Here is a 72089-nt window from a genome sequence, read left to right on the forward strand (position 1 = left end):
CATCACTAATACACAGGTGATAATATTCCAGTTAATTGTTAAATTAGATGTCATCACTAATGAACAGGTGATAATATTCCAGTTAATTGTTAAATTAGATGTCATCACTAATACACAGGGGATAATATTCCAGTTAATTGTTAAATTAGATGTCATCACTAATACACAGGTGATAATATTCCAGTTAATTGTTAAATTAGATATCATCACTAATACACAGGTGATAATATTCCAGTTAATTGTTAAATTAGATGTCATCACTAATACACAGGTGATAATATTCCAGTTAATTGTTAAATTAGATGTCATCACTAATACACAGGTGATAATATTCCAGTTAATTGTTAAATTAGATGCCATCAATAATAAACGGGTGATAATATTCCAGTTAATTGTTAAATTAGATGTCAACACTAATACACAGGTTTTAACATTCCGGTTAATTGTTAAATTAGATGTCATCAGTAATACACAGGGGATAATATTCCAGTTAATTGTTAAATTAGATGTCATCACTAATACACAGGTGATAATATTCCAGTTAATTGTTAAATTAGATGTCATCACTAATACACAGGTGATAATATTCCAGTTAATTGTTAAATTAGATGTCATCACTAATACACAGGTGATAATATTCCAGTTAATTGTTAAATTAGATGTCATCACTAATACACAGGGGATAATATTCCAGTTAATTGTTAAATTAGATGTCATCACTAATACACAGGTGATAATATTCCAGTTAATTGTTAAATTAGATGCCATCAATAATACACACGTGTTAACATTCCGGTTAATTGTTAAATTAGATGTCATCACTAATACACAGGTGATAATATTCCAATTAATTGTTAAGTTTGATGTCATCACGAAAACACAGGGGATAATATTCCAGTTATTTGTTTAATTAGATGTCATCACTAATACACAGGGGATAATATTCCAGTTAATTGTTAAATTAGATATCATCACTAATACACAGGGGATAATATTCCAGTTAATTGTTAAATTAGATGCCATCACTAATACACAGGGGATAATATTCCAGTTAATTGTTAAATTAGATGTCATCACTAATACACAGGGGATAATATTCCAGTTAATTGTTAAATTAGATGTCTTCACTAATACACAGGTGATAATATTCCAGTTAATTGTTAAATTAGATGTCATCAATAATACACAGGGGATAATATTCCAGTTAATTGTTAAATTAGATGTCATCACTAATACACAGTGGATAATATTCCAGTTAATTGTTAAATTAGATGTCATCACTAATACACAGGTGATAATATTCCATTTAATTGTTAAATTAGATATCATCACTAATACACAGGGGATAATATTCCAGTTAATTGTTAAATTAGATGTCATCACTAATACACAGGTGATAATATTCCAGTTAATTGTTAAATTAGATGTCATCACTAATACACAGGTGATAATATTCCAGTTAATTGTTAAATTAGATGTCATCACTAATACACAGGTGATAATATTCCAGTTAATTGTTAAATTAGATGTCATCACTAATAATCAGTGTATAATCTATTTAGTTGTTAAATTAGACATGATAACTATTACAGAGTCTAAAATATCCCACTTAATTTTTACGTTACATGTCATCCCAAATCCACAGGGACAATATTTCGATTAATTGTTACGAGCTATCATCCTGAAAACTAAGTTTACACATTCCAGATAATGGTTAGGTTAGATTGCATCTTTCATGCTTAGGGTAGAATATTGTGTTTAATTGTTATATTGACATCATCCCTAATACAATGAAATTTGTGCCCTGATCCAACTGGATCTCAGCAGGCAGCTCATGTGGGTAAAGAATTGGTTTAGCCCCTCCACCACTACCTTGGCAGAGATAGTTCTTCCATGGAATGTCCTCTCCACATCCATAATGGTGAGAAGATACTGCTTGATTCCTTTTGTTTTCGGCAGGGGTCCCACACAATCCTCCAGCATTTTGTTGAAGGGTTCCCCAAAAGCTGGTTTGGGAGTTAGGGGTGCACTTTTTATAGCAAGTTGGGGCTTCCCCACAACCTGGCACATGTGAACAGTTTTACAGATCTCCACCACATCTTTGTAGAGTTGTGGCCAGTCAAACTGCTGTCTTATGCAGGCTTGGGTTTTTCTGATGCCGACATGTCCAGCCATTGGAATTCCTGGGTTATTTTCAGTATTTACTTATGGTACCTGGGCAGAACAACTATCTGGTGAGCCACTGTCCACTCTTCATCCGCAGTTCTCCAAGGAGGTCTCCATTTCCTCATCGTCACTTCATTCTTTAAATAGTCACACTCTGGAACTCCCTCTGCATCAGTTTAACTTTAGACAGTCTTTGCTAACTTTTTTAACATTGGGTCTGCTTGCTCAGCCTCGACCAAGGAAGATCTGTTTAACACATCCTTTTTGTCCTCTGAATTCCCAAAGAAGCTTTCAGATAACTAGATAGGTGGGACATCAGTCTGCAGTGTCAGTTCATCCTCCTCTGATGGAGCTTGTTTGACCATGGACCAGCACAACACAAAGGCAAGAAAAATGTCAGGGGCCTTCTCCTGTAACTGCTCTGTCTATCTCATCTATTTCAGTCTCTTGAAAACCACTGGGAAAGCTAGCACCTTCACCCTGACCAGATCATTACCCAGGAACAGGACCACCCTGTCCACTGGTAAATTAGGGACAATACCCAGGGTTACCTGTCCTGAAACAAAGCTGCACTCCAGATATATTCGATATGGAGTCCTGGGCATTTACCTTCCCCAATACTGTTGACTAATACTTGAGCGTTCGATGCCCTCTCTGGGGGAGAGTTCATGCATTTTCCCAGCAGGAGGGAATGGGTGGCCCCTTTATCCCAAGTATGGCTTTGGGCTTCCTTGCTGCATTCGAGGGGTATTTGGTCACTTTTCCTTGGGATACAAAATCCTGCTATCTCGCAGGGATTTTCATAAATTTTCCAGCACTCTCTGTGTTGGGCATACTGGGTCTTACTGCCACAGTTAAAGTCACAGCCTGGTCTTCTGTGTTTCCCATCAGGGCCCCATTTCCTGAACTGGTCTGGTGTATCCTGATTAATCCGACAGATTTTCACTGTAACGTCCAGCAGTCAGCTCGGAGGTGATTGTTACAGTGGAAACACACAGGCTTTTGGGCGTCACTCCTGTTCTCAGCATTGTCTGCTCTGCCCTAAGGAGGACCCCTTGTGTTTCCACCTCTCCCTTCTTGCTCATGGCTGTTTTACTTTATTCATTCATGAGATGTGGGCGACGCTGGCTAGGCCAGCATTTATTACCCATCTGTAATTGCCCTGGAGAAGGAGTTGGTGATCTGTCTTCTTGAACCGCTGCAGTCCATGTCGGGTAGGTACACCCACAGTGCTGTCAGGAAGGGAGTTCCAGGATTTTGACCCAGCGACAGTAAAGGAACAGCGATATAGTTCGAAGTCAGGATGGTATGTGACTTGGAGGGGAACTTGCAGATGGTACTGTTCCTATGAATTTGCTGCCCTGTCCTTCTAGGTGGTGGAGATCGCGGGTTGGAAGGTGCTGTCTAAGGAGCCTTGGTGCGTTGCTGCAGTGAATCTTGTAGATGGTACATACTGCTGCCTCTGTGCATTGATGGTGGAGGAAGTAAATGTTTGTAGATGGGGTGTGACAATCTGGAGCGTTGCTTTGTCCTGGATGGTGTCGAGCTTCTTGAATGTTGTTGGAGCTGCACACATCCAGGCAAGTGGAGAGTATTCCATCACACTCCTGACTTGTGCCTTGTAGATGGTGGACAGGCTTTGGAGAGTCAGGAGGTGAGTTACTCGCTGCAGAACTCCAAGCCTCTGACCTGTTCTTGTCACCACTGTATTTATATGGTTACTCCACAAGCAAATGGACCGCTGGGTGTAGCACTACCTAGAACTGTACTGCAGAGAGAATGTTGTCACTGAGACTGCCTTCAATGCAGCCCAGTCTCTGCCAGTCATGGTTGAGCTGGACGTACAGCCAACAAAATCGGAATCAGTGATGCCATTGATTCTCTAGCCAGCGGAAAAGCCCCTGGGAAGGACGGAATTACCCCTGAAATCATCAAGACTGCCAAGACTGCTATACTTTCAGCACTCTACGAACTGCTTTGCCTCTGCTGAGATGAGGTAGCAGTCCCACAGGACGTGCGTGATGCCAATATCATCACCCTCTAAAAGAACAAATGTGACCACGGTGACAGCAGCAACTACCGTGGAATCTCCTTGCTGAGCATAGTGGGGAACGTCTTCGCTCGTGTCGCCTTAAACAGGCTCCAGATGCTGACTGAGCGTGTCTATCCTGAGGCACAGTGTGGCTTTCCAGCAAAGAGATCCAACATTAACATGCTATTCTCCCTTCGCCAGCTACAGCAGGAATGCCGTGAACAACAGATGCCCCTCTACGGTGTTTTCATTGATCTCACCAAAGCCTTTGACCTCGTCAGCAGACGTGGTCTCTTCAGACTATTAGAAAAGATTGGATGCCCACCAAAGCTACTAAGTATCATCACCTCATTCCATGACAATATGAAAGGTAAAATTCAGCATAGCGGGGCCTCATTAGAACCCTTTACTATCCTGAATGGCGTGAAACAAGGCTGTGTTCTCGCACCTACACTGTTTGGGATTTTCTTCTCCCTGCTGCTCTCACATGCGTTCAAGTCTTCAGAAGAAGGAATTTTCCTCCACACAAGATCATGGGGCAGGTTGTTAAACCTTGCCCGTCTTAGAGCGAAGTCCAAAGTCCGAAAAGTCCTCATCAGGGAACTCCTCTTTCCTGAAGACGCTGCATTAACATCTTATACTGAAGAGTGTCTGCAGAGACTCATCGACAGGTTTGCAGCTGTCTGCAATGAATTTGGCCCAATTATCAGCCTCAAGAAAACGAATATAATGGGACAGGACGTCAGAAATGCTCCATCCATCAATATCGGCGACCATACTCTGGAAGTGGTTCAAGAGTTCACCTAACTAGGCTCAACTATCACCAGTAACCTGTCTCTCGATGCAGAATTAAACAAGCGCATGGGAAAGGCATCCACTGCTATGTCCAGACTGGCCAAGAGAGTGTGGGAAAATGGTGCACTGACACGGAACACAAAAGTCCAAGTGTATCAGGCCTGTGTCGTCAGTACCTTGCTCTATGGCAGCGAGACCTGGACAATGTATGTCTGTCAAGAGCGACGTCTCAATTCATTCCATCTTCACTGCCTCCGGAGAATCCTTGGCATCAGGTGGCAGGACCGTATCTCCACCACAGAAGTCCTCGAGGCGGCCAACATCCCCAGCATATACTAAGCCAGCGGCGCCTGAGATGGCTTGGCCCTGTGACCCACATGGAAGATGGCAGGATTCCCAAGGACACATTGTGCAGCAAACTCGTCACTGGTACCAGACCCACCGGCCGTTCATGTCTCCACTTTAAAGACGTCTGCAAACGCGACATGACGTCCTGTGACATTGATCACAGGTCGTGGGAGTCAGTTGCCAGCGATCGCCAGAGCTGGTGGGCAGCCATAAAGGCGCGGCTAAAGTGTGGTGAGTCGAAGAGACTTAGCAGTTGGCAGGAAAAAAGACAGAAGTGCAAGGAGAGGGCCAACTATGTAACAGCACCGACAACCAATTTTATCTGCTGCACCTGTGGAAGAGTTTGTCACTCTAGAATTGGCCTTTATAGCCATTCCAGGCGTTGTTTCACAAACCACTGACCACCTCCAGGCACTTATCCATTGTCTCAGAGACAAGGAGGCCAAAGAAGGAGTTCAGTTGCTGGTCCGTGGTAACCCCAGGATGTTGATAGTGGGGGATTCAGTGATGGTAATGCAAATGTATGTCAAGGGGAGATGGTTAGATTCTCTCTTGTTGGAGATGATCATTGCCCAGCACTTGTGTGGCGCGAATGTTACTTGCCACTTAGCAGCTCAAGCCTGGATATTGTCCTAGTGTTGCTTGTTTTCTACACGGACTGCTTCAGTATTTGAGGAGTCACCAATGGTGCTGAACATTGTGCAATAATCAGCGAACATCCCCACTTCTGACCTTATGATTGAAGGAAGGTCATTGATGAAGCAGCTGAAGACGGTTGGGCCAAGGACACTACCCTGAGGAACTCCTGCAGTGATGTCCTGGAGCTCAGATGATTGACCTCCAACTCTAATCCTGTTATATTTTTCAGGTTCACGTGCAAAATGGTTGGCACATGGTTTAGGATTTCGGCTTTCCTAGCTTTTGGATGGATAGTAATCCCTTACTGCGCAGTTCTGTACAGAAATGTAGTTAGGCCACACTTACAATATTGCGTGCAATTCTGGTCGCCACACTACCAGAAGGACGTGGAGGCTTTGGAGAGGGTACAGATGAGGTTTACCAGGATGTTGCCTGGTCTGGAGGGCATTAGCTATGAAGAGAGGTTGGATAAACTCGGATTGTTTTCACTGGAACGACGGAGGTGGAGGGGCGACATGATAGATGTTTTCAAAGTTATGAGTGGCATGGACAGAGTGGATAGTCAGAAGCTTTTTCCCAGGGTGGAAGAGTCAGTTACTAGGGGACATAGGTTTAAGGTGAGTGGGGCAGAGTTTAGAGGGGATGTGCGAGGCAAGTTCTTTACACAGAGGGTGGTGAGTGTCTGGAACTTGCTGCCGGGCGAGGTGGTGGAAGCAGGTACGATAGCGACGTTTAAGAGGCATCTTGACAAATACATGAATGGGATGGGAATAGAGGGATATGGTCCCTGGAAGTGCAGAAGGTTTTAGTTTAGGCAGGCATCAAGATCGGCGCAGGGTTGGAGGGCCGAATCGCCTGTTCCTGTGCTATACTGTATTTTGTACAATCCTCAACTCTTCAACGAATAGGGCATTTAACCTGCCCCAAGTTACTTCACTCTGGGTTAGGAAGGTACTGCCTCAAATGTGGACATTTTAATACTCCAGCAGTGAAAAACCCATTAAAACTTTATTGAAGTTTTTGAAGTTTTGCTAGGGAACCATTTGGTTCCCCATTCCCAATTTCCCAACTGTCTTTGGTTTTTGATCCCAGATGCGAGCCCCAAATTTATGTTACACTTCAGGTGAGGAGGGGTCGAAAGGCTCCCGTCTTGTTGCTCTCCTTGTTCGATGCCACAGGCTTTATTCCTTTTTAAATAGTGCATGTGTTTACCAATTCAGTGAGTGTTTAATACTTCAAGTGCTAGGATCATAAAAGAATCAATCAGGCAGGTTTTCTTTAGTTTAAACAAGAAAGAGGTTATTTTATTGTACTGAAAATCAAATACCGATTGAAGTAAAATAGTAAACTCTGCTTCAACTTTCATACACACACACACACACACACACACACACACACACACACACACACACACACACACACACACACACACACACACACACACACACACACACACACACACACACGAATCACACGGACACACAAATAGGTTACAGAGTGATGGAGAATAGTTTGGGTTGGATTAGAGTCCAGAAGAAATAAAACTAATGTACAGTTTGTGGGGTCTTGTAATTCATTTTTCCTCTGACTGAATTCATGGTTCCAAAGTCTCTGCCTGGTAGAAGTGGACATGCAGCTGGTCCGCCTGGTTCAGGGGTTTCTTGGAGACAGTAATGCTCAGTGGCTTTCTTCCTCGGTCTCTGTAGCAATGGTGGACTTGGATGTTCTGCAGTCACAGACAGATTACAACATTTACAATGTTACCTGGGGAGAGAAAGAGAGCGTAAGACAGCCCAACCAGGGTCTTGCATGGGTTAGCTTGCAAAGCTTGTCTGCTGTGTGTAACAAAAAGTTACAAGTTTACATAGACTGGGGTAGGGGGGAGGGAGGCTGTCACATGGTCTATCAGTACCTTTCTTCCTTTAATGAGTTTCAAAGTCTAAGAATCCCAAGTCTCTCTCAAATTATATTGTAAATGTTTCTCCTGCAGGTACGTCTCCGCGAGTAAATGCTGCAAGATGGCTTTGAATGTCTTGCTAATGAGGGTGATCCCAGATAATCTACTCAATTGTTCAAAACATTGTCGTGGGTGGGAGCTTTGAAGACATACATCTCCACTTCGATGTCCTGGAATGTGAGGTATTTCAATGCAAATTGTGGTGGCCATCTTGACTACCAGCTTTTTAAATGTTAAATGCAGGATTCCAGCTTTCCATTTTCAAAGTTTAATGTTGGTTTCCAACCAGTGAATTAAAAATTCTCATTCAGCATAGCATGTTTTCTTGGCAGGAGGTATTAGAAAGGCGTGCTGCACTTCAAGATGTTAATACAAAAAGAATCCTGGTTGCTGTGGGAAATAAGAGTGGAAATTGTGAAGGAACGAACCATAGTTTTCCTTACACACAGGGATGGTGCCAAAGGACTGGAGAATTGTAAATGTTACACCATTGTCCTAAAAAGAGTGTAAGGACAAGCCCAGCAAATAGAGGACAGCCAGTTAAACCACGGTGCTGGGAAAGCTTTTAAAACAATAATCCAAATCAAAATTAACTGACTGGGACAAATGTGGATGAATTTAGCCTCACCAAAGCCTTGTTTCAATGCAGCAAGACACCCTTTCTCCTGTATTTCAATCCTCTCGCTATGAAGGCCAACATACCCGGGGACTGCTGGGTAGGGGAAAACTATTTATTTGGGCAGTTTTAAAATCTTTGTCTTTTGCGAGGAGCAGCCTTGATAGAACGGGGTGCGGAGCGGACTTTCAGCTGAGCGGTCAATTTCAGTAAGTTACAAGTTAATCCCTTTTTTGTTTCGGAGGACCGGGGACTGCTGGGTAGGGGAAAACTATTTATTTGGGCAGTTTTAAAATCTTTGTCTTTTGCGAGGAGCAGCCTTGATAGAACGGGGTGCGGAGCGGACTTTCAGCTGAGCGGTCAATTTCAGTGAGTTACAAGTTAATCCCTTTTTTGTTTCGGAGGACCGGGGACTGCTGGGTAGGGGAAAACTATTTATTTGGGCAGTTTTAAAATCTTTGTCTTTTGCGAGGAGCAGCCTTGATAGAACGGGGTGCGGAGCGGACTTTCAGCTGAGCGGTCAATTTCAGTAAGTTACAAGTTAATCCCTTTTTTGTTTCGGAGGACCGGGGACTGCTGGGTAGGGGAAAACTATTTATTTGGGCAGTTTTAAAATCTTTGTCTTTTGCGAGGAGCAGCCTTGATAGAACGGGGTGCGGAGCGGACTTTCAGCTGAGCGGTCAATTTCAGTAAGTTACAAGTTAATCCCTTTTTTGTTTCGGAGGACCGGGGACTGCTGGGTAGGGGAAAACTATTTATTTGGGCAGTTTTAAAATCTTTGTCTTTTGCGAGGAGCAGCCTTGATAGAACGGGGTGCGGAGCGGACTTTCAGCTGAGCGGTCAATTTCAGTAAGTTACAAGTTAATCCCTTTTTTGTTTCGGAGGACCGGGGACTGCTGGGTAGGGGAAAACTATTTATTTGGGCAGTTTTAAAATCTTTGTCTTTTGCGAGGAGCAGCCTTGATAGAACGGGGTGCGGAGCGGACTTTCAGCTGAGCGGTCAATTTCAGTAAGTTACAAGTTAATCCCTTTTTTGTTTCGGAGGACCGGGGACTGCTGGGTAGGGGAAAACTATTTATTTGGGCAGTGGCAGTACCCGAGACACTACACGTGTAGTGTCTCCCACCCACCCTCCTCCTCTAACCAAAAAAAAAAGGACTCTAGGGTGTTGATAAGGTAAGCTTTTTATTTAAAACTTCAGTCCGTCGGATTGCTAAGCGAACAAGTTTTGACTTTTTTTTTTTCGTTTGGTTTTTCAGTAGATTTATTGGGAATCTAGAATAGTGGGAATGGAGGTAAAGGCAGTTGTATGTTCCTCCTGCAGAATGTGGGAGGTAGGGGTCGCCAAGAGTGTCCCTGCTGACTGCATCTGCGGGAAGTGCACCCAACTCCAGCTCCTCGCAGACCGTGTTAGGGAACTGGAGCTGGAGCTGGATGAACTTCGGATCATTCGGGAGGCGGAGGGGATTATTGACAGGAGTTATAGGGAGGCAGTCACACCTCAGGTAAAAGAAGTAGGTAGATGGGTTACCGTCAGGGGAAGGAAAGGGAACCAGCAGGCAGTGCAGGGATCCCCTGTGGCCGTTTCCCTCAACAACAGGTATACCGTTTTGGATACTTTTGGGGGGGACGACTTACCAGGGGTAAGCAATGGGGTGCAGGTCTCTGGCACAGAGTCTGTCCCTGTTGCTCAGAAGGGAAAAGGGAAGAGGAGCAGAGCATTAGTCATTGGGGACTCCATAGTTAGGGGAACAGATAGGAGGTTCTGTGGGAACGAGAGAGACTCACGGTTGGTGTGTTGCCTCCCAGGTGCCAGGGTACGTGATGTCTCCGATCGTGTTTTTGGGATCCTTAATGGGGAGGGGGAGCACCCCCAAGTCGTGGTCCACATAGGCACCAACGACATAGGTAGGAAGAGAGATGGGGATTTAAGGCAGAAATTCAGGGAGCTAGGGTGGAAGCTTAGAGCGAGAACAACCAGAGTTGTTATCTCTGGGTTGTTGCCTGTGCCACGTGCTAGCGAAGAGAGGAATAGGGAGAGAGAGGAGTTGAACACGTGGCTGCAGGGATGGTGTAGGAGGGAGGGTTTTGGTTTCCTGGATAATTGGGGCTCTTTCTGGGGTAGGTGGGACCTCTACAAACAGGATGGTCTTCACCTGAACCAGAGGGGTACCAATATCCTGGGGGGGAGATTTGTTAGTGCTCTTCGGGGGGGTTTAAACTAAATCAGCAGGGGAATGGGAACCTAAATTGCAGTGCCAGTGTACAGGCTGTTGAGAGTAGTGAGGTAGGGGATAAGGTTACAGGGACGCAAGAGGGCACTGGCAAGCAAGAACTTGGTTTAAAGTGTGTCTACTTCAACGCCAGGAGCATCCGGAATAAGGTGGGTGAGCTTGCAGCATGGGTTGGTAGCTGGGATCCTGATGTTGTGGCCATTTCGGAGACATGGGTAGAGCAGGGGCAGGAATGGATGTTGCAGGTTCCGGGATTTATATGTTTCAGAAAGAACAGAGAAGAGGGTAAAAGAGGGGGGGGGGGGGGGTGTGGCATTGTTAATCAAGGAAAGTATTACAGCGGCAGAAAGGACGTTTGAGGACTCGTCTACTGAGGTAGTATGGGCCGAGGTTAGAAACAGGAGAGGAGAGGTCACCCTGTTGGGAGTTTTCTATAGACCTCCGAATAGTTCCAGAGACGTAGAGGAAAGGATAGCGAAGATGATTCTCGACAGGAGCGAGAGTAACAGGGTAGTGGTTATGGGGGACTTTAACTTTCCAAATATTGACTGGAAATACTATAGTTCGAGTACTTTAGATGGGTCTGTTTTTGTCCAGTGTGTGCAGGAGGGTTTTCTGACACAGTATGTGGACAGGCCAACCAGGGGCGATGCCACATTGGATTTGGTACTGGGTAATGAACCCGGCCAGGTGTTCGATTTAGATGTAGGTGAGCACTTTGGCGATAGTGATCACAATTCGGTTAGGTTTACCTTAGCGATGGGCAGGGACAGGTATATACCGCAGGGCAAGAATTATAGCTGGGGGAAAGGAAATTATGACGCGATTAGGCAAGATTTAGGATGTGTAGGATGGGGAAGGAAACTGCAGGGGATGGGCACAAACGAAATGTGGAGCTTATTCAAGGAGCAGCTAATGCGTGTCCTTGATAAGTATGTACCTGTCAGGCAGGAAGGAAGTTGTCGAGCAAGGGAGCCGTGGTTTACTCAAGAAGTTGAAGCGCTTGTCAAGAGGAAGAGGGCGGCTTATGTTAGGATGAGACGTGAAGGCTCAGTTAGGGCGCTTGAGAGTTACAAGCTAGCCAGGAAGGATCTAAAGGGAGGGCTAAGAAGAGCAAGGAGAGGCCACGAGAAGTCATTGGCGGATAGGATCAAAGAAAACCCTAAGGCTTTCTATAGGTATATCAGGAATAAACGAATGATAAGAGTTAGAACAGGGCCAATCAAGGATAGTAGTGGGAAGTTGTGTGCGGAATCAGAGGAGATAGGGGAAGCGTTAAATGAATATTTTTCGTCAGTATTTACAGTAGAGAAAGAAAATGTTGCCGAGGAGATTACTGAGATACAGCCTACTAGGCTAGATGGGATTGAGATTCACAAGGAGGAGGTGTTAGCAATTTTGGAAAGAGTGAAAATAGATAAGTCCCCTGGGCCAGATGGGATTTATCCTAGGATTCTCTGGGAAGCCAGGGAGGAGATTGCAGAGCCGTTGTTGTTGATCTTCAAGTCGTCATTGTCGACAGGAGTAGTGCCGGAGGACTGGAGGATAGCAAATGTTGTCCCCTTGTTCAAGAAGGGGAGTAGAGACAGCCCTGGTAATTATAGACCTGTGAGCCTTACTTCGGTTGTGGGTAAAATGTTGGAAAAGGTTATAAGAGACAGGATTTATAATCATCTTGAAAAGAATAAGTTCATTTGCGATAGTCAGCACGGTTTTGTGAAAGGTAGGTCGTGCCTCACAAACCTTATTGAGTTTTTCGAGAAGGTGACCAAACAGGTGGATGAGGGTAAAGCCGTGGATGTGGTGTATATGGATTTCAGTAAGGCGTTTGATAAGGATCCCCACGGTAGGCTATTGCAGAAAATACGCAAGTATGGGGTTGAAGGTGATTTAGAGCTTTGGATCAGAAATTGGCTAGCTGAAAGAAGACAGAGGGTGGTGGTTGATGGCAAATGTTCATCCTGGAGTTTAGTTACTAGTGGTGTACCGCAAGGTTCTGTTTTGGGGCCACTGCTGTTTGTCATTTTTATAAACGACCTGGATGAGGGTGCAGAAGGGTGGGTTAGTAAATTTGCGGATGACACGAAGGTCGGTGGATTTGTGGATAGTGTCGAAGGGTGTTGTAGGGTACAGAGGGACATAGATAGGCTGCAGAGCTGGGCTGAGAGATGGCAAATGGAGTTTAATGCGGAGAAGTGTGAGGTGATTCACTTTGGAAGGAGTAACAGCAATGCAGAGTACTGGGCTAATGGGAAGATTCTTGGTAGTGTAGATGAGCAGAGAGATCTTGGTATCCAGGTACATAAATCCCTGAAAGTTGCTACCCAGGTTAATAGGGCTGTTAAGAAGGCATATGGTGTGTTAGCCTTTATTAGTAGGGGGATCGAGATTCAGAGCCACGGGGTCATGATGCAGCTGTACAAAACTCTGGTGAGGCCGCACCTGGAGTATTGCGTGCAGTTCTGGTCACCGCATTATAGGAAGGATGTCGAGGCTTTGGAGAGGGTGCAGAGGAGATTTACTAGGATGTTGCCTGGTATGGAAGGAAGATCTTACGAGGAAAGGCTGAGGGACTTGGGGTTGTTTTCGTTAGAGAGAAGGAGGAGGAGAGGTGACTTAATAGAGACATACAAGATAATCAGAGGGTTAGATAGGGTGGATAGTGAGAGTCTTTTTCCTCGGATGAGGATGGCAAACACGAGGGGACATAGCTTTAAGTTGAGGGGTGAAAGATATAGGACAGATGTCAGAGGTAGTTTCTTTACGCAGAGAGTAGTAGGGGCGTGGAACGCCCTGCCTGCAACAGTAGTAGACTCGCCAACTTTAAGGGCATTTAAGTGGTCATTGGATAGACATATGGATGTAAATGGAATAGTGTAGGTCAGATGATCGGCGCAACATCGAGGGCCGAAGGGCCTGTACTGCGCTGTAATATTCTAATTCTAATTCTAATTCGAATACCATTTTCCTCCTTAACTGCCTGCTGAACCTGCATGTTTACTTTCAGCAACTGGTGCACAAGGACACCCAGGTCTCACTGCACCTCCCCCTCTCCAAAGTTATCGTCGTTCAGACAATCTGCCTTTCTGTTTTTGACACCAAAGTGGATAACTTCACATTTATCCACATGATACTGCATCTACCATGTATTTCCCACTCACTCAACCTGTCCACATCACACTGGAGCTTCTCTGCATCCTCCTCACAGCTCACCCTCCCACCCAGCTTTGTGTCATCTGCAAACTTGGATATATTACAGTTGCTCTTACTGTTTGTTTCCTGTCTGCCAACTAGTTCTCTATCCATGTCAGTACCATACCCCCAATCCCATGGGATTTAACCTTTGCACGCTAATCTCCTGTGTGGGACCTTATTGAAAGCCTTATTAAAATCCAAATACAACACATCCACTCGTTCCCTCTTATCTATTCTATTAGTTACATCCTCAAAAATTCCAGTAGATTTGCCAAGCATGATTTCCCTTTCCTAAATCCATGCTGACTGTGTCCGATCCTGTCACTGTTTCCCAAGTGCTCTGTTATTACATATTTTATAATGGACTCTAGCATTTTCCCCACTACTGATGTCAGGATAACCCCTCTATAATTCACTGTTGTCTCTTTACCTCTTTTTTTAAAATAGTGAGGTTACATTGTCTACCCTCCAATCCATTGTAACTGTTCCAGGATAGAATTTTGAAGACTGACCAGCAATGCATCTACTATTTCTGGAGTCACTTGCTTAAGTACTTTGGAATGTAGATTATCAGGCCCTGGGGATTTATCAGCCTTCAATCCCATCAATTTACCCAACACCATTTCCCTATTAATACTGATTTGTGTCCTCATTTGAGAAGAAAGAACCAAAGTATGTATTTAATTGTTCTGCCATTTCTTTGTTCCCTATTACTTCCAAACAGCATTTGATGAAGTGTCACTTAACAGGCTTGTCGATAAAGATAAAGCCCATGGAATAAAAGGGACAAAGTTGTCTGCATGACAGGAAGCAGAGAGAGGGGGTGAAAGGTTGTTGTTAGAACTGGAGGAAGTTTCCCCCAGGGGTCGTTACTAGGTCTGTAACTTTTCATGATCTATTTTAGCCACTTGGACTTGAGTGTAGATTAGAGATACAGCACTGAAACAGGCCCTTCGGCCCACCGAGTCTGTGCCGACCATCAACCACCCATTTATACTAATCCTACACTAATCCCATATTCCGACCACATCCCCACCTGTCCCTATATTTCCCTACCACCTACCTATACTAGGGGCAATTGCTAATGGCCAATATACCTATCAACCTGCAAGTCTTTGGCATGTGGGAGGAAACCAGAGCACACGGAGGAAACCCACGCAGACACAGGGAGAACTTTCAAACTCCACACAGGCAATACCTAGAATTGAACCCGGGTTGCTGGAGCTGTGAGGCTGCGGTGCCAACCACTGCGCCACTGTGCCGCCCTGTAAATAGCACAATTGTAAATTTTACACTTGCCACAAAACCTGGAAGTGTATTGCACAATGAGGATGATATTGACAGACATCAAGTGGATATAGACAGACTGATGGAATGGACGTACACATGGTAGATAAACATTAACAGAAACGCAAAATGATACATTTTTCATAGGATGGACAGGAGAGGCAATGGAAAATAAAGGGTGTAATTTTAATGGGGGTGCAGCAGAAGTTTGGATGCATGTGAATAATTCTATGGCAGGGCATGCAGATAAGATTGTTAAAAATGACATGCTGTGTGACTGTTACAAAGACAAACTATCCCTCCTTGTCTTTCACAGACGTACTGCAGCCTGTTACAATGTTGGTGTCTTCCTCCCACACCTCTCCACAGTCGTCCAGCCAGAAGGAACTACTATTACCTTCTTATTATTTCATGGTAAGTGGGCGCCGCTGCCTGGGCCAGCATTCAATGCCCATCGCTAATTGCTCTTGAGAAGGTGGTGGTGAGCTGCCTTCTTGATCCAACTGGTGCAGGTACACCCACAGTGCTGTTAGGAAGGGATTTCCAGGATTTTGACCCAGTGAGAGTGAAGGAACAGCGATATAGTTCCAAGTCCGGATGATGTGTGACTTGGAGGGGAACTTGCAGTGGTGATGTTCCCATGCATCACTGCCCTTGTCCTTCTTTGTGGTAGAGGTCGCGGGTTTGGAAGGTACTGTTTAAGGAGCCTTGGTGCGTTGCTGCAGTGCATCTTGTAGATGGTACACACTGCTGCCCCTGTGTGCTGGTGCTGGAGGGAGTCAATGACACGCCAACTACAATCAATCAATCAAGCAGGGCTGCTTTGTCCTGGATGGTGTTGAGTTCCTGGAATGCTGTTGGAGCTTCACCCATCCAGGCAAGTGGGGAGTATTCCATCGCACTCCTGATTTGTGCCTTATAGATGGTGGAAAGGCTTTGGGGAGTCAGGAAATGAGTTACTCGCCTCAGGATTCCTAGCCTCTGACCTGTTGTAGCTGCAATTCAGCTTCTGTTCAATAATAACCCCTAGAATGTTGATAGTAGAGGATTCAGTGATGATAACGCCATTGACTGTCAAGGGGAGATGGTTAGATTCTCTCTTATTGGAAATGTTCGTGTCCTGGCACTTTTGCAGCATGAATGCGACTTGCCACATATCAGTTTTGGGTGCATCTTGGTTTGCAAGTACGTAGTTCCTTGGAAGTGGCAACACAGGTAGACAGCGTGGTGAAGAAGCCATTTGGCTTGCCTTCATCGGTCGAGGCATTGAGTACAAGAGTTGGGACGTTATGTTACAGTTATACATAACGTTGGTTGGGCCGCATTTGGAGTACTGTGTGCAGTTCTGGTCGCTGCACTACAGTAAAGATGTGATGAAGCTAGAGAGGGTTCAGAAATGATTCACAAGGATGTTGCCTTGTTTGGAGGGCTTGAGTTATAGATAGAGATTGGATAGGCTGGGTCTGTTTTCCCTGGAGCGAAGGAGGCTGAGAGGGGACATGTTAGAGGTATATAAAATTCTGAGAGGCATAGATAAAGTAGTTGGCCAGAGTCTGCTTCCATGGTGGGGGCGACTAAATCTAGACGGCATAGAATTAAGGTGAGAGGGACGAGGTTTAAAGGGGATCAAAGGGGTAAATTTTTCACACAAAGAATAGTGGGTATCTGGAATGAGCTGCCTGAGGAGGTGGTGGAGGCAGGAACAGTAGCGACAGTTAAGAGGCATCTGGACAGGTACTTGAATGAGCAAGGCATAGTAAGATATGGAATTAATGCAGGCCGGTGGAATTAGTATAGATAGGCATCATGGGGTGACTAAATCTGAGGGGGGAGCTGATAGAAGTATACAAAATTATGAGGTGCATAGATAGGAAGAAACTTTTTTTTTCCCCCTTGGCGCAAGTGTCAATAGCCAGGGGGTAGAGATTTACAGGAAGGGGCAGGAGATTTAGAGGGGAATTGAGTAAAACAAATTCACCCAGAGGGTGGTTGGAATCTGGACCACACTGCCTGAAGGGATGGTAGAGGCAGGAACCCTCATAACATTTAAAAAGTATTTGGAGAAGCACATGAAACACCAGAGCATACAAGGCTATGGGCCAAGTGCCAGAAAATGTGATTAGAATGGATAGGTGCTTGATGGCCAGCATGGATATGATGGGCCGAAGGGTCTGTCTATAGTCTGTATAACTCTATGGCTGTACAAAATGAGTGGAGTTGAAGGAGAAGTTGATCAATGTGTGAACAATTTCAGCCTGGCGGAGGAGGGTGGTAGTGGATGGGGACTGGATGGGCCTCTGTTCAAGGAAGAAGCAGAGAACCCTAAGACCGTCCTGGTGGGGGATGGAAGGTGCAGATACATTGGACGTCCATCATGAAGAGGAACTGGAAATTGTCAAAATGACGTAGTGCGTCCGAAGAGTCGCGGATGTAGGTGGAAAGAAACTGGACGAGGGGAGAAAAAATCGACTCAAGATAGGAAGTAATAAGTTCAAGTGGGGCAGGAACAGGCTGAAACAATGAGTCTGCTGGGATTGTCCTGTTTGTGGATTTTAGGAAGGAGGTAGAAGTGGGTTGCCCGTGGTTGTGGGACTGTGAGGTTGGAAGCTGTAGCGGGAAGATCTCCAGAGGAGATGAGGTCAGTTACAGTCCTGTGGACAGCAGCTTGATGTTCGCTGGTGGGTTCATGGTCGAGAGGGAAGTAGGAAGAAGTGTCTGAGAGTTGATGCTGAGCCTCTGCAAGGTAGCAGTCGGTACGCCGGACAACAACAGCACCATCCTTGTCTGCAGGTTTGATCACAATGTCGGGATTAGACTTGAGAGAACGGAGTGCAGCAAGTTCAGAGGGGGACAGACTAGAGTGAGTGAGGGGAGCAGAGAAATTGTGATGGCCGATGTTTCACCGACATTTCTCAATGAAACGATCAAAAGTGGTTAAGAGGCCAGAGGGAGGGGTCCAGGTGGAGGGAATATACTTGAGCTGGGTGAGTGGGTCCACTAGTCGGGGTGGGTGTAGGACTCCTGGTCAAGGAAGTGAGGCAGGAGGTGATATGATGGAAAAGAGATCAACAGCATGCCGAGCGTGAATTTAATTAAGGTGGGAGTGTAAGGGGATATAACTGAGTCCTTTGCTAGGTACAGATCATTCGGTGACAGAGGGGGGGAGGTGCACCTGTTTAAGAATAAGGGATCACCCATTTAAGACAGCGATGAGGAGACATTGTTTCATCTCAAAGGGTCGAGAGTCTTTGGAATTCTCTTCCTCAAACGGCAGTGGAAGCAGAGAATTTGAAATTTTTTAATGCAGAACTGGATAGATTTTTGATCAGCAAGGGAGTGAAAGGTTACCGGGGGTAGATGGAAATGTGAAATAATCAGTTCAGCCAGGAACTTATTGAATGGTGGAGCAGGCTCGAAGGGCCGAGTGGCCTACTCCTGCTCCTACTTCGTGTGTTCATATATAAATATATGTTGTTGTTGTTATTGATGGCTTTGGAACAGCTCTGTATACTCACCCCAGCCTGAAAAACAATCTATTTTCTGTGCCTTAGCCAATTGGATGTTCACACAACCACTTTGATCATTGGGTTCAGTTTTCCGAAGAAGTCGATTAAATCGCACTTGATCAAACGCCTTTTGAAAGTTTATATACATAACACCAGCTGTACAACCCTCATCAATCCCCTATATTACTCCATCAAATAAATCCTTCAAGCTTGTTAGATACAATTTGCCTTTAACATGTTCATGGTAGTTGACATTTATAAACCCTTGTTTTTCAAAACAGCAGGTATCTGTATCCTGGTTGATGGTTGAAATTTCCCCACCAGGGACGTTAAACTGACTGGTCAGTAAATACAGGGCTTAGTCCATATCTCCTTTTTTTAAACAATGTCTAACATTTACAACCATCCAGTCTCCTGTCATCACTCCAATATCCAAGAAGTATTGGAAGCTCCTGGCCAGTGCCTCTGTTATTTGCACCTTTCCTTCCCTCAACAACTCTCATACATCCCATGCAGACCATGTAAATGTTCTGCTTTATTGTGGTACAAAAAGGGTTGGATTGAAAGGGGTTAACTGAACCTGTTTGTTCAGTGACTGTAATTAATGTAATCCATGGACTCTAATTGCGTCACTGGAGGGTTTCCTTCTTCTATTAATACAGGACTCCTTTTAATGTGTTCTTCCACCATGTCTGCAGGAGCATCACCCCCGCACTAACAGGGATCAGTGGCTCCAGTGAGATGGAGAGGATAGATCAGAATCTGAGAACAATAGATTGGAATGTTACAAAAATGGACAGGAGTTTATCCCATTGGTTTGATTATCTTACTGCGGATGATTATTGGATAACATTGGCGCATCGGATCCACTGGGCACTGATGCTGATTCAACACATTTATTATCCCATCCTCGCTATTGTTGGTGTCCCTGGTAAGTCTCCCTATCCAGCTATTAATTCTAGAAACCATGATTAACTGTTTTACTGTTCTTAACAACGACCACCTTCAAAATATCGTCCTCCATGTGAGCCCATTTGCTGCATAAACTCTGGTCTGTGTCTTTGTCAAATCTACTATTCCAATGCTGTCCTGGTTACTCTCCCTGTTACAAACCACCATAAACCACAGTCTGTACAAAACTCTGCTGTCTATATCCTAATTCATACTAAATCTCATTCACGCAACATCCCTGAACTCAGTGACCTACATTGTTTTTTGTAGGATAGTATACAAAAAGAAATAAATGGGGTGTGGATGAAAGGTACCACAATAATTATGGGTGACTTTAATCTACATGTAGATTGGGCAAATCAGATTGGCAAAGGTAGCCTAAACAATTATCACATTGAGTGTATTCAGGACAGTTCCTTAGAGCAGCACGTTCTGCAGTCAACCAGAGAGGATAATGTTCAATGAGACAGGATTAATGAAGAACCTCCTAAAAAAGGAGTCTTTAGACGACAATTATCATAACATGATAGCATTTCAATGTTCAGATTGAAGGGAAAACTGTGGGTCTAAGACTAGTTTTTTAAAAAAAACCTAAATAAAGGTAATTATAAGGATATGAAGGCATAGGTGGCAAAAGTGAACTTGGAAACTAGGTTAAAAGGTAGTACAGTAGAGATGCAGTGGCAGATTTTTAAGGAGATACTTACTAACTCTCAGCAAAGATGTATCTCAATGAGAAAGAAAGGCTCTTGCAGAAGGTTGCATCATACGCCGCAAAATAATGAAGTTAAGGATAATATTGAATTGAAAGAAACACGACAAATCTGCAAAGATTGTTGGTGGGTGAGAAGATTGGACAGATTTTAAGAACCAGCAATCAATGATAAAAAAGAGGGAAAGGTAGAGTGTGGGAGAAAGCCAACTAGTAATCTAAAAATAGAGGATAAGAGTTTATACAAGTATTTAAATAGGGAAATAGAAACTAAAATTAGTGTTAATCCTCCAGAAAGTGAGTTTGCAGAATTAATAATGAGAAACAAGGACATGGTGGAGGTGTTGAACAGCTATTTTCTGTCTGTTTTCATTGTAGAAGACATAGCAAACCTTCCAAATATACCTAAATCAAGAGGCAAAAGGAAGTGAGGAACTTAAAACAATCACCATGACCAGAGAAAAGAGGATACTGGGAAAACTATCACACCTAAAGGCTGATAGGACCCACCATCCATGGATAAATAAAACAGCTAAAGATAGGATCAAACTTAAAGATAAAGCATTTAGCGGTGCAAATATGGGTGGCAGGGCAGAAGATTAGACAGAATATAAAAATCAGCAAAGAACAACTAAAGATTAATAAGGAAGGAAACATTAGAGTACGAGGGAAAGCTGGCTAGAAATATAAAGACAGATAGGAAGAGTCTCTATAGATATTTAAAGAAGAAAAGAGTTAACAATGTGAACATTAGTCCTACAGAAAGTGAGTCTGCGAAATTAATAATGGAAAATAAGGAGATAGCAGATGAATTGAGCAGATATTTTGCATTAATCGTCACTATTGAGGATGCAAGTAACATCCCAGTATTAGCTGTAATTCAGGAAATGGAAGGGAGGGAGGGAGAAACCCAAGAAAATTACAATCACCAGGGAAGTGATACTGAGCAAATTGTTGGAGCTGCGGAATGACAGTCCCCCGATCCTGAAGAGTGACTAGTGAGATAATTGATGCGCTGGTTTTGATTTTTCAAAAAACCCTAGATTCAGAGAAGGTTTAATTCGATTGGTAAATAACGAACTCATTTATTCAAAAAGGGAGAGAGACAGAAAGCAGGAAACTACAGGCCAGTTAGCTTAACATCTCTCTTAGGAACAATGTTAGAAGCTATTATTAAATATGTAACAGAGCATTTAGAAAAAGTCAAGGTAATCAGGCAGAATCAACATGGTTTTCTGAAAGGGGAAATCATGTTTAACCAATTTATTGGAGTTCTTTGAAGAAGTAACATGTGCTGTGGATAATGGGGAACTGGTGGATGTACTATACTTAGATTTCCAGAAGGAATTTGATAGAGTGCCACATCAAAGGTTATTGTGAAAAAGAAAATATCATGGTGTAGGGAGTAGTATATTGTCATAGATAGAAGATTGGCTAGCTAACAGGAAATAGAGAGTAGGCATAAATGGGTCATTTTCTGGTTGGTAAGATGTAATGAGTGGTGTGCCACAGGGATCAATGCTGGTGACACAACGTTTTATAATTTATATAAATAACTTGGATGAAGGGACTGAAGGTATGGTTGCTAAATTTGCTGATGAACCAAAGAGAGGTCGGAAGGTAAGTTGTGAAGAGGATATAAGGAGGCTACAAAGGGATATAGATAGGTTATGTGAGTGGGCAAAGATCTGGAAAACGGAGTATCATGTGGGAATCGTGAAATTTCCCATTTTGGCAGGAAGAATAAAAAAGAAGTGTATTATATAAATGGTGAGATTGCAGAACTCTGAGATGCACAGGGATCCGGGTGTCCTAGTGCATAAACAAAAAAGGTTAGTATGCAGGTACAGCACGTAATTAGGAAAGCTAATAGAATGTTACCATTTATTGCAAGGGGAATTGAATACAAAAGTAAGGAGGTCTTGCTACAGTTATACAGGTAATTGGTGAGACCACATCTGGAGGACCGACTATTGTACTGATCTCCTTAGTTAGGGAAGGATGTAAATGCGTTGGAAGCAGTTCAGGGAAGGTTTGCGAGACTAATACCTGGCATGGGCGAGTTGTCATATGAAGAAAGGGTGGGCAGGCCAGGGTTGTACCTGCTGGAGTTTAGAAGAGTAAGAGGTGACTTGATTGACACATAAAAGATCCTGAGGGGTCTTGACAGGGTGGATGCGGAAATGATGTTTCTTCTTGTTGGAGAATCTAGAATTCGGGGTCACTGTTTAAAAATAAGGGTCGCCCATTTAAGACAGAGATGAGGAGATTTTTTTTCTGAGGGCCGTGAATCTTTGGAACACTTGTCCTCAAAAGGCAGTGGAAGCAGAGTCTTTAAATATTTTTAAATCAGAGGTAGATAGATTGTTGATAAGCAAGGAGGTGGAAGGTTAGTGGGAGAAGCTGGGATTGTGCAGTCGAGGGTACAATCAGATCAGCCATGATCTTATTTAATGGCGTAGCAGGCTCGAGGGCCCGAGTGACCTACTCCAGCTCCTACCTTGTATATTTGTCTGTCCAGTCCAGTCCCCAGGACCAGATGGCCTGCGTCCAAGGGTCCTAAGGTAAGTATGGTAGATAAATGTGCTGACGACATCAAGATGGGACGGAAAGTACGTGGTCAAGATGAGGTAAAGTGTTTGCAAAGGGATACAAATAGGTTAAGTGAGGTCGCAAAACTTTGGCGGATGGAATATAATGTGGTAAGATGTGAACTTGTTCACTTTGGCCGGAAGAATAGAAAAGCAGTATACTATTTAAATGTAGAGAGATTGAAGAACTCGGTGGTACAGAGGGATCTGGGTGTCCGGGTACATGAATCTGAAAGAGTTAGTATACAGGGACAGCAAGTGATTCGGAAGGCAAACGGAATGTTAACGTTTATTGCAAAGGGAATCGAATATCAAAGTGGGGAAGTTTTACTGCAGCTGTGCAGGGCCTTGGTGAGACCACATCTGGAATATTGTGTACAGTTTTGGTCTCCTTATTTGATCAAAATGAAATTATTGCATAAGAAGCAGGTCAGCAAAAGTTAACTTGACTCATTCCCTGAATGAAGGGCTTATATTATGAAGACATTTTTTTAACGGTTTGGAGTTTAGAAGAATGAGATGTGTCTTTTTGAAGCTTATCAGATCCTGAGGGGACTTGATAGAGTGGATACCGGGAGGATGTTTCAATTGTGGGGGAGACTGGAACAAGGGGATAAAGTTTAAAAATAACAGATCAGTCATGCCCTTATTCGAATGGTGGAGCAGGCTCAACGGGTCTAATGGCCTCCTCCTGCTCCTCAGTTCTATCTTCCTACGCCCAACACCTCAATTTTAATATTCTCACTCTTGTAATCAAATCCCTCCATGTCCTCACCCCTCTGATTATCCCAATACCCTGTCCATTTCCAGTATTCCTGAAACTTGTTCATCTTAAAGTCTTTTTATAATTCCCTTTTTAAACTGAGTTTCTTTCCCTCTGTTTCTCTCCCTGACCACACATTTCATCTCTCCAGCTCCACTGGTGCTGTGGAAGTTTGGATCCAGAGAATGGTGTGAGCTGCACTGCCAGTCACATCCAGTACATTGCACAGGACACCCAGGCTGGCCGGGGTGATAGCGTGGGTGTAACGTGTGTCTGTCTGTAGTGTGAGGAGGGGTCTGAATATGCTGTTCATCAGCCATTCCCACAACTGTGACGTACGTCTTTGAAACTTGACCTGGACATGTCCACTGACCGCCTGTGTTAGTCACTGTCAGCTGAACATGCATTCAGCAGCACGAGGAACTCCCTCTAATTTTATTTCAAAGGACCAGGCATCCAACTTACAGGTGAAGGGCTTTTGACTTACTTCTGCTAGTATAAAGTTGGGGGAGGTGCTGTGGATGATTTTCTGGAGGTTGTGTTGTGAGCTGCTGCAGGCATTCAGGGAGGACAGAGGATTTGGTGACCCAACACTGGACCAGGTATGGGGACTGTAGTTACTGTGTCTCTGGGTCTACTGTAGTTACTGTGTCTCTGCAACAAATGGAGCAGAGGCTGCAGAGAGGGGAAGCTCTGTAAAGAGGGAGGAGGAGGGGTCTCTTCCCTACCCAGCCCGGGTTCTCCAAGCACAAAAGAGCAGTGGTCCTAATACCGAGCCCTGGGGAACACCACTGCATACTCCCATCGAGTCTGAACAACAACCTTTCACCATTTCTCTCTGTTTACTGTGCATTGGACAATGTTATATCCAAACTGTCACTGTCCCTTTAATCCACAGTGTTCAGTTTTCCTAACCTGTCTATTGAATGTGACTTCATGAAACACCTTTTGAAAGTCCATATATATAACTTCAATGACAGGCAGATTGGTGAGGACGAGGTCAAATATATTTTTCACTCTGGTTGGTTACCTCACCGCCTGCTCCAGACTCAGTCTAGCAGCCGCATCCATTAGGACTCTGCCAACTCAGTCAGTAGTGATGCTACCGAGTCACTCTTGGTGATGGATATTAAATTCCCTTACCCAGAGTACATTCAGTGTCCCTGCTACCCTTAGTACTTCCTCCAAATGGTGTTCAACATGGAGGAGTACTGACTCATCAGCTGAGGGAGGGCAGTAGTTCGATATCAGCAGGAGGTTTCCTTCCCCATGTTTGACCTGATGCCATGAGACTTCATGGGGTCCTGAATCAAGGGTCTGTCCTGTTTCTGGGGTGTAGACATACCTTGGAATGGGAATGCTTGTGTCTGGGACATTATAAGATATAATTCGGTGAGGATGAATTTGTTTTCTGCAACTTGACTAGTCTATGCGACAGTTCTGCCAATTTTTGCACAAGCCTCCAGATGTTACCAAGGAAGACTTTGCAGGGTCGACAGGGCTGAGTTTGCCTTTGTCGTTTTTGGTGCCTAGGTCGATACCAGGTGGTCCATCCAGTTTCATTGCTTTATTTGGCTTTTCTACAACCGAGCAGCTTACTACTCCATTTCATAAACAACCACATTGCTGTGGGTCTTGAGTCACATGTAGGCCAGACCAGATTAGGATGGCAGATTTTCTTCCATAAGGGACATGAGTGAACCAGATGAATTTTTACAACAATTGACAATGTTTTCATGGTCACCATTAGAATAGATATTTTAATTTCAGAATTTTATTAATTGAATTCAAATTTCACCATCTGCCGTGGTGGGACTTGAACCCATGTCCCCAGAGCATTAGCCTGGGCGTCTGGGCCACTAGTCCAGTGGCATTGCTACTCCACCGTCACCTCCCTGTGGTTCAGTTTCGGGGGTGGGGCAGAGCTTTAACACTGGTATAATTCCCTCAAAGCCCCTCTTCACAGCTTCTAACCCTTCACTAATTCTGGTATTTCCTGACGGTAACTCGTTTTGGTCCAGGATTTGTTATAATTTTCTCCACATCTAATGTACAGTGTCAATGCCTCCTGTTCCCAGAGTAACTGATTGTACAGGATGCAACTATTCTCCTGACAAACTTCAATTTCCTTCTGTAACCTATCTATCTGTGCCTTCAATTGGTTGTGTTTGTTTTATTTAACTGTGATGTGCACAGATGATCCCCATTGTCCAACTTATCCCAGCACTTTATTTTAGCTAAAAGTTGCATTTCTGGATGTTCTCATAAATTCTCCTGAGGATGAAATCGTAAACCACACTGGACTTCTCCAAAATTCTTAGGAAGTCAGTTATTCCAGGTGCGACTGTTTTTCTCTGTCATGAAACTGATCAACTATTCCCTGTGATATACCAACAACATTATGCATCTGACTTTATTTCTTCCAAGTTCTCTCAAGGTTCCATCCTCGCTGTTAGCAATGATCACACACATTTCACCGAGTATAAACTCTCTCCCTCTCTCTCTGTCTCAAAGTTTCCTACCCGGTCCCAGTGATGATCACTCATGCCCAACTGAGATTATAATTTCTCACAAACCCAAGTAAACCAGGCCTCTGAACCCAATCTCTGTGATCCCTCTCCTAGACCTCTGTAAGATCAGATCAAGTGTCACAGATCATCCAAAAGTAGGTCAAGGAGACACAAGCAGTTTATTGCGGATTGACAGTTCAAATACAAAACAAAATCAGAACAGATAGTGTAGGCATCTGACCTGTGACAGGTGAGAATGGTTTGTTATCCTCGATTGGATGGGTGGAACGTATATTATCATATTATTGTATTGTATTCAGGGGATGTGAGTATCACTGAGAAGGCCAGCATTCGGTCCCCATCCCAAATTGCCCTTGAGTTGCCCTTTGCTTTTTTACAGGTGTACCGAAAACTGACTGGACCTGACCAGCATGCATTGTGCAGGCCAAAAGGGTGTAACTGAGATAAAGTAACCTGCAAGCTACAAGCTGCTTTACAGATTAACAGAGTTACTCGTGGAAGAAAACACTTTTAGTCTGAGTGATGTTTGAAAAATAAACAGAACGGTCATACATATCACATCAAAACTAATTAAGAGACCTACTTCAAAGTTCTATTTCACTTTGATGCCAATTTAGAACTTCACAAAGGTTTTGCATACACAAAACCCTGCAGACATGTATTTTACTTTTTTATTTTATCTTTATGTAGAGATACAGCACCGAAACAGGCCCTTCGGCCCACCGCGTCTGTGCCGACCAACAACCACCCATTTATACTAACCCTACAGTAATCCCATATTCCCTATCACCTCGCTACACTAGGGGCAATTTACAATGGCCAATTTACCTATCACCTGCAAGTCTTTGGATGTGGGAGGAAACCAGAGCACCCAGCAAAAGCCCACACAGACACAGGGAGAACTTGCAAACTCCGCACAGGCAGTACCCAGAATCGAACAGGAGCCCCAGGAGCTGGGAGGCTGCGGTGCTAACCACTGCGCCACCCCATGTTGGACATGTTGTCTGGAAACACAAAGAAAAGAGATTGGCGTGACTGAATATGTTTTAAAATGCTAATTCAGCTGGTCTAAGTTTTACAAACTGTCTTGAAAGACTACGAGAGTGACACAAACTGTCATTGATTGATGATGCCAGTGTCTGTCTTCTTAGAAATGAGAATAAACTAGAAATTCTCTAAGAAACAGTTTGTAAGACATCAGGAATGCAAGGGATTTGGATTCTTCCATTGTCCTGTAGTTTAAAATATGTATGTAACCAGGAAGGAAAGCTGCTATTGGTTTTACTGATATCAGTCCCGGGGCATCTGTAACATCCACAAGTGGTAATGAAATTACTGAAGGAAATGTAAACACGTGCTCACCATCAAGGCAGTCTCTTGTATCACAGTTTGAACAAAGAATTAGACATCTCATTGGACAACTGTAGCTTACGGTGGATTTTAATAGGGCAGTGTGATCTTGTCAATTTAACATCCAGCCCACCTTGGTAGGAAAGGTGTAAAGATTATTGTAAATGGTGATTCAGTGATAAGGTCGAGGAGCTTGGTCAGTTACTGAACGAATAGCACAAATCCTTGTAACATGTTTGTGACTAATGAGTGTATTGCTAACAGTTGCATTGCGAATGGATATTTTGTATAATTGTTAACTAGTAGTATTCCTACTCAATCTCGTAGAGTCATTGGTGCTCAATTTGAGCTTTGAGTGCTGTACCGTTACTTCCTGTCATTATCATGTTCGAACCACAGAGTAACCAATCAAAAAATCACAATTTATAAACAACAATTGTTTAGATATGTGGATATGAGGCTTCACATTTTCATTCCCAGGAATATCGACACAAAGACCTGTGTCCAGAGTTATGTCCTTGACTAGTTAACGACCCCTATGAAAAACTCTGGAATACAATTCCTGCCTCTTTGTTGTCCATTCATAATTATCCTTAACAACTGAGTGACTTTCTAGGCTATTGCAGAGGACAGTTAACAGTGAATCACATTGAGTTACATGTAGACCAGATTAGGTAAGGATGGCAGATCTCCTTCCCTAAAAGACATTAGTGAATCAGATAGATTGTTATAAAAATCAATTATAGTTTCATGCAACATTACTGAGTTCAGCTTTCAATTCCAGATTTTATTTTATTTATTAATTGAATGTATTAATTAAATTCCACCAGCTGTCACTGCCTCTCCACCTCACGTTCCTCCCAGAAGACACTACTGAAAACCTTCCTCTATGACCAATCTGTTGGTCATCTGACCTCAATCTCCTGTTGTTTCACGTGTCATACTTTCCTTTATAATGCTCCTGCAAAGCACCTTGTGATGTTCTATTACATTAAAGGCATTATGTAAATATAGGTTGTTGTTGACATTTACGAGACATGGCTTGTCTTACTATATCCTTGCTGCTTGTCGTTTTTTGTCCATTCGAATCCTATATCCACTTGAGATAATTCAATATATTTACGTCTACAACCTCGCTATTGTTGGTGCCCTGGTAAGTCACTCTATAAAGATTTAATTCTCTAATCCATTTTTACCTATACTACTGTTCTTGCCATTGACTCTTCCCTCCTTGCTGCTGTTGTTATTCCTGGTGAATCTCTATCTCCAGCTATTAACTGTCAAACCATTGCTAATGTTATTACAGTTCTTGTAATTAACTCTCTCATCTTTGCTGTTGCTGCTGTCTCTATTTTCCACTCGGAGATCTGTAAACACTGATTCACTGAAATACTGTGATAGAGTCAGACAGTCGTACAGCATAGAAACAGGCCCTTCGGCCCACCGCGTCCATGCCGACCATAATGCCTATGCATACTAATCCCACCTGCCTGAGTTAATGCCATATCCCTCTATGCCTTGCTCGTTCAAGTACCTGTCCAAATGCCTCTTAAATGTTGCTACTGGTCCTGCCTCCACCACGTCCTCAGGCAGCTCATTCGAGATATTCTTTGTGTGAAAAATTTACCCCTTTGCGCCCCTTTAAACCTCCTCCCTCTCACCTTAAATATATGTAATTTTAGTCACCCCTACCATGGGAAACAGACTATGGCTATCTACCCTATCTATGCCTCTCATAATTTTATATACCTCGACCATTTCCCCTCTCAGCCTTCTTCGTTCCAGGGAAAACAGACCCAGCCTATCCAATCTCTATCATTAACTCAAGCCCTCCAAACAAGGCAACATCCTTGTGAATCATTTCTGAACCCTCTCTAGCTTAATCACATCTTTCCAGTAGTGCGGCGACCAGAACTGCGCACAGTACTCCAAGTGCGGCCTAACCAACGTAATGGACAACTGTAACGTGACGTCCCAACTCTTGTACTCAATGCCTCGGCCGATGAAGGCAAGCATGCCATACACCTTCTTCACCACCCTGTCTACCTGTGTTGCCACTTTCAGGGAACTATGTCCTTGCACCCCAAGGTCTCTCTGCTCAGTAACACTCCCCAGGGCCCTGCCATTCACTGTATATATCCTGCCCTTGTTTGACCTCCCAAAATGCATCACTTCACACTTGTCTGCATTATATTCCATTTTCAAATCCCTTGACCACCTCCCCAGTTGATCTTTCTCCTGTTGTAACCTTAGACAACCTTCTTCACTGTCCACTATACCACCAATTTTGGTGTCATCTGCAAACTTACTAATCATGCCCCTTACTATCACATCCAAGTCATTAATATATATGACAAACAACGGAGTGCCCAGCACCGATCCTTGCGGCACACTACTGGTCACCGGCCTCCAATCTGAAAAACAACACTCCACTACCAGTCTCTTCCTTCTGTCACTAAGTCAATTTTGTATCCAGTTGGCCAGCTCACTCTGGATCCCATGTGTTCTAACCTTATGTACCAACCAACCATGCGGGACCTTGTCAAATGTCTTGCTAAAGTTCATGTCGACAACATCCATCGGCCTGCCCTCGTCAATTATCTTTGTCACCTCCTCAAAAAACTCAATCAAATTCGAGACATGATTTCCCACACACGAAGCCATGCTGACTATCCCTAATCATACTTTGCCTTTCCAAATGCATATAAATCCTGTCTCTCAGAATCCCTTCCAATAACTTTCCCACCACTGATGTAAGGCTTGTAGTTCCCTGGTTTATCCCTGCTGCCCTTCTTAAATAAAGACACAACATTAGCTATCCTTCAGTCTTCTGGTACGTCACCCGCGGCTAACGATGAATCAAAATGTTCTGTAAATTAATTTTTTGGAAGACTGAAGCCAGTGCCATTGGTATCCATCACAAACTCCATCTCCTATCTGTGAAACACATACCCCTCCCTGGACAATTTATGAGGCTGAAACAGACTGTTTACAACCTCTGTTCTATTTAAACCTAAGCTGAATTCATCTCCATATTCTCTCCATCAACAACCCTGCCTATTACCACCTCTGAAATATCACCCGTCTCCACCTCTGCCTCACTCTATCTGCTGCATAAATCCTCATCTGTGCCTTTGTTAAATCCGCACTTGACTATTGCAATTCTATCCTGGTCACGTTCCCAGGTATAAACCTCAATCAACCACAACCCATCCAGAACTCTGCTGCCTGTGTTCTAACTCACACCAAATCCCGATCACCCATCACACCTGTGCTCACTAATCTACATTGGCTCCCGGTCTGGCAGCACCTTAATTTTAATCTTCTCATTCTTTTGTTTGAATCCCTCCATGGTCTCACCCTTCCAATTAGTCCCAATTCCCCTCTCAGAGAACAGTACAGCGCAGTACAGGCCCTTCGGCCCTCGATGTTGCGCCGATCTGTAAAACCATCTGACCTACACTATTCCATTTTCATCCATATGTCTATCCAATGACCACTTAAATGCCCTTAATGTTGGCGAGTCTACTACTGTTGCAGGCAGGGCGTTCCACGCCCCTACTACTCTCTGAGTAAAGAAACTACCTCTGACATCCGTCCTAGATCTATCACCCCTCAACTTAAAGCTATGTCCCCTCGTGTTTGCCATCACCATCCGAGGAAAAAGACTCTCACTATCCACCCTATCTAACCCTCTGATTATCTTATATGTCTCTATTAAGTCATCTCTCCTCCTCCTTCTCTCCAACGAAAACAACCTCAAGTCCCTCAGCCTTTCCTCGTAAGACCTTCCCTCCATACCAGGACACATCCTAGTAAATCTCCTCTGCACCCTTTCCATAGCTTCCACATCCTTCCTATAATGCGGTGACCAGAACTGCACGCAATACTCCAGGTGCGGTCTCACCAGAGTTTTGTAAAGCTGCATCATGACCTCTTGGCTCCGAAACTCGATCCCCCTACTAATAAAAGCTAACACACCATATGCCTTCTTAACAGCCCTATTAACCTGGGTGGCAACTTTCAGGGATTTATGTACCTGGACACCAAGATCTCTCTGCTCATCTACACTACCAAGAATCTTCCCATTAGCCCAGTACTCTGCATTCCTGTTACTCCTTCCAAAGTGAATCACCTCACAAGTTTCCGCATTAAACTCCATTTGCCATCTCTCAGCCCAGCTCTGCAGCCTATCTATGTCCCTCTGTAACCTACAACATCCTTCGGCACTATCCACAACTCCACCGACCTTCGTGTCATCCGCAAATTTACTAACCCACCCTTCTACACCCTCATCCAGGTCATTTATAAAAATGACAAACAGCAGTGGCCCCAAAACAGATCCTTGCGGTACACCACTAGAAACTAAGCTCCAGGATGAATATTTGCCATCAACCACCACCCTCTGTCTTCTTTCAGCTAGCCAATTTCTGATCCAAAGTACTAAATCACCTTCAATCCCATACTTCCGTATTTCTGCAATAGCCTACCGTGGGGAACCTTATCAAACGCCTTACTGAAATCCATATACACCACATCCACGGCTTTACCTTCATCCACCTGTTTGGTCACCTTCTCAAAAAACTCAATAAGGTTTGTGAGGCACGACCTACCCTTCACAAAACCGTGCTGACTATCGCGAATGAACTTATTCTTTTCAAGATGATTATAAATCCTGTCTCTTATAACCTTTTCCAACATTTTACCCACAACCGAAGTAAGGCTCGCAGGTCTATTATTACCAGGGCTGTCTCTACTCCCCTTCTTGAACAAGGGGACACCATTTGCTATCCTCCAGTCTTCCGGCACTATTCCTGTCTACAATGACGACATAAAGATCAAGGGCAAAGGCTCTGCAATCTCCTCCCTGGCTTCCCAGAGAATCCTAAAATAAATCCCATCTGTCCCAGGGGACTTATCTATTTTCACACTTTCTAAAATTGCTAACACCTCCTCCTTGTGAACCTCAATCCCATCTAGCATAGTAGTCTGTATCTCAGTATTCTCCTCGACAACATTTTCTTTCTCTACTGTAAATACTGACGAAAACTATTCATTTAACACTTCCCCTATCTCCTCTGATTCCGCACACAACTCCCCACTACTATCCTTGATTGGCCCTAATCTAACTCTAGTCATTCTTTTATTCCTGATATACCTATAGAATGCCTTAGGGTTTTCCTTGATCCTATCGCCAATGACTTCTCGTGTCCTCTCCTCGCTCTTCTGAGCCATCCCTTTAGATCATTCCTGGCTAGCCTTCACGTCTCATCCTAACATAAGCCTTCTTCTTCCTCTTGACAAGCACTTCAACTTCTTTAGTAAACCACGGCTCCCTCGCTCGACAACTTCCTCCCTGCCTGACAGGTGCATACGTATCAAGGACACACAGTAGCTGCTCCTTGAATAAGCTCCACATTTCGATTGTTCCCATCCCCTGCAGTTTTCTTCCCCATCCTACGCAGACTAAATCTTGCCTAATCGCATCATAATTTCCTTTCCCCCAGCTATAATTCTTGCCCTGCGGTATATACCTGTCCCTGCCCATCGCTAAGGTAAACCTAACCGAATTGTGATCACTATCACCAAAGTGCTCACCTACATCTAAATCTAACACCTGGCCGGGTTCATTACCCAGTACCAAATGCAATGTGGCATCGCCCCTGGTTGGCCTGTCTACATACTGTGTCAGAAAACCCTCCTGCACACACTGGACAAAAACTGACCCATCTAAAGTACTCGAACTATAGTATTTCCAGTCAATATTTGGAAAGTTAAAGTCCCCCATAACCACTACCCTGTTACTCTCGTCCCTGTCGAGAATCATCTTCGCTATCCTTTCCTCTACATCTCTGAAACTATTCGGAGGTCTATAGAAAACTCCCAACAGGTTGACCTCTCCTCTCCTGTTTCTAAACTCGGCCCATACTACCTCAGTAGACGAGTCCTCAAACGTCCTTTCTGCCGCCGTAATACTCTCCTTGATTAAAAATGCCACCCCCCCCCCCCGCACTTTTACCATCTTCTCTGTTCTTTCTGAAACATCGAAATCCCGGAACCTGCAACATTCACTTCCTGTCCCTGCTCTACCCATGTCTCCGAAATGGCCACAACATCGAGATCCCATATTCCCATATTCCTGCAAATCTTTTACAATCAAGTCTAATTCCATGTCTCCTTTCAAAGTGAATTTCCTTCCCTCTCTATCACTCCGTGGTGTTGATTTTCAGCTCTTACAACACCACTGTTGCCCACACTAAGAAAGTTTAGATCCATAAAATGTATGAGCTGAGCTATCAGCCACTTCCGGCATGGCCAGCACACTGCCTCATGCTGTGCAGAGCTCTAGCCCGAGTGTACATTGCATGCATTAATACCAGGAGGAGTTGTCGAATGTCACGCCAAACTGCTAAAGATTGTTGCAGCAAGGTTAATATCTTGCTTGTCTCCAAGGGGGCGGAGCAAAGCATTCTCCGCTGCGCCGCTTAACGTAACCCTTTTGTTTTAATGGAAAGGAACTAAACTCCCTTTTCAATGTTTTTTGGTATCCTTAGGATTTTCAAACAACAAAATCTTTAGTAACATTATCAACTTCGAAGGAAACCATCTCCATCAGGAAAGACAGCATTTTAGATCAAACTCGAATTGTTTCCAAACTTTTAGCATCTTTTGTAAGAGGTTTCTAATCCAAGGATTTTTTAAATAAAACAAAGATGATTCCAAATTCCAATTGACTGCAATAAATATTTAAAAATCAAAACTGCCCATGTTATATGAGTGAGTCCTATGTCCGGAAATTAAGACTCCCCCAAAACTCGACATGCTAAACTTGAAAGTTCATTGTGGTTGCAAATGACATTTCCAGTTTTTTGTTTTCAATTTAACAGGTTAATTACCCTTAACATTATTAATTTAATTCAGACTTATTAACTTATAATACTTATTAACTACACACAGAACAGAATAGCACGTGCTTTTTTAAAAAATTACGTCCTTTTTCTTGTTCTTCAGGCGCCTTTTCAAATGTCTGTAATAAAACCAAAAACTAAAGAAAAAGTTATTTAACATTCTTACAACAAAAGATTTAACACCAGCTCCTTACACAAACTTTAATCTTTCCCATTATCTCCTTTGCTTATCCTTCTCTCCCTTAAAACCAATATCCAATTCTTGACATTTGCTACTTAAAACAGTCAGTAAAACGTGTCTTTAATTTAAACTCCAAAAAAAAAACTGGAACAGATTTTAAACTGGAACTCCAATTCAAGCAGGAGTTGTAAACTTCAAATCGGATTTCTGCCAAACATCTTCAGACCTTCAAGGCTGAAGCTTATCTTTTAGAAAATTGTTCATTGCCTTTTCACAGTTGCAAAACTAACTTTTAAAATCAAAATAAAATAATTTTAACCTAAAATATAATTCAAGTTTACATGCCATTCCTGGGTGCACAATCTTAAATCGGAATGAACACCCTCAACAATCACTTTTCACACTCGTTCAATTCCATACAACTTAATAGACTCATGCTTTCAACATTAAAGTCAGACAACAAAGAGTTAACGACAGTCAGTTCTACAGAATACAGGTTTCACAGAACACAAGCTGCACATCCCAGACATTCAATTCATTCATGGATGCTTCCAACAATCACACATTCGAATCAAAGATACAGTAACTTGTTTTAACTCTAAAACATAGTCCTCTGCCATAAACTTAGTGAATACCTTTTTTCCTTTTTTTTTCACTGCCAGCTGGCAGCTAATGGACCCGTCCGGTCCCCACTCGAGCGTCATCTTTTTTCACTGGCCATCCTTATGTAGAACCGTTAGAATCTACTCTCAGAGGTCCGCTTTTAACCTAGCACAACTTGTAGTAAACCGTCTCCTGGCTATCTGTCGGGTCACAAGTCATACAACAAGCTTATGATATATATACGCATACATATATTCCAAACCCTCCTTGACAGTGCCTACGTCTCTTAACGAACTACCTACCACCGTTTGACCATTGTTCAGATCCTGTTCACAAACTTGGCATTCGTTGGTCACGAAACACCACCCGGCACCGGGATACTCACCCGGTATTCCTGATGGCATCAAGCGACCGCCGAATCCTGTTCTCAAGTTCGGGATCAGGTTTCTGCCAACCCCCCCCTTGGGCCCTTCGGGGTTATAGAAGAGCTGACTTACACCTGATCCTGCCAACTACGCCAATTGCTAGTGGGAATGAATCTAGAAGAATCACTCGGCACTCAGGTCTGCTCCAATGTCAAACAGATTATTACACCGGCAGGGAGAAGGTCACTGGGCTGTCCAGATGCCTCTCCACCGAAAAAAGGGAAATCCACAACAGATATACAGTTACTCAGCCCATCCCGGCTGGACATGGTCCAATCAGAACGGTTATTGATTCCATACATTACACATATTACCAATTAGATTACTCATTAGGCATCATGTGGCTACATGATCAGCTCGTGCAAGCCCCCTGATCACCATTGATCATCTCAGGCCCCATCAATTATCCTTGAGACTTCCAATTGTCACTTGTAATTGGGCCTGCATTCCTGAGGGTGCTGTGCAGTCTGCAGTTACATTGATAAGAGGGGCTCCCTCGGTGTCTGTGCTGTGCTGTACCAGGCTCAAACTGCAAGCTAAGTAACTTGTCCCACAATGCCTCGGGTCAATACTCCATATTGTTACACAATATGTAGCTATACTTTCAACTTATATATGAGAGTATATATATATATATATATATTCACTAGGATTATATTAATCTACTTACTCAAATAACATTTGAACAGTATGATATTTACTGCAGGTGCCTCTGTGCTTGGGAATACCCTACAACAGCAGAATGAAGGGTAGGTAGTTAGTTTGATCTTGGTGTAGGTTAAAGCTTCGGCACTGCATCGTGGGCTGAAGAGCCTGTACTGTGCTGTACTGTTCTTTGTTCTATGTTCTCTAAAATCTGTATAGACATAGTAGACATACGACCCGTAACAGGTGAGAAAGGCTTTCTGGCTATGGATCGGATGTTAGAAGCTATTATTAAAGATGTTATAGCAGGGCACGTGGAAAAAATCAAAGTGATCAGACAGAGTCAACATGGTTTTGTGAAAGGGAAATCATGTTTAACCAATTTACTGAAGTTCTCTGAAGAAGTAACATATGAGGTGGATAACGGGGAACCGGTGGATGCATGTACATAGATTACCAGAATACATTCGATATGGTGCCACATCAAGAGTTATTGCGGAAAATAAAAGCTCATGTTATACAGGGTAACATATTAGCTTGGATAGAAAATTGGCTAGCTAAAAGGCAAATAGGGAGTAGGCATCAATGGGTCATTTTCTGGTTGACAGGTTGTAACGAGTGGTGTGCCACAGGAATCAGTGCAGGGGCCTCAAAGTTTTGCAATTTTAATAAATGACTTGGATGAAGGGACCGAAGGTCTGTTGAATAAATCTGTTAATGACACAACGTTGTGAAGAGGACATAAGGAGGCTACAAAGGGACATAGATAGGTTGAGTGAGAGGGCAAAGATCTGGCAAATGGAGTATAATGTGGGAAAATATGAAATTGTCCATATGGCAGGAATAATAAAAAAAGCATATTGTCTGAATGGTGAGCGATTGCAGAGCTCTGAGATGCAGAGGGATCTGGGTGCCCTGGTGCATGAATTACATAAGGTTACTCTGCAGGTTCAACAAGTAATTAGGAAAGTTAATATAATGTTATCACTTATTGTGAGCGGAATTGAATACAGAAGTAGGGAGGGCATTGTTGAAACCATTTCTGGCATGCTGTGTGCATGCTGTCTTCTTATTTAAGGAAGGATGTAAATGCGTTGGAAGCAGTTTAGAGAATGTTTACTGGACTAATATGGGCGGGCCGTCATATTAGGAAAGGTCGGACAGGCGAGGCTTATATTCACTGGCGCTTGGATGAGTAAGAGGCGGCCTGTTCGAAACATATAAGATTCTGAGTGCGGGACGGAGCAAGTGAGGGCGACAAAGAGAGAAGTAGAGGGAGAGAAAGAGAGAGATAGAGATAGAGCTCAGCTCATCTGCTGCTGAAACCCTCATCCATACCTTTGTTACCTCGAGACTTGACTATTCTAACACACTCCTGGCTGGTCTCCCACATTCTACTAACTGCAACCTTGTGGTCATCCAAAACACTGCTGCCATCTTCTAATTTACACAAGATTCTGTTCACCCAACATCCCTGTGCTCACTGACCTACATTGGCTCTTGGTCCAGTAACGCCTCATTTTTATTATTCTCCCTCCTGTGATCAAATCCCTCCATGTCCTCACCCCTCTGATTATCCCAATACTCTGTGAATTTCCAATATTCCTGGTGCTGTGGAAGTTTGGATTCATAAAATAGTGTGAGCTGCACTGTCGGTCACATCCAGCACATTGCACAGGACACCGAGGCTGACCGGGGTGCTAGTGTGGGTATAACGTGTGTGTGTCTGTAGTGTGAGGAGGGTCTGAATCTGGTGTCAATCAGCCATTCCAGCAGCTTTGATGTACGTCTTTGAAACTTGGTCTGTGCATGTCCACTGACCGCCTGTGTTAGTCACTCTCAGCTGAACATACATTCAGCAACACACGGAACCCATTCTAGTGTTATTTAAAAGGACCAGGCATCCAACTTGCAGGTGAGGGGGTTTTGACTTACTTCTGCTATTGTAAAGTTAGTGGAGGTGCTGCAGATGGTTTTCTGGAGGTTGTGTTGTGAGCTGCTGCAGACATTCAGGGACGACAGAGGATTTGGTGACCCAACTCTGGACGAGGTATGGGGACGGTAGTTACAGTGTCTCTGTGTCTGTAACATGATCAACAAATGGAGCAGAGTCTGCAAATCGGGAAAGCTTTGTACAGAATGAGGAGGAAGGGGCACTGCCCTACCCACCCTGGGTTTTCCAAGAGCAAAAAGAGCATTGGGCCTAATACCGAGCCCTGGGGAAAACCACTGTATACTCACATCTAGTCTGAACAGCAACCTTTCACCACTTCTCTCTGTTTACTGTTCCTTAGCGAAGGCTATATTCACACAGTCACTGTACCTTTAATCCATAGGGTTCAGTTTTCCTAACCTGTCTATTGAAGGTCACTTGATCAAACACCTTTTGAAAGTCCATATGTATAACTTCAATCACACCACCCTCATCAACCCTCTCCATTGTTTTATCACAGAACTCCATCAAGTTTACCTCACCACCACCTCTCTCCACTCCTTCACTGTTGTTAAATTATCAGACTGATTATCCGACACCCAGTACTGCATGAGCAGAAATTTCCTCCAATTAAATATTGGGAAGACTGAAGCCATTGTTTTAACTCCCCACTCCAACTCTGTTCCCTTGCTATTGATCCCATGCCTCTCCCTGGTAACAGTCTAAGATTCAGACAGTTTGTTTGCAAACTTGGTGTCATATTTGACCACTAAATGAGATTTAACCTCATTTTCAGGATATCATTACAACCACATATTTTCACCTCAGTGACATCGCCCGACTTCACCCTGTCTCAGCCCATCTGCTGCTGAAACCTCATTCATGCCTCATCACCTCTCAATGTGATTATTCCAACTCACTCCTGGCTGATCTCCCACATCTACTCTCTGTAAACTTGAGGTGCTCCACAAATTCTGCTGCCCATGTCCTAACTCCCTGTTCACCTAGCACTGACAGACATTGACTGCTGATTAAGCAATGTCTTTATTTTAAAATTCTCCACCTTGTTTTCCCTCCATGGCATCGCCCTCCATCCTATATATGTAATATCCTCCAACCCCACAACCCTTAAAGATATCTGCATTCCTCTCTTTCTGGCCTCTTGTGTGTACCTGATTTGAATTACTCCACCATTGGAGGCTGCACCTTCAGTTGTTTAGGTGCCAAGCTCTGGAATACTCTCCCTACAGATCTCCACCTCTCTGCCTCTCTGCCTCGCCACTCACTTTCCTTATTTAAGATACTCCTTAAACCTACCTCTTTCACCAAACTGTTGGTCATCTGACCCAATATCTCCATATATGGCTCAGTGTGATACATACAACCCTCCAGTCCCTTGTCGCCACTCCCATATCCAAGGAGGATTGGAAGATTCTGGCCAGTGCCTCTGCTGTTTCCACCATTCCTTCTCTCAGCAAGTCTTATGCATCCCATCCAGACCGGGTAAATACTCTACTTTATTGTGGTACAAAAGGTGTTGGATTGAAAGGGGTTAATTGAACCTGTTTGTTCAGTGACTGTAATTAATGTCGTTCTCTATGGACCTTAATTGTGTCACTGGAGGGCTTCCCGCTTCTATTGATAAGAGGCTGCTTTCAATGTGTTATCCCAGAGTGTCAGCAGCAGCATCACCGCCGGCAGTAACAGGGAAAAGCAGCTCCAGCGAGAGCGAGGGAGAGGATAGATGAGAATCTGAGAATCTGAGAACAATAGATTGGAATGTTACAACCGTGGGTCAGAATCTGAGAACAATAGATTGGAATGTTACAACCGTGGGTCAGAATCTGAGAACAATAGATTGGAATGTTACAACAATGGGTCAGAATCTGAGAACAATAAATTGGAATGTTGCAACAATGGGCAGGAGTTTATCCTTTTGGTTTGGCTATGTTACTGCGGGTTATTCTTGGATGACATTAGCGGATCGGATCTATTTCGCACTGAAGATGACTCAATGCATGTATTATCCCATCCTCGCTGCTATTGGTGTCCCTGGTAAGTCTCTCTATCCAGCTATTACTTCTATGATTAACTGTTTTACTGTTCTTAAGAACGAACATCTCCATAATATCGTCCTCCATGTAAGCCCATTTGCTGCATAAACTCTGATCTGTGCCTTTGTCAAATCTACTATACCAATGCTGTCCTGGTTACCATCCCTGTTAGAAACTGCCATAAACAACAGTCTATCCAAAACTCTGCTATCCATATCCAAACTCGCACAAAGTCTCATTTACCCAACATCCCTGTGCTCAGTGACCTACATTGGTTTCTGTAGAATAAAGTATAATGGAAGAAATAAATGGGGTGTGTAAGAAAGGTGCCACAATAATCATGGGTCACGTTAATCTACACGTAGATTGGGCAAATCAGATTGGCAAAGGTAGCCTGGAAAATTAGTTCATAGAGTTTATTCGTGAAAATTCCTTCGAGCAACACGTTCTAGAGTCAACCGGGAGCAGACTGTTCTGGAACTGATAATGTGCAGTGAGACATTATTAATCAAGAACCTCATGGTAAAGGAGCTTCTAGGCGACAATGATCATAACATGATAGAATTTCAACGTTCAGATTGAAGGGAAAACTGTGGTCTAAGACTGTGTTTCTTTACCCAAATTAAGGTAATTATAAGGATATGAAGGCATATTCAACTAAAGTAAACTGGGAAACTAGAGTAAAAGTTAGAACAGTACAGATGCAGTGGCTGACTTTTAAGGAGATGCTTAAAAACTCTCAGCAAAGATATATCTCAGTGAGAAAGAAAGCCTCTTGGAGGAGGTTGCATCATACGTGATTAAATAGGGAAGTTAAAGGACAATATTAAATTGAAAGAAACACTGTACATTTCTGCAAATATTAGTGGTAGGTGAGAAGATTGGACAGATTTTAAGAACCAGCAACGAATGACAAAAGAAAATAAGAGTGTAAAAGTATAGTGTGGAAGAAAGCTACCTTGCAATATAAACAGAGAGTAAGAGTTTCTACAAGTATTTAAAAAGGAAAAGAGTAACTAAAGTTAGTGTTAGTCTTCTAGAGAGTGAGTTTGGGGAATTAATCATAAGAAACAAGGACATGGAGGAGGGGTTGAACAGATATTCTGTGTCTGTTTTCACTTTAGAAAACTTAGAAAACCTTCCAAAGATACTAAATCAAGAGGCAAAAAGGGAGATAGGAACTTCAAATAATCACCCTCACCAGGGAAAAGGTACTTGGAAAGCAGGACAGGACCCGCCATCCTTGGTGAACTGAAATTGTTAAAGATCGTATTAAACTTAAAGAAAAAGCATATAATTATGCAAAAATCAGTGGCAGGTCAGAAGATTGGGCAGATTATAAACAGCAGCAAAGAACAGTTAAAGATTAATAAGGAGGTAAAAATTAGAATACGAGAGAAAACAGGCAAGAAATAAAAAAGACAGATAGTAAGAGGTTCTAAATATTTAAAGAAGAGTTAACAACGTGAGCGTTGGTCCTATAGAAAGTGAGTCTGGGGAATTAATAATGAATAATAAGGAGATAACAGGTGAATTGAACATGAATTTTGCTTCAGTCTTCACTATAGAGAACACAAGTAACATCCCAGTATTAGCTGTGAGCTAGGAAATGGAAGGGAGGGAGGAACTCAAGAAAATTCCAATAACCAGGGAAGTGGTACTGAGCAAGTAGATGGAGCTGCGGGCTGACAAGTTCCCAGGTCCCGATGGACTTGATTGTAGGGTGTTAAAAGATAGTGGCGAGTGAGATAGTTGATGCATTAGTTTTAATTTTCCAAAATTCTCTAGATTCGGGGAAGGTTCTGTTAGATTGAATATAGTGAATGTAACTCCTTTATTCAAAAAGTAAGGGAGACAGAAAGCAGGAAACTACAGGCCAGTTAGTTTAACATCTGTCTTAGGTAAAATGTTGGAAGCTATTATTAAAGATGATGTAGCAGGGCTTTTAGAAAGGTCAAGGTAATCCGGCAGAATCAACATGAGTTTGTGAAAGGAAAATCATGTTTAAACAATTTATTGCAGGTCTTTGAAGAAGTAACATGTGCTGTGGATACGGGGCAATTGATGGATGTAATGTACTTAGATTTTCAGAAGGCCATTAATAAGGTGCCACGTCAAAGGTTATTGCACAAAATAAAAGCTCATGGTGCAGGGAGAATAATATTGGCATGGATAGAGGATTGACTAGCTAACAGGAAACGGAGAGTAGGCATAAATGGGCCATTTTCTGCTTGGAAAGATGTGCTGGGGTCTCAACTTTTTACAATTTATATAAATGACTTGGATGAAGGGATTGAAGGTATGGTTGCTAAATTTGCTGATGACACAACGATAGACAGGAAGGTAACTTGTGAATAAGACATAAGGAGGCTGCAAAGGGATATAGATCGGTTAAGTAAGTGGGAAAAGATCTGATAAATGGAGTATAATGTGGGAAAATGTGAAATTGTCCGTTTTGGCAGGTAGAAAAGAAGCATATTTCTATCGTGAGAGATTGCAGAGCTCTGAGATGCAGAGCGATCAGGGTGCCCTAGTGCATGAATAACAAAAGGTTAGTATGCTGTTTCAGCAAGTAATTAGGAAAGCTAATAGAATGATATCATTTATTGGAATGGGAATTGAACATAAAAGTAGGGAGGTTATGCTACAGTTATACAGGACATTGGTGAGACAATATATGTAGTACTGTGTAAAGTATTGGTTTCCTTATTTAAGGAAGGATGTAAATGTATTGGAAGCATTCAGAGAAGGTTGTCCAGACCAATTCCTTGAATGGGCAGGTTGTCTTATGAGAAAAGGTCGGAAAGGCTAGGCTTGTATCCACTGGAGTTTAGAAGAGCAAGAGGCGACTTGATTGAAACATATATGATACTGAGGGTTCTTGACAGGGTGGATGTGGAAAGGATGTTTCCCCTTGTGGGAGAATCCAGAACTATGGGCCACTGTTGAAAAGTAAGGGGTCGCCCATTTAAGACAGAAATGAGGAGAACTTTTTTTTTCAGTGGGTCGTGAGTCTTTGAAACTCGTTTCCTCAAAAGGCAGTGGAAACAGAGTCTTTGAATATTTTTAAAGCAGAGGTAGATAGATTCTTGATAAGCAAGTGGGTGATTGGTTATTGGGGGAAGGCGGGAATGTGGATTGAGGTTACAATCAGATCAGCCATGAAGTTATTGAATGGCGGAGCAGGCTCGAGGGGCCAAGTGGCTTACTCCTGCTCCTAATTCGTATGTTTGTATGCTCGTATGACAAGTCCCCAGGATCAGATGGCCTGCATCCAAGGGCCTTAAAGTATGTGGCTGCAGAGATAGTGGAGGCATTGATTATAATCTTCCAAAATTCCTTAGATTCTGGATGGATCCCAGCGGATTGGAAAGGAGAAAATGTAACACATTTATTCAACAAAGGAGGGAGACAGAAAACAGGAACCTATAGGGCAGTTAGCCTAATATTTGTCAGAGGGAGTTGCTGGAATCCATGAATAAGGAGGTTATAACAGCATACCTAGAAAATCATTATGGGACCAGACAGAATCAACATGGTTTTGTGAAAGGGAAATCATATGTAAATTATTTATTAGAGCTCTTTGAGGAAGTTACAAGCAAGGTGGATAAAGGGGCACCTGTAGATGTGGTGTACGTGGATTTCCAAAAGGCACGTATAGGGGGTAACATATTGGCATGGATAAAGGATCGGATAGCCAACAGGAAACAGAGACTAGGGATAAATGGGTCTTTTCTGCGTGGGAAATCAGTAACTACAGGAATCAGTGCTGGGGCATCAACTATTTACAATCCATATCAATGACCTGGGTGCAGGGACAGGATGTGTGGTAGCTAATTGTGCCGATGACAGCAAGATGGGAAGGAAAATAAGTCGTCAAGAGGAGGCAAAGAGTTTACAAATGCATATAAATAGGTTAAGTGAGATTGGCAAAAATTTGGCAGATGGGGTATAATGTGATAAAATGTGACCTTGTCTACTTTGGCAGGAAGACTAGAAAAGCAATATACTATTTAAATGTCGAGAGAATGCAGAACTCGGTGGTACAGTGGGATCTGAGTGTCCTGGTACATGAATCAGAAAGAGTTAGTATACATGGACAGCAAGTGATTAGGAAGGCAAATGGAATGTTAGTGTTTATTGCAAAGGGAATCATGTATAAAAGTGGGGACGTTTTACTGCAGCTGTGCAGGGCTTTAGTGAGAACTCATCAGGTGTACTGTGTACAGTTTTGGGTCTTTTTATTTGATAAACATGATACAATTGCGTTAGAAGCCGGTAAGACAAAGTTCACTTGATTCATTGAGCGATTGAAGGGTTTATTTTATGAAAAAGGGTTGAACAGGTTGTGCTATTGGATTATGAAATAATAAGAGGTGATCTGAGTGAAACATGGAATATCCTGAGCGGACTTGATAGTGGACATGTTTCCTCTTGTGGAGGAGACTGGAACTATGGGATACAGTACAACAATAAGAGTTCAGCCATATTAAGCCATGATCTTATCGAATGGTGGAGCAGGCTCAAAGGGCCGAATGGCCTAAACGTGCTCCTGCGTCCCATGTTCCTATGTCCAGTAAAACCTCAATTTGAATATTCTCACTCGTATGATCAAATCCCTCATGCCCTCACCCCTCTGAGTATCTCAATCCCCTGTCCATTTCCAATATTCCTGAAACTTGTTCATCTTAAAGTCTCCTTCTAATTCCCTTTTTAAAGTGACTTGCTTTCCTTCTGTCTCTCTCCCTGCCCACACATTTCATCTCTCCAGCTCCACTTGTGCTGTGGAAATTAGGATCCATAAAATGGTGTGAGCTGCACTGCCGGTCACATCCAGTACATTGCACAGGACACCCAGGCTGGCCGTGGTGCTAGTTTGGGTGTAACGTGTGTGTGTCTGTAGTGTGAGGAGGGGTCTGAATATGGTGCCAATCAGCCATTCCGGTAGCTTTGATGTACTTCTTGGAAACTTGGTCTGTGCATGTCCACATGTCCACCTGTGTTAGTCACTCTGAGCTGCACGTACATTCAGCAACTCTCCAGTGTTATTTAAAATGACCAGGCATCCAACTTACAGGTGAGGGGCTTTTGACTTACTTCTGCTATTGTAAAATTAGTGGAGGTGCTGTGGATGGTTTTCGGGAGGTTGTGTTGTGAGCTGCTGCAGACATTCAGGGAGGACAGAGGATTTGGTGACCCAACTCTGGACGAGGTATGGTGACTGTAGTTACAGTGTCTCTGGGCCTGTAACACGACCAACAAATGGAGCAGAGGCTGCAGAGAGGGGAAGCTCTGTAAAGAGGGAGGAGGAGAAGGCTCTGTCCTACCCAACCCGGGTTTTCCAAGAGCAAAAAGAGCAGTGGTCCCAATACCAAGCCCTGGGGAACACCACTGTATACTCCCATCCAGTCTGAATAACAACCATTCAACACTTCTCTCTGTTTACTGTTCATTAGCTAATGTTATATCCACACAGTGACTGTCCCATTAATCCATGGGTTCAGTTTTCCTAATCTGTCTATTGAATGGCACTTGAACAAACACCTTGTGAAAGTCCATATATATAACTTCAATCACACCACCCTCATCAACCCTCTCCATTGTTTTATCAAAGAACTCCATCAAGTTTACCTCACCACCACCTCTCTCCACTTCTCCACTGTTGTTAAATTATCAGACTGATTATCTGACATCCAGTACTGGATGAGCAGAAATTTCCTCCAATTAAATATTAGGAAGACTGAAACTATTGTTTTTACTGCCCCACTCCAACTCTGTTCCCTTGCTTTTACTTCCATCTCTCTCCCTGGTAACAGTCTGAGATTCAGACAGTCTGTTTACAACCTTAGTGTCATGTTTGGGACAACAGTAATAGGCAGATGCACAAATGTGGGTTAATTAAGGAAAATCAGCATGGATTGGTTCAGTGAAAATGGTGTTTAACGAACTTGCTGGAGTTATTTGAAGAGGTATAAAGGAAGCTTGATGAGGGCAATGTTGTTAATGCGGTGTAAGTGGAATTCCAAAAGACATTTGATAAAGTGTCACACAACAGACTTGTGAGCAAAGTTATGGCTAATCAAATAGAAATGACAGTAGCAACATGAAACTAAATTGGTTGACTGACAGGGAACAGAGAGAAGTGATTAATGGATGCTTTTCGGGCTGGAGAAGTGTTTGTAGTGGAATCAAAACAAAATGCTGCCGATGCTGGAAATCTGAAATAAAAGCAAAAAGTACTGGAAATACTCAGCAAGTCTGGCAGCATCTGTGGAGAGAGAAGCAGAGTTAATAAAAACAGCACGTGCTGGAAATACTCAGCAGGTCAGGAAGTATGTATGGAGAGAGAAGCAGAGTTAATGTTCCAGGTTTGTGATTTTTCATCAGAACTGGCAAAGGTTAGAAATGTAATAGGTTTTAAGCAAGTAAAGCAGGTGTGGGGCTGTAAACACGAGGCCATAAATGTGGGCATTAGAGCAGTGGTGGGGATGGAGGGTGTTGAAATGACAAGCGAGTGGAAGCTCGGGATCTTGCTTTGGGACTGAGCGGAGGTGTTCCACAAAGCGCTCACCCAATCTGTGTTTGACCTGCTGTGGTGTTCCAGTGAACATCAACGCCAGCTCGAGGAACAGCACCTCGTTGTCCGATTAGGCACTCTACAGACTTCCGGACTGAATATTGAGTTCGATAATTTCAGAGCATGACTGGCCCATTTTATTGTTAAATGTTTGATCAGTTTTTTTACCATGTCTCAGTCTTAAACTGGGATTTTTTATGTTGGTGCTTTTAGCTAGGGCTGTTCTTTATTCTATCATTTAACACCCTCTCTGCACTAAAGCTTTGTCTTTCACCACACCACAAGCACACTCTCTTTGCCTTTGCTCCATGACCTCCACGTCAGTAAATCTCTCAGACCCTCTGTTCCATCAACACCCCTTTAGTTCTCTTTTTCCCCACCCCTGCTTTATTTAATTAAAAACTATTACATTTCTAACCTTGGCAGTTCTGATGAACTGTCACAGACGTGAAACATTACCTCTGCTTTTCTCTCTCCCCAGATGCTGCCAGACCTGCAGAGTATTTCCAGCACTTTTTGTTTTTATTTAAGATTTGCAGTGGAGTTCCCCAGGAATCAGTGTTGGGACTCTTTCTCTTCCTGATATATATTAATGACCTAGACCTTGGTGTACAGGGAACATTTTTAAATTTTGCAAATAATACGAAACTTGGAAGCATTGTGAACTGAGAGGAGGATAGTGTATAACTTCAAAAAGACATAGACAAGCTGGTTGAATGGGCAGACAGGTGGCAGATGAAGTTCAATGTGGAGAAATGTGAAGTGATTCATCTTGGTAGGAAGAACATGGAGAGACAATACAGAATAAAGGGTACAATTCTAAAGGCGGTGCAGGAGCAGAGGGACCTGGGTGCATATGTGCGTAGGTCATTGAAGGTAGCAGAACAGGTTCAGAGAGAGCGGTTAATAAAGCATACAGAATCCTGGGCTTTATTAACAGCGGCATGGAATACAAGAGCAAGGAGGTTATTTTGAAATTGTATAAGACACTAGTTCAGCCTCAGCTGCAGTATTACGTCTAGTTCTGGGCGCCACACTTCAGAGAACGTGAAGACATTGGAGAGTGTGAAAAGACATTCAGAAGAATGGTTCCAGGGATGAAGAATATCAGTTATGAAGATAGACTGGAGAAGTTGGAACATTTTCCTTAGAGAAGAGAAGGCTGAGAGGAGATTTGGAAAAGCTATTCAAAATTATGAGCTGTCTGGACAGAGTGGATAGGGAAAACTGTTCCCATTCCTGAAAGGATCGACAACGAGAAGGCAAAGAATGAAGGTAATTGGTAAAAGAAGCAGAAGTTGACATGAGGAAAACTTTTTCACACAGCGAGTGGTTAAGGTCTGGAATGCACTGCCTGAGAGTGTGGTGGAGGCAGATTCAATCGAGGCATTCAGGAAGAAATTGGATAGCTGTCTGAAAAGGAAGATTGTACAGAGTTACAGGGAGAAGGCAGGGGAGCGACACTAGAGGAATTGCTCTTTTAGAGAGCTAGTGCAGACACGATGGACTGAATGGCCACCTTCTGTGCTGTAACAATTCTGTGATTCTGTGACATTCGACCACAAAATGAGCTTCCAACCTTATATTCGTGCCATCACTATGACCACCTACTTCCACCTCAATAACATTTCCCGACTTCACCCCTGTCTCAACTCATCTGCTGCTGAAGCTCTCACACATTCTTTCATTACCTGTAGACTAGACTGTTCCTATTCATTCTACCACATTCTACTATCTGTAAACTTGAGGTCATTTAAATCTCTGCTGCCTGTGTTTTAACTCAAAACAAGTCCCATTCCCCAATCACTGACCTACATCAGTTCACAGTCAAGCAGTCAGTCTTGATTTTAAAATTCTCAACCATGTTTTCAAATCCTTTCATGGCCTTGCTCCCTACTATCTCTGAAGTCTCCTCCAGCCCCACAGTCCTCCGAGATATCTCTGCTCCTCTAATTCTGGGCTCTTGTGCATCCCTGATTTTAATTACTCTACCATTGGTGGCCACACCTTCAGTTGCCTCGGCCCCAGCTCTGGAATATCCTCCCTTTACAGCTCCACCTCTCCACCTCGCTTTTATCCTTTAAGAAACTCCTTTCAGCCCTGCCTTTTTGCCACGCTGGCAGCACCTTAAGTTTAATATTCTCATTCTTGTGTTTGAATCTCTCCATGGCCTCACCCCTCCAATTAGTCCCATTCCCCTACACATTCCTACATTCCTACAAGTCTTTTGCCTGAAAGTCATTTCTCCATTTCCCCCTTTAAATAACTGCTTGAAAAGGCACGGTTTGAAAATTAAGGGTCGCACTTTTTGGGCAGAGATGAGGAGATTTATTTTTCTCTCTCAGAGGGTCAGGTGACTTTGGAACATTCTGCCTCTGAAGGTGGTGAAGGCGGGTTCATTGAATAATTTTAAGGTTGAGGTAGATGGATTCTTGTTAGGCAAGAGAATCAAAGGTTATCAGGGGTAGATGGAAACACAAACATATCAGCCATGATCTTAATAAATGGGCTGAATGGCCTACTTCTGCTCCTAATACATACAATCCTTTGGTCGTTCTCGCTGTATCTACCCCTAGCCATGCTTTTCAGCTGTCGAGCACCACTAGGCCCAACGCCATAAAAGCTTGTATCCATAAAATGGTAACAGCAGAGCTGCCGGTCACTTCCAGTGCTCCATGCTGGGCAGGGGTCTAGCCCTGGTTCACCAAGCATGTGCAGGTAGTGTGAAGAGGGGCCTGAGTATGGTGTCTATCAGCCATTCCAGCAGCTTTGATATACATCTTTGAAACTTGGTCTGTGCATGTCCACTGACCGTCTGTATTAGTCACTCACAGCTGAACATACATTCAGCAGCACGAGGAACCCCCTCCAGTGTTATTTAAAAGGACCAGGCATCCAGGGGAAGCTCTGTAAAGAGGGAGGAGGAGGGGGCTCTGCTCTACCCACCCCGGGTTTTCCAAGAGCACTATTCCTACCGGAACCTAACCCAGGAGCAGTGTGTGAAGTGACTCTGATTCAATAAGGAGGTGGTCATAGAGACGTGTTAGCTCCTGTAACACGACCTGGAGCCTCACAGCAGGGTGAGGACGGAGTTGTCAGTGGCTGTTAATGTCTCAGTTTCATTGAAATAGGCAGGAGGATGAGACATAATAAACATAGATTCACAGAGAGTGATAGAGTCATTTATGTAACAGAAGGAGGCCATTTGTCCCATCGAGTCCATACTGGCTCTCCATGGAGCAATCCAGTCAGTCCCACTCCCCCTCTCAATCACTGTAGTAAATTCATTTAGTTTAGTTTAGAGATACAGCACTGAAACAGGCCCTTCGGCCCACCGAGTCTGTGCCGACCATCAACCACCCATTTATACTAATCCTACACTAATCCCTTATTCCTACCACATCCCCACCTGTCCCTATATTTCCCTACCTAGTATAGGGGCAATTTATAATGGCCAATTTACCTACCAACCTGCAAGTCTTTGGCATGTGGGAGGAAACCGGAGCACCCGGAGGAAACCCACGCAGACACAGGGAGAACTTGCAAACTCCACACAGGCAGTACCCAGAATTGAACCCGGGTCGCTGGAGCTGTGAGGCTGCGGTGCTAACCACTGCGCCACTGTGTCAAGTGTCCACGAACTCTCTCTTGAAATCATTGGTTGTCTCTGCTTCCACCACACTTGTGATCAGTGAGTTCCAGATCATTAATACCCGCTGTGTAATAGAAGTTTCCACATATTCCTCCTGCATCTCTTGTCCAAAACAAACAACAAAGAACTGTACAGCACAGAAACGGGCCATTCGGCCCTCCAAGCCTGCGCCGATCTTGATCTCTGTTTAAACTAAAACCTTCTTCACTTCCGTGGACCGTATCCCTCTATTCCCATCCTATTCATGTCTTTGTCAAGATGCCTCTTAAACGTCGCTATCGTACCTGCTTCCACCACCTCCCCCGGCAACACGTTCCTGGCACTCACCACCCTCTGTGTAAAAAACCTGCCTCGCACATCCCCTATAAACTTTGCCCCTTGTACCTTAAACCTATGTCCCCTAGTAACTGACTCTTTCACCCTGGGAAAAAGCTTCTGACTATCCACTCTGTCCTTGCCACTTATAACTTTGTAAATCTCTATCATGTCGCCCCTCCACATCCGTCGTTCCTGTGAAAACAATCCGAGTTTATCCAACCTCTCCTCATAGCTAATACCCGCCATACCAGGCAACATCCTGGTAAACCTTTTCTGTACCCTCTCCAAAGCCTCCACATCCTTCTGGTAGTGTGGCGACCAGAATTGCACGCAATATTCCAAGTGTGGCATAACTAAGGTTTTGTACAGCTGCAACATGACTTGCCAATTTTTATATTCTGCGCCCCGACTGATGATGATAAGTATGCCGTATGCCTTCTTGACTACCTTATCCAACTGCGTTGCCACTTTCAGTGTCCTGTGGACCTGTACACCCAGATCTCTCTGCCTGTCAATACTCCTAAGGGTTCTGTAATTTACTGTATACTTCCCACCTGTATTAGATCTTCCAAAATGCATTACCTCATATTGCTCCGGATTAAACTCCATCTGCCATTTCTCCGCCCGAGTCTCCAACTGATCTATATCCTGCTGTATCCTCTGACAATCCTCATCATTATCCGCAACTCCACCAATCTTTGTGTCATCCGCAAACTTACTAATCAGACCAGCTACATTTTCCTCCAAATCATTTATATATACTACAAACAGCAAAGGTCCTAGCACTAATCCCTGCGGAACACCACTTGTCACAGCCCTCCATTCAGAAAAGCACCCTTCCAATGCTACCCTCTGTCCTCTATGACCGAGTCTGTTCTGCATCCATCTTGCCAACTTACCTCTGATCCCTTTTGTATCAGTCTGCCATGAGGGACCTTTTCAAAGGCTTTACAGAAGTCCATATAGACAACATCCACTGCCCTTCCTTCAACAATCATCTTTGTCACTTCCTCAAAAAACTCAGTCAAGTTAGTGAGGCACGACCTTCCCTTCACAAGACCATGCTGCCTCTCGCTAATAAAGTCCATTTGTTTCCAAATGGGAGTAAATCCTGTACCGAAGAATCCTCTCCAATAATTTCCCTACCACTGACGTAAGGCTCACCGGCCTATAATTTCCTGGATTATCCTTGCTACCCTTCTTAAACAAAGCAATATCATTGGCTATTCTCCAGTCCTCTGGGACCTCATCTGTAGCCAATGAGGATACAAAGATTCCTGTCAAGGCCCCAGCAATTTCCTCCCTTGCCTCCCTACGTATTCTAGGGCAGATCCCATCAGGCCCTGGGGACTTATCTACCTTAATCTTTTCCAAGACGCCCAACTCCTCCTCCTTTAAGATATCGACATAACCCAGACTATGTACACTCCCTTCTCTATACTCATCATCTATCCAGTCCTTCTCTTGGGTGAATACTGAGGCAAAGTATTCATCTAGCACCACGCCCATTTCCTCTGGATCCACGCATAGATTCCCTCCTCTGTCCTTGAGTGGGCCAACCCTTTCCCTGGCTACCCTCTTGTTCTTTATATACGGATTAAAAGCCTTGGGATTTTTCTTCATCCTGTTTGCCAATGACTTTTCATAACCTCTTTTAGCCCTCCTGACTCCTTGCTTAAGTTCCTTCCGACTTTCTTTATATTCCTCAAGGGCTTTGTCTGTTCCCAGCCTTCTAGCCCTTATGAATGCTTCCTTTTTTTTGACTAGGCTCACAATATCCCACGTTATCCAAGGTTCCCGAAACTTGCCAAGCATGTCTTTCTTCCTCACAGGAACATGGCGGTCCTGGATTCTAATCAACTGACGTTTGAAAGATTCCCACATGTCAGATGTTGATTTACCCTCAAACAGCCGCCCGCATTCTAATTCTTCAGATCCTCCCTAATATTGTTATAATTAGCCTTCCCCCAATTTAGCACCTTCACCCGAGGACTACTCCTATCCTTATCTACAAGTACCTTAAACCTTATGGAATTATGATCACTGATCCCGAAATACTCCCCTACGGAGACTTCGATCACCTGGCCGGGCTCTTTCCCCAATACCAGGTCCAGTACGGTCCCAATCTCGTTGGCCGATCTGGATATTGTTTGAAGAAGCGCTCCTGGATGCCCCTTACAAACTCTGCCCCATCCAAGCCCCTAGCACTAAGTGAGTCCCAGTCAACATAAGGAAAGTTAAAATCATCCACCACAACAACCCTGTTGCCTTTACACCTTTACACCTTTACAAAATATGTCTACCTATCTGCTCCTCTATCGCCTGCTGGCTGTTGGGAGGCTTGTAGTAATTCCCCAGCATCGTGAATGCACCCTTCCTATTCCTGAGCTCCACCCATATTGCCTCGCTGCATGACCCCTCCGAGGTGTCCTCCCGCAGTACAGCTTATTCACCACACTCTATACTTTCATATACATGCACATTAACCTTCACGTAAATGTTATTACTTTCTCCCATTCTCTGATCCCACCTAATAACATTCTGAACCCTGCTATAGTGCTATCCAACTCTTCCCCTATTCTGTGCACCTTGGAATTCCTCTCTGATGTTTACTCCTGGTTCCCACACCCCTGACAATGTAGTTTAAACCCTCGCCAATAGCACTAACAAATCGCCCCACAAGGGAATTAGTTCCAGCTCTGTTCAGGTGTAAATCGTCCAACCTGTACAGATCCCACATTCTCCATAATTGGTCCCAGTGTCCAGGAATCTCAACCTCCCCGCTTCTGCAGCATCCTTCCAGCCACACATCCATCTGTGCTATCCACCTATGTCTCTACTCACTCGCATGGTGTACTGAGAGTAATCCGGAGATTACAACTTCGAAGTCCTGCTTGCTAACTTCTTTCCCAGCTCCCTGAATTCTGAGTGCAGGACCACCTCCCTCTTTCTGCCTCTGTCGTTGCTTCTGATGTGGACCACGACTGCTGGCTGTTCACCCTCCACCTTCAGGATGCTCTGTAGCCGCTGGAGTGATATCCTTGACCCTGACCCCAGGGAGGGAACACACCATCCTGGATACACATCTGCGGTTTCAGAAAACATTGTCTATCGAATTTCCTATCACTATCAACTTTCCAGTCTTCCCTGTAACCCCCACCCCGGCACCAGTACAGCTGAGACAGCCCTGGTACCATGGCCTTGCCTGTGGCTGCAGTCCCCAGATGAACCATCAGTATTGAATACTGGTTGGAGAATGAGATGCAGTCAGGAGTCTCCTGTGCTACCTGCTGATTCTTCTTGACGTGCTCTCCACAAAGTACTCAACCTCACATATACACGACAGTGACATCCATGGTCCCACCATCTGCAGCTTGTACATCATCCCAGACAGCAGGATGAGGGGGAGGTGAGAGTTAAGTAGGGACATAGAGGTACAAATATGTAAACAGATTATGAAAAGATGTAGGAGCAACACGGTGGTGGTGATAGGAGATTTTAATTTTCCCAACATTGACTGGGATTCGCTTAGTGTTAGAGGTCCAGATGGAGCAGAATTTGTAAGGAGCATCCAGGAGGGTTTTCTAGAGCAGTATGTAAATAGTCCAACTCGGGAAGGGGCCATACTGGACCTGGTGTTGGGGAATGAGCCCGGCCAGGTTGTTGAAGTTTCAGTAGGGGACTACTTTGGGAATAGTGATCACAATTCCGTAAGCTTTAAAATACTCATGGACAAAGACGAGAGTGGTCCAAAAGGGAGAGTGCTAAATTGGGGGAAGGCCAACTACACCAAAATTCAGCAGGAGCTGGGAAATGTAGATTGGGAGCAGCTGTTTGAAGGTAAATCCACATGTGATATGTGGGAGGCTTTTAAAGAGAGGTTGATTAGCGTGCAGGAGAGACATGTTCCTGTGAAAATGAGGGATAGAAATGGCAAGATTAGGGAACCATGGATGACAGGTGAAATTGTGAGACTAGCTAAGAGGAAAAAGGAAGCATACATAAGGTCTAGGCGGCTGATGAAAGACGAAGCTTTGAAAGAATATCGGGAATGTAGGACCAATCTGAAACGAGGAATTAAGAGGGCTAAAAGGGGTCATGAAATATCTTTAGCAAACAGGGTTAAAGAAAATCCCAAAGCCTTTTATTCATATATAAGGAGAAAGAGGGTAACTAGAGAAAGGATTGGCCCACTAAAGGACAAAGGAGGAATGTTATGCTTGGACTCAGAGAAAATGGGTGAGATTCTAAACGAGTACTTTGCATCGGTATTCACCGAGGAGAGGGACATGACGGATGTTGAGGTTAGGAACAGATGTTTGATTACTCTAGGTCAAGTCGGCATTAGGAGGGAGGAAGTGTTGGGTATTCTAAAAGGCATTAAGGTGGACAAGTCCCCAGGTCCGGATGGGATCTATCCCAGGTTACTGAGGGAAGCGAGAGAGGAAATAGCTGGGGCCTTAACAGATATCTTTGCAGCATCCTTAAACACGGGTGAGGTCCCGGAGGACTGGAGAATTGCTAATGTTGTCCCCTTGTTTAAGAAGGGTAGCAGGGATAATCCAGGTAATTATAGACCGGTGAGCGTGACGTCAGTGGTAGGGAAGCTGCTGGAGAAGATACTGAGGGATAGGATCTATTCCCATTTGGAAGAAAATGGGCTCATCAGTGATAGGCAACATGGTTTTGTGCAGGGAAGGTCATGTCTTACCAACTTAATAGAATTCTTTGAGGAAGTGACAAAGTTGATTGATGAGGGAAGGGCTGTCGATGTCATATACATGGACTTCAGTAAGGCGTTTGATAAAATTCCCCATGGCAGGCTGATGGAGAAAGTGAAGGCGCTTGGGGTCCAAGGTGTACTAGCTAGATGGATAAAGAACTGGCTGGGCAACAGGAGACAGAGAGTAGCAGTAGAAGGGAGTTTCTCAAAATGGAGACGTGTGACCAGTGGTGTTCCACAGGGATCCGTGCTGGGACCACTGTTGTTTGTGATATACATTAATGATTTGGAGGAAAGTATAGGTGGACTGATTAGCAAATTTGCAGACGACACTAAGATTGGTGGAGTAGCAGATAGTGAAGGGGACTGTCAGAGAATACAGCAGAATATAGATAGATTGGAGAGTTGGGCAGAGAAATGGCAGATGGAGTTCAATCAGGGCAAATGCGAGGTGATGCATTTTGGAAGATCCAATTCAAGAGTGAACTATACAGTAAATGGAAAAGTCCTGGGGAAAATTGATGTCCAGAGAGATTTGGGTGTTCAGGTCCACTGTTCCCTGAAGGTGGCAACGCAGGTAAATAGAGTGGTCAAGAAGGCATACGGCATGCTTTCCTTCATCGGACGGGTCATTGAGTACAAGAGTTGGCAGGTCATGTTACAGTTGTATAGGACTTTGGTTCGGCCACATTTGGAATACTGCGTACAGTTCTGGTCGCCACATTATCAAAAGGATGTGGATGCTTTGGAGAGGGTGCAGAGGAGGTTCACCAGGATGTTGCCTGGTATGGAGGGCGCTAGCTATGAAGAGAGGTTGAGCAGATTAGGATTATTTTCATTAGAAAGACGGAGGTTGAGGGGGGACCTGATTGAGGTGTACAAAATCATGAGAGGTATAGACAGGGTGGATAGCAAGAGGCTTTTTCCCAGAGTGGGGGTTTCAATTACTAGAGGACACGAGTTCAAAGTGAAAGGGGAAAAGTTTAGGGGGGATATGCGTGGAAAGTTCTTTACGCAGAGGGTGGTGGGCACCTGGAACGCATTGCCAGCGGAGGTGGTAGATGCGGGCACGATGGAGTCTTTTAAGATGTATCTAGACAGATACATGAATGGGCAGGAAGAAAAGAGATACAGAACCTTAGAAAATAGGCGACATGTTTAGAGAGAGGATCTGGATCGGCGCAGGCTTGGAGGGCCGAAGGGCCTGTTCCTATGCTGTAATTGTCTTTGTTCTTTGTTCTTTGTTCTATCATCCTGAATGCTCTCGCTGATGCCGGATGCTACGGGAACTGTCACAGCCGGTCCCATGATGTGGAGAACCATCTCCTCCCTCAGGCTCAGGGGTGAAGGAATGTCTGCTCCTCGCTGGATCACTGCTGCTCCCTGTGATTATGGGCCACCTTGTCCAGTAAGAGGGAGGTCAAAATGCCAGTGATTGTGTTGCACTGTGTTTGTGTGATGTGCCTGCCATAGTTGAATAGCTGGAGGTATGTGGAGGCACTGAGAGGTGGGTGTGAATCTGGTATCAGTGGAATGTGTGGAGGGTGAGGTGGAGTATGTGATTGTGAGGTGTGAGCCCTGAGTGTTAGGGACTGCTGATGGGTGAGTGATGGGGGTGTGGTACATTGAGCAGTGGGAGAGGTTGGTGATGTTGGGGGTAGGAGATGCCATTCGGAGATGAATTCACTGACATTGACCGCCAGTGTGAGCTCATTAAACGTCTTCTGGGTCTTCTGCCAGGTCGTCGGGGCCATGCTTCTTGCATTGACCTCCCTGATCACCTGCTCCCATTCCCTTCGGAGGGCGTTCCTTGAGGGTCTCCACCCCACCCCACAGAAGCATGGCCTCTCTCCTCCTGTCACCCACCATGACTAAGGCCTCCAGCACTACATTCGTGAGCCGCAGCGCCCTCTCTCTGTCCTAGTATCCCATTTACCTTGTCTACAATTGCAGCATTCACAGTCAGCAGCAGCAGGCTCCTGTGATTCAGTGCCACCTCCCTTTCGAGGGACAGACTACCTTTAAGAGCGGAATCCTGGCAAACATCTGCCAGACCCACACACAGTCAGGTCCCTCTTCAGCGTGCAGACAGACAGCAGCGCAGTCACCCTCAGGGACATGTAGAATTCGTGGAAATGTGGAGGCAGCAGGACGTTTGTATGTCACCTGTCAGAATAGGAACGGGTACGGGAAGATCATGACCCCTCTGCCCAAAAAGTGATGCAAACCCGATTTTCTTGCTCTTTCTATTTCCCTTTCCCTCTTTCACACTGTTTCTCTCTCTCTCTCTATCTTTCTCCCTCTCTCTTCACTCTCTGTCACTTGTTCATAGAATCAGAGATTGATGCAGCATAGAAGGAGGTTATTCGGCCCTTTGTCTCAGTGCTGTCTCTTTGAAACAGCTGTTTAATTCGTTCCTCTCCCCTCCTCTTTCCCCAGATTCCTGTTTATTTTCTTTTTCCTTTTCAAGTATTTGTTAAATTCCCTTTTGAAAGATATTATTGAATCTGCTTCCACCATGTTTTCAGGCAGTGAATTCCAGATCCCAACAACTTGCTGTGTAAGAAAAATCTTCGCATTTCACCTCTGGTTCTTTGTCAATTATCTTCAATCTGTGTCTTATTAACACTAAACTTTCATACACTGGGAACAGTTTCACATTAATTACCCTATCAAAACACTTCATGATTTTGAATTCTATTTGAAATCTCCCCTTACCTTTCACTGCTCTAAAGAGAACAATCCCAGCTTTTCCAATCTCTCCACGTAACTAAATTCCCAGATCCATGGTACCATTCTAGTAAATCAGCTCTGTATCTTCACTAAGTCCTTGACGTCCTTATCAAAGTGTGGTGATCAGAATTGGACACAATTCTCCAGCTGGGACCTTACCAATGATCTATAAAAATCAGCATTTCCTCCTGAATTTTATTACTCTGTGCTGTGTGTATAAAGCCAAGGACACGATATGTTACCTTCAAAGATCTGTGTGTGTAGACCCCCGTTCTCTCTAACCCTGCACCTACTTTATAATGGTACCATTTAGTTTATATTGTTCCTCCACATACTTCCTACCCAAATGTCTCACTTCACACTTCACTGAGTTAAATTACATCTGCCATGTTCCTGCCCATTTTACCAGTCAGTCTCTGTCTTCCTGAAGTCTGTTACTCTCCTTCACACTGCTTATTAACATTTGTGAGTTTCGTGCCATCTCAAAACTTTGACATTATCCCCTCTGTACACAAGCCCATTGCTTTAACATACAGCAACAGTGATCCCAACAGTGACCCTGGGGAACCCCACTGTGCTTCCCTCCAGACTGAAGAACAACCATTCTCCACTACTCTCTGCTTTCTGTCACATAACTAATTCCCTGCAGGCTGCCATTGTAAATTTAAAAAAAACTTCAATTTATGTAGCGCCTTCATGACCACTGCATGTCCCAAAGCGATTTACAATCAGTGAGTGCTTATTAAACCCTAGTCACTATTGTAATGTAGGAAAGATGGCAGAAGATTTCCGCACAGCAAGATCCCACAAGCAGCAATGTGATAATGATCAGATCTTTAACATCCACCTGGGAGGGCCGATGTTGGTTTAATGTTTCATTCGATAGACGGCACATCTGACGGTGCAATACTCCCTCAGTAATGTCACTGCAGTGTCAGCCTTGATTCTTGTGATCAAGTCCTGCAGTGACACTTGATCCGAGAAGCTTGTGACTGAAAGGGGAGAGAGCGACAAACTGAGCCACTGCTGACATTGGTCCTTTAATCCTATGTGTTTCTAATTTGGTAACACGGCTGTTATGTGGTACTTTATCAAACGCCTGTTTAAAGGATAGGAATATTAGGAAAGTAGAGGCAAGAACAATCATAGAAACATAGAATAACATTGCACTGAAGAAGGCCATTCGGTCCAACATGTCAGTGCTGGCCCTTTTGAAGATCTTCCAGTTAGTCCCACACACTGGCTCTTTTTTCAATTCATTCATGGGATTTGGGCCTCATTGGCTTGGCCAGCATTTATTGCCCTTGTTGCCCTTGAGAAGGTGGTGGTGAGCTGCCTTCTTCAACCGCTACAATCCATTTGGAGTAGGTGGACCCACAGTGCTGTTCGGAAGGGATTTTGACACAGCGACAGTGAAGGAAGGGCGATATCGTTCCAATTCAGGACGGTGTGTGACTTGAAAGGGAACTTGAAGGTGGTGATGTTCCCATGTATTTCCTGCCCTTCTCCTTCTAGTTGGTAGTGGTCACGGGTTTGGAAGGTGCTGTCTAAGGAGCCTTGGTGCATTGCTGCAGTACATCTTGTAGATGGTACACACTGCTGCAACTGTGCGGCGATGGTGAAGGGAGTGAATGTTTGTAGATGGGGTGGCAATCAAGCGGGCTGCTTTGTCCTGGATGGTGTCGAGCTCCTTGAGTGTTGTTGGAGCTGCACCCATTCAGGCGAGTGGACAGTATTCCACCACACCCCTGACTTGTGCCTTGTAGATGGTGGACAGGCTTTGGAGAATCAGGAGGTGAGTTACTCGCCTCAGGATTCCTAGCCTCTGACATGCTCTTGTAGCCACGGTATTTATATGGCTACTCCAGTTCAGTTTCTGGTCAATGGTAGCCCCTAGGATGTTGATCGTGGGGGATGTAGCGATGGTAATGCCATTGAATATCAAGGGGAGATGGTTAGATTCTCTCTTGTTGGAGATGGTCATTGCCTGGCACTTGTGTGGCACGAATGTTACTTGCCACTTATCTGCCCAAGCCTGGATATTGTCCAGATCTTGCTGAATTTCTGCACGGACTGCTTCAGTATCTGAGGAGTCAGGAATGGTGCTGAACATTGTGCAATCATCAGCGAACATCCCCACTTCTGACCTTATTATTGAAGGTAGGTCATTGATGAAGCAGCAGAAGATGATTGGGTCTAGGACACTACCCTGAGGAACTCCTGCAGTAATGTCCTGGAGCTCAGATGATTGTCCTCCATAAACAACAACCATCCTCCTTTGCACTAGGTATGACTCCAGCCAGCTGAGGGTTTGAGATAATGAGGTAATGAGATCAGGAGCTGAGTGGCTGTAGCGGAACCTAAACTGAGCGTCACTGAGCAGGTTATTGCTAAGCAAGTGCTGTTTGATAGCACTGTCGGTGACACCTTCCATCACTTTACTGATGATTGAGAGTAGGCTGATGGGGCGGTAATTGGCCGGGTTGGACTTGTCCTGCTTTTTGTCTACAGGACATACCTGGGCAATTTTCCACATTGCCAGGTTGATGCCAGTGTTGTAGCTGTACTGGAACAGCTTGGCTTGGGGCGCGGCACTTTCTGGAGCACAGGTCTTCAGTGCTATTTCCGGAATATTGGCAGGGCCCATAGCCTTTGCAGTATCCAGTGCCTTCAGTCGTTTCTTGATATCACGGGGAGTGAATCGAACCCTGAGAAACAGTACTGTATTCTCCCCTCCACCTCCAGTCTGAACAATCACTGTTCACCACTTCTCTCTGCTTTCTGTCCCTGAGTCACTGTCATATCCACACCATCACTGTCACATTAATCCATGTCTTCCATTTCTCATAACAAGTCTATGAAATGTTATTTGTTCACAGGCCTTTTGAAAGTCTATATACATAAATGGATATACACGAGTAGGGGCGGAACATGTTGGTATGGTTCTTCATGAATACTTTGTATCATCCTTCACAAAAGGGGGGGACGATGCAGATATTGTGTTTAAGGAGGAGGAGTGTGAATTATTGGATGTGATATACATCGGGAGAGAGGAAGTATTAATGGGATTAGCATCCTTGAAAGTTGATCCATCACCATGGCCGGTTGAAATGTAACCTAGGCTGTCAAAAGAGGTGACAGTGGAAATAGCAGAGGGTCTGACCATCATTTTCCTGTCATCACTGGATACAGGTGTAGTGCCAGAGGATTGGTGAATCGTTAACATTGTACCTCTTTAAAAAAGGAGCAAAGGATAGACCAAATAATTGCATGCCAGTCAGTCTAACCTCAGTCGTGGGCACATTATTGGAATCTATTCTAAAAGACAGGATAAAGTGTCAAGTAGAACAGCACAGGTTAATCACGGATAGTGAGCTTGGTTTTGATAAGTGAAGATATTGTTTGACTAAATTGATTGAATTTTGCGAAGAAGTAGCAAGGATGATAGATGAGGGTAGTGCAGTTGATATGGTCTACATGGATTTTGACAAGGCTTTTGTCAAGGTCCCATGTGCCATACTAGTTAAAAAAATAAAATCCCATGGAATCCAGGGAAAATCAGCAAGTTGGATGCAAAATTGGCTCAGTGATAGGAAACAAAGGGTGATTGTTGACGGGTGTTTTACTGACTTGAGGCCTGTTTCCAGTGGCGTTCCACAGGGCTCAGCACTGGGTCGCCTGCTTTTTTGTACTATATATTAACGATTTGAACGTAAATGTAGGGGGCATGATCAAGATGTGTGCAGATGGCACACAGATTGGTCTTGCGGTAGATAGCGAGGAGGATAGCTGTAGGCTGCAGGAAGATATTGATGACAGAAAAGTGACAAATGGAATTCAACCTGGATAAGTGTAAGGTGATGCAATTGAGGAGGTCAAACAAGGCAAAGGGATAGACGATTAATAGGAAAATACTGAGAAGTGTAGAGGAAGTGAGGGACCTTGGAGTCAATGTCCACTGATCCCTGAAGGTAGCAGGTCAGGTCGATAAGGTGGTTAAGAAGGCATATGGAATCCTTTCCTTTATTAGCTGAGGTATAGAAAACAAGAGCAGGGAGGTTATGCTGGAACTGTATAAATCATTGGTTAGGTCACACCTGAGTACTGTGTGCAGTTTTGGTCACCTCATTACACAAAGGATGTAATTTCACTAGAGAGGGTATGGAGGAGATTTATGAGGATGTTGCCCGGACTGGAAAAATGCAGCTATCAAGAAAGATTAGATAGGCTGGGGTTGTTCTACTTGGAACAGAGGAGGTAAAGGGAGATCTGATGGAAATGGGCATAATTTTGTGGGGTCTGGATAGAGTGGAGGTGAAGAGTCTATTCACCTTAGCAGAGGGATCAGTGACTAGAGGGCAGTGACTTAAAGTGATTGGCAGAAGGATTAGCGGGGAGTTGAGGAAAAACTTGTTCACCCAAAAATACAAAATTGGCTCAGTGGCAGGAAACAAAGGGTCATTGTTATAATAAAAGCAAAATACTGCAGATGCTGGAAATCTGAAGTAAAAACAAGAAATGCTGGAAATACTCAGCAGGTCTGGCAGCATATGTGGAGGGAGAAGCAGAGATGATGTTTCAGGTCAGTGAAGAAGGGTCAGTGACCTGCAACGCTAACTCTGCTTCTCTCTCCACAGATGCTGCCAGACCTGCTGAGTATTTCCAGCATTTCTTATTTTTATGAAAGTGTAATTGTTGACGGGTATTTTACTGACCGGAGGACTGCTTCCATTGGCATTCCACAGGGTTCAGTCCTGGGTCCCCTGTTTTTAGTGAAGTTCTAGAACTTACTGCCTGTAAGGATAGTTGAGGCAGAATACCTGCACTCATTCAAAAGGAGTCTGGATGTTCAACTCAAGTGCCATAATCTTCAGGGCTATGGATCAAATGCTGGAAGGTAGGATTAGAATAGGTGGATCATGTATCGGCCGGCACAGACACAATGGGCCAAGTGGTCTCTTCCTGTGTCTTAAACTTTTTATGATTATATTACATGAAACACGCTATCCTCAGTAACACTCACAGTTACATCCTTAACGAATTCGATCAAGATTATCAGAAATGATTTTCCATTAACCTATCCATGCTACTTGTCATTTATTAACCCATGTTTTTACAAGCAAGATATATTTTTGTGCTGGGTTATGACCTCTAGAATTTTGCAACCACCAACGTTAGACTGATAGTTACAGGGTTTATCCAACCTCTACTTTTTAAACAGTGTAACATTTACAACCCTGCAGTCCTCTGGCATCACTCCCATATCCAAGGAGGATTGAAATATTCTGTCCAGTGCCTCTGTTATTTTCACCATTCCTTCCCTCAGTAACTATCATACATCCCATCCAGACTGGATAAATGTTCTACTTTACTGCGATACAAAATATGTTGGATTGAAAGGTGTTAACTGAACCTGTTTGTTCAGTGACTGTAATTAATGCCAGTCTCCATGGACCCTAATGGTGTCACTGGAGGGTTTCCCTCTTCTATTAAGAAGGGACTCCTTTCAATGTGTTATCCTATAGTGTCAGCGGGAGCATCAACCCCGGCACTAACAGAGATCAGCGGCTGCAGAGAGAGGGAGAGGATAGATCAGAATCTGAACAATAGATTGGAATGTTACAACAATGTGTCAGAATCTGAGAACAATAGATTGGAATGTTACAACAATGGGTCAGAATCTGAGAACAATAGATTGGAATGTTACAACAATGGACAGGAGTTTATCCGATTGGTTTGACCTGGTTACTGCCGATTATTATTGGATAACATTAGAATTGCGGATCTTTTATGCTCTGAAGATGATTCAATTTATTTACTATCCCATCCTCGCTATTATTGGTGTCCCTGGTAAGTCTCTGTATCCAACTATTGGATTCATAAACCATATTTCACTGATTTAGTGTTCTTGTCATTTAAATCGTGAGAAGACTGAAACCATTATCTTCAGTTTCTGTCACAAACTCCATTCCCTGTCCATGATCTACATCCCCCTCGCTGGCCATTGTCTGAGTTGGAACCAGGAAGTTTACAACCTCTGGTATCTATTTAATGCTGAGCTGAGTTCATCCCCATATTCTCTCCATCCCCAACCCTGCCAATTGTTATGGTCAGGTGAGGAGGGGTCAAAGTCGCTCGGCTTTATTTGATCACAACAGTGTTTGTCCTTTATAAACGGTGAATATGCTTAACGTCTCAGTGAGTGTTTTACATTTTACCTTTCGTATGATGATGAAGGAATTGATTGGACAGGTTCTCTTGAGTTTAAACATGAAAGAGGTGAGTTTATTATACTTAACAATATAAACCCTATCTAAATAAAATCATTAAAATAAATAGAACACATTTATGCGCACACTCACACACGAATCACACAGAAATACATTACAGAGTGAGAAGTAAATGTGTGGTTGGATTGGAGTCCAGAATAAATATATTTTTTAAAACTCATTCTGTGAGGTTTGACCATTCCGTGGCCTTCCTGCAGAAGTTGTATCCTTGAAGTCTTTTTCTGGTCAATGTGCAGTTTGTGGCTGGTCCACATGGCTCTGGGAATTCTTTGAGGCACACTTGTAGGTGGCTTTCTTCCCCTGGTTACTCTGTCTGTAGCAATCTGTAGGCTTGGAGGGCCCATATTCGCATGTGGTTTTCAAATTTGTGATGTTATGTGGAGAGGGAGATGGAGAGAAAGGGAGGGGTGTGGGGGGAACACAGCCCTCCTGCTTCAGCTCATTTTGAATCACTGACTTGTCTGTTTTTGTCCAGGGAAAACTCTCAGCTTTCGCAGGGATAGACAGTCTCCAGTCTGACTCAGTGTATTCGCTGGACTGTTACAATGAGATTCAAGGTTAGGACCTTCTATCTCCCCAGGGCTCAGGATACCAGTATTTACTCTTGGAGGAGTTTGCTCTTTCAAAGTCAATGTGTCAGGATGGCCTTGTATGCCGTGTTCATGAATATAATCTCAGGTAATTCAATCACTGGAGCAAGCCAATGATTTGGGTCCAGGCTCATCAGACATATGTCTCCTGTTGTAGGCTTTAGAATGTGAAAAGGTGTGTCAGATGCCAATTGCGGTGGCCATCTTGGCTGCCACTTTTTTCAAGGATAACGGCAGGATTTTATTTCTATTAAAGGTTTACTGTAAGTTTCCAAACTATGAATTAAATTTTATAATTTGGCATATTGTGTGATCTTGATACCGCCACAGCACACGTGGAAAAAATCTGATAACAAGAACATTTCATTGCAGGATTGTGGGAATAAAAAGAAGAAAGCACACATTCATTATCAATAATCACTTCCCAAACTGACATATTAATCTTAGAGTTACTGCAGCTGAGAATGTCTGTTAAAGTTGTACTGATTTAATGTTTTGGTGTTTTGTCTGGGATGGTTCTGTGTCGGGTTCGACCCTGGACATTGCATCAGCAATTCCATTGTATCTTTTTTTCTCTCCTGCAATGAAGCTTTAACCATTCAGGTTCCTTCACCTTGATAATCTTTCTCCCCAAACCGACTGTGTGTAATAAATTGTTTTTTTTAGCCCCTGTGAGGTGTCTGAGATTTCCTCTGGGCCATTGTTCTTGCTGAGTTCGGCTTTGAAATTGGTGGGTTTGATTAGATTTGGGTTTGGGACCTGATCATTGGGTTCTTCAGTGTGTAGATCTACACTGACCTTACGTTTAGCTTTCTGGTGAGGTACACAAGTGCTGTTTACTTTCGGGTATTTTCCCTTTCCTTTTCCCCCTACTACGGGGAGCATCATTTCTCTAACCAGCCCCATGTCCTCTTGGATTTTATCTCGCAGATGGCTGTCCATCTTTCACTGCACTCTCCTGCGACACCTCGACTCGGTGACGCATCTCCCTCACTATTGGCTTGCCTTTTTGGGAACTTTCTTTTGTCATTGCATGTTTCTGTAAATGCTGTTAGCAGACTTTTTAGGTTGCTTCATTGACCTGCATTTAAGAAGGAGAGTGTGGGGTCTAATTTATCTAACATTTCAGGGTTGGCTAATCGGAGAGTAGGGGATTCCAGTTGGGAATCCTATTGGCCCTTCTCTAACCTGTCCTCACTGTCCTTTTCAATCCTTCCCTCCTGACAGTCTGCCAGATCTATACTTGTCTGTCCCCTCCACAGCCTTTGTTTTTTGCCTTTGGTCTGGGGTGTCATTTAAATAATTTACCTGGCTGTTCCTTTTGCCACTCGATATGGAACTCTGGACTGGGATTTCAGGGATTCACCCTGCAGTGGGAATAGTAACAATACATGATCGCTGGGATGAAATGTTCTGACCTTGGAATTTTGCCTGATTACATTTTCATAGCTGCCTGGGAGGTCCTTAGGTGTTCCTGAGCCATTACACAGGCTCTCATGAGCCGCTCCCAGAGCATGGAGATGTAGTCTAACATGGAAGACTCATCCCTGTGTCCCAAAAACGTCTCCTTGATTAGTTTAAGAGGACCTCTCACCTCGTGTCCATAAAGTAATTCAAAGAGACTAAAGCCAGGGGACTCACTGGATAAGTTCCTGGTTACCAACAGGTGAAATGCCATCCCTTTGTCCCAGTCATGGGGTTACTCATAGCAGTATGGCCTGATCATTGTCTTTAGGGTCTGGTGGTACTGCTCCAAAGCCCCTTGTGACTGTGGGTTGTAGACTTTAGCTGGGTTATGTCTAGAACACCCATGACCTTTTCAGAAATACTGGACGTAAAATGTGTGCCCTGATCCATCTGAATCTCAGCAGGCAGCCATAACGGGTAAAGAATTAGGTTAGCCCCTCCACCACTACCTTGGCAGAGATAGTTCTTCGGGGGAGTGGCCTCTGGGAATCGGGTCACCACATCCATAATGGTGAGAAGATACTGGTTTTCCCGTTTTGTTTTCAGCAGGTGTCCCACATAATCCACCAGCATTCTGCTGAAGGGTTCCACTAATTCTGGTATGGAAATTAGGGGTGAAGGTTTTATTGCAGGTTGGAGCTTCCCCACAACATGGCAGGTGTGACCAGTTGTACAGAACTCCACCACATCTTTGTGGAGTTGTGGTCAGTCAAAATGCTGTCTTATGTGGGCTTGAAATTTTCATACATCAACATGTCCAGTCATTGGAAGTTCGTGGGCCATTAATATTTCTTTAAGGGACCTCAGCGGCACCACTATCTGGTGAAGCACTGTCCACTCTTCATCCGCAGGTTTGTAAGGAGGTCTCCACTTCCTCATAAGCACCTCATTCTTTAAATAGTGGCACTCTGCAACTCCCTCTGCTTCTGTTTTGGTTTGGACAGTCGGTGCTATATTTTAACACTGGGTCGAGTTGTTGAGCCTCAACTAAGGAAGATCTGTTTAACACATCCTTTGTGTTCGCTACCTTCCCAAAGAAGGTTTCAGACAACCAGACAGTAGGGTCATCAGTCTCCAGTGTCAGTTCAGCCACCTCTGATGGGGATTGTTTAGCCATGGACCGAGTCACCACAGAATCAGGGAGAATGCCGGGGACCTTCTCCTGTAACTGCTCTGTGTCCCTGATCTCTTGTGGTCTCTCCAGAACTTTTGCGGAAGCTGCCACCTTTTCCCTGCCAGATCAATACCCAGGAGCAGGTCCCCATGGCTACTGGTCCTGAAAATAGGTCGCACACCAAGTGCACCCAATATAAAGGTATGGACATATACTGTCTTCCAATACCATTCGCTAACACTCCTGCATTCACTGCAATCCCCGAGAAAGGTCATGCCTTTTCCCAGCAGAAGGGATTGGGTGGCTCCTTTATCCCTGAGTATGACTAGGGCTTGCTTACCTCACTGAAGGGGTATGGGGTCACTTTTCCCTGGGATTCAAAATCCGAGTAACGCTCAAGGATTTTGTTAAGTTTTCCCCACTCTCTGTGATCGGGTTACTGTGTCGGACTGTTGCAGTTAAAGGCACAGCCTGACCTGCTGTGCTTTCCATCAGGGCCCGTTTTCCTGCACTGATCTGATGGACCCTGAGTAATCCTACAGGTTTTCCCCATCACTTACAGCATTCAACTTGATGGTGACCTGCCTTACTGCAGTGGAAACACACAGATCATTAGTCATTGCTCCTGCTCTCAGTACCGTCATATTTGGCCTGAGCTTGGACCCCAGGGTGTCCAGATTTTCCTCCTTGCCCGTGGCTGCTCAGGCTCTTATCACCCTCCCACCATTTATTCCCGGGTCTTTGGGGTGACTAGGGAATGTATTCCCTTTGGGGTTAAGGCCTTGTGTACATGGAAAAAAATCTTCATCCAGAATTGCAACCTTCCTGGCTCTTTGAACCTTTTTTTCCTCTGTGTGGGTTTTAATGGGAGCGGGAGCGAGTTTTTGAACACCTCGAGAAGGATCACCGCTCTGAGGTTTACATATGTGAGCTGTATCCCGATTTTCCGTCTCTACTAGTCAGAGGCAAACATAAAAGCGGACTGCAAAATCTTCTATAGTTACGTAAAAAGGAAACATTTAGGTAAGACATGTATGTGTCCGTTACAGGCAGAGTCAGGGAAATTTATAATGGGGAATCGAGAAATCGCAGAGAAGCTAAATGATCACTTTGTGTCTGTCTTCACTGAGAAAGATACAAGAAATCTCCCAGAATTAGAGATCCAAGGGATTAGGGGGAATGAGGAAGTGAAGCAAATTAATATTAGAATGAAGTTTGTGTTGGAGAAATTAATGGGGTTGAAGGTTGATAAATCCTCAGGACCTGATATTCTAAATTCCAGAGTGTTGACAGAGGTAGCTATGGAGACAGTGAGTGCATGGGTGATCACCTTCTGGAACGGTTCCAGCATATTGGAAGGTCGCAAATGTCACCCCACGCTTTAAGAAGGGAGGGAGAGAGAAAATGGTAGAATCTATCATAAAGGATGTGATAAATGGATAATTGGATAAAGATGATCTGATTGGACATAGTCAACATGGATTTATGAATGGGAAATCATGTTTGATGAACCTGTTGGAGTTTTTTGAGGATATTAGTAACAGAATTGATAAAGTGGAGTCGGTGGATGTAGTATATTTTGATTTTCAGATGGATTTTTGATAAAGTCCCCCACAGGAGGTTGGTTAGTAAAGTTAAAGCACATGGGATCGGACGTAATATACTGGCATGGATTAAGGATTGGTTAACAAGCATAAAACAGAGAGTAGGAATAAATGGGTTATTCTCGCTTTGGCAGGCTGTGACCAGTGGGGTAAGTAAAAAGGAAACATTTGGGTAAGTACTTGGGCCCCATCTGTTCACAATATGTATCATTTATTTAGATGTGGGGACCAGAGTAATATTCCCAAGTTTGCAGATGTTACAAAAAGATGTGGGAATGTATGTGCTGTGAGGAAGGTGCAAAGTGGCTTCAAGGGCATTTGGACAGACTTCGTGGGAGGGCAAGAACGTGGCAGATGGAATATAATGTGGAAAATATGAGGTTATCCACTTTGGAAGGTGGAATAGATGTGCAGGGTATTTCTTGAATGGTAAGACATTAGAAAGTGTAGATGTACAAAGGGATCTGGGTGCCCTTGTCAATAAATCACTGAAAGCTGACATGCAGGGAAGCAAGCACTTAAGAAGGCTAATGGTATGTTAGCCTTTATCACAAGAGAATTTGAGTACATGAGTGGTGAAGTCTTGCTTCAATTGTAAGCAACCTTGTGAGACCACACCTGGAGTACTGTGTGCAGCTTTGCTCCCCTTACTTTAGGAAGTATATTATTGCCATAGGGGGAGTGCAACTAAGATTCACTGGACTTGTTCCTGGGATGGCAGGACTGTCCTCTGAAGAGATTGGGAAAACTGGGCCTGTATTCTCCAGAATTTTGAATTGAAAATGTGAATCTTTGGAATTCTCTACCCCAGAGGGCTGTGGAAGCTCAGTCATTCAGTATGTTTGAAGCAGAGATTGACAGATTTCTAAATACAAATGACATAAAGGGATATGGGGATAGTGTGGTAAAAAGGAATTGAAATAGATGATAACCCATGATCGTTTTGAATGGTGGGGCAGACTAGATGGGCTGAATGGCCTACTCTTGCTCCTATGTTCCGAAGCTGCTTAACTCTTTCAAACTGGAGGTAAGTTCGCTCAGGCTACTTTCGAAGTGTTCCGAATTTTTGGTAGTACGCTTCTGATACTATCTCATATACACCATGGATAGCATTTTTATTCATTTCATAATCTGATGAACTTTCATCGGGTAACAGTGAATAAACCTCATGGGATTTTCCTGTTACTTTGCTTTATAAAAACAGTGTCCAGCTCTCTGATGGCAATTTCAGCTGCTTTGCAAGTTTTTCAAAAGTGATGAAAAATTCTGCCACATCCTCCTCATTGAACTTTAGAATGAACTGGGGTAACTTTAAGATCCCAGCACATGGTCCTGAGCTCTGGGCAGCTCCCTCACTAGCTGTGCCTTCACTGGGTGTACTGGGTCTTCCTCTAGTTGTTTGAGCCGCCTTAACTCCCTTTCCTCCTTCTCCTTCTGTTGCACTCTTATTTTTTCCCTTTCTTGACACTCACTCTGCTCTTTCTCGTTCTCTCTGGATTTCCAATTCTAGTCTCTTCTGTTCTAGCTTTACCTTAGCTAACATTATTCTATCTGTTAGTGATTCTAACTCTTTCTGAGTCTTCAGCTTCAAGTGAAAAATGATTGGCCACAGGTCTTAAAATTTCGGGTTTCCTAGCTTTTGGACGGAGAGTAATCCCTAACTATACAGCTGCATTACTCAACTTTTCAACAGACAGCGATTTTAACCTGTACCGAGTTACTTCACTCTGTATGTAACTCTTTTATGCCAATGTAACTCCTTTATTCAAACATGGAGGGAGACAGAAGGCAGGAAAAATTATGAGGCGCATAGATAGGGTAGAGAAGAAGAAAGTTTTCCCTTAGTAGAGGTGTCAGTAACAGTGGCCATTGATTTAAGATAAGGGGCAAGTGGTTTAGAGGAGATTTGAGGAAAAAAAATATTTCACTCAGAGGGTGGCTGGAATCTGGAACACACTACCTGAAAAGATGGTAGAGGCAAGAACCCTCACAACATTTAAGAAGTATTTAGATCTGCATTTGATATGCCATAGCATACAAGGTTACGGGCCAAGTGCTGTAAAAGGGGATTAGAATGGACAGGCTTGATGGCCGGCACAGACAGCGTGGGGCGAAGGGACTATTTCTGTGCTGTAAAACTCTATGCTTCTGTGACACTTCCAATTTCTCATTTGTTGTTGCCTTATGATCACTAGAACCTCCAGATTTCTGTTACAGCCAGGTGAGGAGGGGTCCCAGGCTCTCCTCTTGTTCTATATTTTATTTCACTGCAGCGGGGCTTATTCCTTTTTAGCAGTGGACATGCTGACCATCTCAGTGAGCATTTTACCTTTCACCTTTGTCGTGATCGTGAAAGAACCAATCAGACAGGTTTTCTTGAGTTTAATCAAGAGGTTCCAGAAGCTGGCCGAGCGCGTCTACCCTGAGGCACAGTGTGGCTTCCGTGCAGAGAGTTCGACCGTTGACATGCTGTTCTCCCTTCGTCAGATACAGGAGAAATGCCGTGAACAACAGATGCCCCTCTACATTGCTTTCATTGATCTCACCAAAGCCTTTGACCTCGTCAGCAGACGTGGTCTCTTCAGACTACTGGAAAAGA

The 72089-nt window shown here is 43.8% G+C and overlaps 1 long non-coding RNA gene across 1 annotated transcript; it reads left to right on the forward strand.

Annotated features, from left to right (window-relative positions):
• Window positions 1–7974: 7974 nt before the first annotated feature.
• On the forward strand, window positions 7975–28588 carry LOC137381588 (uncharacterized). The gene is made up of 4 exons (XR_010977191.1): window positions 7975–8119; window positions 15586–15683; window positions 19474–19706; window positions 28504–28588. It is a non-coding gene; the product is annotated as an uncharacterized lncRNA (long non-coding RNA).
• The last annotated feature ends 43501 nt before the right edge of the window (window positions 28589–72089 follow it).

The sequence above is a fragment of the Heterodontus francisci genome, chromosome 22 (assembly GCF_036365525.1).
Source record: "Heterodontus francisci isolate sHetFra1 chromosome 22, sHetFra1.hap1, whole genome shotgun sequence".
NCBI lineage: Eukaryota > Metazoa > Chordata > Chondrichthyes > Heterodontiformes > Heterodontidae > Heterodontus > Heterodontus francisci.